Raw genomic sequence first — 72,089 nt, forward strand, 5'->3', positions numbered from 1 at the left:
ATTTCTCAAAAGAAGATATACGGGCAACCAACAGTCACATGAAAAAGTGATCAGCCTCACTCATCATCAGAGAAATGTAAATAAAACCACAGTGAGATACCACCTAACTCCAGTAAGAATGGCCGTCATTAATAAAAACAACAGATGATAGCAGATGCTGCTGAGGATGTGGAGAAAAAGGAATACTACTGGTGAGAATGAAACTAGTGCAACCTCTTTGAAAGACAGTGTGGTGATTTCTGAAAACTAGAAATTGACCTTCCATATGACCCAGCTATCCCCCTATTGGGAATATACCTGGAGGAACTCAAGTCATTCGACCAAAAAGATACCCATACACACATGTTTGTTGCAGCTCTATTCACAATAGGAAAAACATGGAACCAACCATACCGCCCATCGAAGCTGGACTGGATTAAAAAAATGTGATACATATACACAATGGAATATTATGCAGCCATAAACAAGGACAAACATATGGACTTCGCAGCAACTTGGAGGGATTTAGAGTCCATCATACTCAGAAATCTATCACAGAAACAGAGAACAAAATACCATATGTTCTCACTCATAAACAGACCTTGAACAATTATCATAATAGTATAAGAAAGGGATTGACAGTAGTGGGAAACTGCCATGGGAGGGAGGGTGGGATTGGCAGTTGAGGGAAACTGCCAGGGAAGGGAGGGGTACACCTCATCCACAAGGGTACCTGCATAATGAACATTTGTATACCTAACCCTGAATTGCACCCCACATCTTTAAAATAAAATAAAAACAAATATGTATTCCATGAGGAATGCTCACAGAAGAAAATTAATGTATTCCAATTTGTGATGATACTGAAAAAAAAAAAAAAAAAGGAAAGAAAGAAAGGCAGGTTGGTTGGATCCACAAACCCAAACCACTAGGGTAATTTAGGTTTTCTTACACTTCGGGAGTGATGAATTGGAGGGAGGACACTTGGCGAACTTTGGTCCAGTGGCCTCGAATTGTGGCAGCCCCCGCTTCTGCAGTTCCATCACCTTTATGAATTGCTGTTGACACCCTCTTCAGATATTCCTCTGGCAACTCTGTGAAGCAGGTGAGCACACTCAGTTGTCATTTTAACGATGAGAAAGCTGGAAAATGAGTAGCCCTTAGCTGAAACAATTCAGGTCTGTTGATTAACTTAATTGAATTAACAGATTGTGTTTGAATTAAAATCCAGGGATACAGTTTGCTCAATTTTGCAAAAACACCTGAAGCCAGTAAGTCAAATTGTTTTCCAATGACAAACCAAGTCTCTATAAAGTGAAATTACTTTTTACAGATAGATTTTTGTCTCATTGCATTTTTATCAGTTATATTTTTATCAGTTGTATCACTTTTTATTAGAAAATACATGCACATGGTAAATCATTTTAAATATATGAAAAATTATCAGTTTCTTGTGTATCTTTACACAAGAATATATTTACTTATAAAGTATTTTCTATACTAATAAAAGTTTGTATAATTCCTTTGATTTACACAAATGATATACTCACAGTGTGCATTTTTTTTTCCACTTAGCAATTTATCCTTGACATTGTTCTATATTAGGATAGAGCTATTTATATTCTTTTTATCACTTTCTTTTTTATCACTTTCTTTTATCACTTTCTTTTTTTGCCATTACCAAAAATGCCTTATTAAATATTCTGGTACATAGATCACTTTACAATTTGTAGAACAAAGTTTAAGAAGTAGAATTGCAGGAAAAAAGGATATGTGCATTTTTACTTTTTTAGTTATTACCAAATTACTCTACCAATTACAGTCCCACTAGTAATTTATTAAAGTGTCTAGTTTCCCTCACTCTCACAAATGCAATGTTTTAACCAACTTTTTCATCTTTTTCAATCTGATATGTAAGAATTATATAAGTAATATTCATCATTTTTGCAATATTTAATAGTGATGTTTTCCTATAAGTTTTTTATTTTGATTGTTGATTTTTCTTAGTGAATTTTATATTTGTATTATAAATTTTTGAATGTTGATCTTTCTTTGTGAATTGTAGATTTTTTTATATACTTATTTGCCAGGCATGTTACTTAAATTAACTATTTTGAGCCTCATGATAACATTACTAGGTAAGCTCTAATATCCCCATGTTTTTCTTTCTCTCTTCTTTTTTGAGTTGGAGTTTTACCATTACACACTCGTCAGAATGACCAAAATTATAAAAATTGGCCATATAAAGTAAGCGAAGAGATAAGAATAAACTTTCACACATTGTGAATAGGACTATATAACATTAAACCCATTTTGGAAGCTGGTTTGACAATTTATCTTAAAGGTAAACATATATCCATCCCCTGAATCTACATATTTTTAATTTTTTTTTTTAAATGCATACATCTACTAAGCAATTTCATTCTTAGGTATATGCCTAAAAGAAACTAGTACAGATATCCACAGAATGCTTTGTGTTATAGTATTCATAGGAGCTGCATTTATAATAGATGAAACTTGGAATAACCCAAATATCTATCTACAGAAGAATGGATAAAAAAGAAATTTTTTGGTGGTTATACAATGAAATATACCTACTTAATAATATTAAGGTATGAACCACTAACATATGCAACAATATGATAGATCTCAAAACTGTTTTATTGAGCAAAATAAACTAGAAACAAAATGTATTCTGTATAATTACATTTATGTGAAGTTTAATAACAGGCAAAACAAATCTAGGGTAAGAGAAGTCAATATAGTTATTACCTCTGGAAAGGGGTTAGTATCAGCCAGAAAGAGGCATGAGAAAACTTTCTGGGGTCATGGAAATGTTCTAATCTTTTTCTGGGTAATGGTCCCATGAGTTTACATCCATGTAAAAAAAAATAAAGATTTGTGCATTTTACTGAATGTAATCCAATAACTCAATAACCCAATAAACTCAATAAAGCAGCATTCTAAAAGCATAACAGATTAAAAACACAGAGACATTGATTACTGACAGCAGGATAAAGTACTTTTTTTTTTGAGTTGGAGTCTTACTCTGTAGCCCAGGCTGGAATGCAGTGGCATGCTCACAGTCACCACAGCCTCAACCTCCTAGGCTCAGGTGATCCTTCCACTTCAGCCTTTCAAGTAGCTAGAACTACAGGCATATGCGTGCCCCACCATGCCCTGCTAATTTTTTGATTTACTGTAGAGACAAGATCTTGCCATGTTGCCCAGGCTAGTCTCAAACCCCTGGGCTCAGGCAATTCTCTTGCCTCCACCTCCCAAAGTGCTGGGATTACAGGTATGAGCCACCACACCCAGCAGTAGGTACTTAGAAAAAAAAATCTAGACGCTGGATAAACTACAACAATTACACTTTTATTTTATTTTATTTTCCCTGAGTCTCACAGAAATATAGTGGGTCCCATTTGATGCAAACAACTTGTATAGAGAGCAGGCAGGCCCCAGGCAGTGGGTCGCATCGTAAGCAAGCAGCATGGCCTATAGAAAGCAGACAGTGGGTCCCATAGAAAAGACAGCGGGTTGGATCATAAGCAGGCAGCAAATCCTACAGAAAGTAGACAGCAAGTCCCATAGAAAGCAGGCAGTGGGTCCATCGTAAGCAGGCAGCATATCCTACAGAAAGCAGGTGACGGGTCCCATAGAAAGCAGACAGTGGGTCATATCATAGTAGGCAGGATGTCCTATAGAAAGCAGGCAGTGGGTCACATAGGCAGCATGTCCTATAGAAAGCAGGTGGCGTGTCCCCTAGAAAGGAGGCAGGGGATCCTGTAGAAAGCAGGTAGCATGTCCTATAGAAAGCAGGCAGTAGGTCCCATAGAAAGCAGGCAGCAGGTCACATCATAAGCAGGCAGCAGGTCCTATAGAAAGCAGGCAATGGGTTCCACAGAAAGCAGGCAGCTATACTGTGTATAGGCAGTAGGAATATACATGATGGAAGCTGAAGATTAGGGGGTCTGGAGGAGAGTGTGAGCAGAAACGATGCCAGAAAACATGACAGGGAGCTGGAAACTATTTCTAGCAAGAAATTCAAGGTGATTTCTAGCAAGCAATGGTGAATGGCTATCTAGATCAGTTATAGCTATCAGTTATTATAAGCACTGTTCTGTGCTGTAACCCCTTTTGCTAAGCCAACCCTTATCCGGAGTAAGCTAGACACAAACTTTTTTAATGATACTTTGAGGAAAATGAAGTAGAAAGAATGACATGTGCCACACATGAGATGATACAGGCATGAAGTCTGCATGACAGTAAGTAAAGAGGAAAACAACTGTCCACCCCACCCACACGTACAAATATTCTTAGAATGCTGAAAGGTATCTGTTAATTCAGCAACCATTCACATTTTTTAAAACTGTAAGAAATTAACTGCTAAAATTTGATAAATTGAGTTTGAGACGTCTATGAGACATCCAAATGGAGATAGTAAACAGTTTGATATGGGTGTTTGGAGTTCAGGGACTGGGTGAGGCTGGAGATATCAACTTGACAGTCATCAAAACATTCATATAATATTAAGGCCAAATCACAAAAGCATCTATCCTATTAAACAGATAAATACTGAAGACATTTCCATTATAATCAACACAAACAAACAAATAAAAAGTTGACTGCTATTACCACTATCACTCAGCCTATTTGGAAGGCTTTGGGCTAATGCAAGAAGACAAGAGAAATATAAAATACGTGTAATGTTTGAAAAGGAGAGCTGGGTTCGATGGCTCAGCCTGTAATCCTGCACTTTGGGAGGCTGAGGTGAGTGGATTGCCTGAGCCCACGGGTTCGAGACCCGTCTGGGCAACTTGGAGAGACCTCATTTCTACAATAAATCAAAAATTAGCTGGGTGTGGTAGTGCACGCCTGTAGTTCTGGCTACTTGGAACGCTGAGCATGAGATACCCGGAGCCCAGCGGTCGAGGCTGCAGTGGCCACTGCACTCCAGTCTGGGCAACAGAGTGAGATTCCAACTCAGAAAAAAAAAAGACCTGGAAGAAAAGGTAATAACAGAGAAAGTAGTGAGATATATTTTAAGGTAGAGCTGCTAGGAGTCCATTAGATTGGATGCAGAATTAAAAAGGAAGAACTTAAGACTGCTTCTAAGGCTTCTGGTTTGGGCAACTGGAAAAACAAAATTGTCATCTACTGATATGAGGAAGACAGCAGATGGAGCATGTTTGAAGAAACATATACAGGAGTCCGGTTTGGGCATCCTGAGTTTGAAATGTCTGTGAGACACCCATATGGGGATAGCGAGTAGACAGTTTGATATGGTGTCTGGAGTTCAGGGACAGGGTGAAGCTGGAGATATCAATTTGACAGTCATCAATCCATTTATATGATATTAAGGCCAGGAGGATGATGGATAGTACAGGGAATAAGTATAGATTTAAAAGAGAAGCACAAGAACCCAGTCCTGGCAAACATCAGTATTAAACAGTCAAGATGCCGGGCTCGGTGGCTCAGCCTGTAATCCCCCGCCTTTGGGAGGCTGAGGTGAGTGGATTGCCTGAGCCCGCGGGTTCGAGACCCGCCTGGGCAGCAAGACCTCATCTCTACAATAAATCAAAAAATCAGCCGGGTGTGGTAGTGCATGCCTGTAATTCCGGCTACGTGGAAGGCTGAGGCGGAAGAATCGCCAGAGTCCAGCAGGTGGAGGCTGTGGTGGCCGGGAGCGGTGATAGAGTGAGACTCCAACTCAAAAAAAACAGTCAAGATGACCAGGAGATTCTCGGTAAAGAAGAGGGAGGCATTCACACAAAAATCATTAACTTTTCTCCTTATGGCAATAATGTATTAGAAATAAAAATAGGAGAGAATTCCCACTTATAGTCATAAAATACCTAGGAATATTTTAACAAGAAAAGTTAAAAATGCATATAATAAGAAACCATAAAATCTCATAGAAAATATAAGACAAAGCCTAAACAAGTAGAGAAAGTTCCCAAGTTTCTATCTAAGAAGATTCCATTCCTGATATGACAATTTCAGTTCTTTCCAAAGCAATTTCAACTAGAATTCCAGTGGATTTTTGCCTCTGGAAATGATCTTAAATTATACCCCCCAAAGTGAAAATAATCAAAAAAATGTTCTTCTAAGTAAGAATAGTAAGTGGAACTTGCCTTACAGATATTAAATTTTACTACAGGTCTCTCTGAGTGCAACTTATACCACTGTTTGGTTTCTAAAATACCACTGTTTACTAAACAAAACCAGGGCTCTTTGGAGAACTGACTGACTTCAAGGCTGGGATAGAGAAACTACAAGATAGAGCCTAGAACATCTATTACTAGAAAACAAGGGAGTGCTCAAAGAATGACGGGGACATGTCAAAAGGACACAAAATTCAGCTTTAATGGGTTCCTACTGACCAAATCAAAGAAAATTTGAGCAGCAAAATAAAGATAGCAACAAAGTATAACCCGTTGAATAAAAAAAATAACTGAATAAATTAGAAGTTCAAGGGGAACCTATTATTTACATATTTTAAAGTACCTACCCATAAAATGCATATTTATTACAAAGTACAAAAGAGTACATTTAACCAGAAATTCTGGCAGAGACCACCTTAATCAAATGATTAAAGTAAACATCATCAGTAGCAACACAGATTGAAATCATGCACCATGTAATGAGATTCTATGGAAACACAGCATCACTCCTTCTGGAGATGCAGAACCTGAATCCAACCATGAGAAAACTTCAAGCAGATCCAAACAGAGAGACGTTCTACAAAGTAACTGGCCAGTAGTTTTCAAAAGTTTCAAGATCGTGAATGTCAAGGAAAGACTGAGGAACTAGTCCACAATGAAGGAGTGATAACTAAATTTTAGACATGATTCTGACCTATAACTTTTTGCTATAAAGCACATTATTTGAACAATTGTTGTGACTTGAATAGAATCTGAGGATTAGATGGTAATAATGTGTCAATATTAATTTCCTGATTCTGATGATGTGTTGTTGTTATAAAGGAGAATGTCCTGGTTTGTCAGAAATATGCTCTGAAGTATCTGGGGGCAATGAAGTGTTATGTCAGAAACTTACTCTCAAATGGTTCAAGTCTTTAAAAAAATCTGTATTTGTAACTTTTCTGGAAGTTTACAATTGTTTCCATTTTTAAGTGAAGCAATATTATAATTATAACTATGCTATAGAGCTATAGTATAGCTATAATCCAATTGTTACTTTATTATATAGTTACCGTAATAAAAAATAAAGTAGTATAATATTATCATAGGAACAGAAAATGAATTCATAGAGCAACAATCCACTCAACATTAAGGAAATGTATATTAACACCTGCCATTTGCCAGGCATCATCCTAGAGGGACACCACAATCAGGAAAAAAGAAAAAGTTCTTGCTTTTGTGGAACTTACACTCTAATCAGGGGAAGCAGACAAAAACAAATAAAAGTGTAGACAAACAAGACACTTCAGACAATGAAATGAACTACAAAGAGAGTAGCACATGTTGAAAGATAGAAAGTAGCTGAAAATAGGGTGGCCAGCAAAAGCTTCCCTGTGGAGATGGCTTAGAGTTGATCCCCCAAATGACAAAAAGGACCATTTAAAAACATGCAGGCAAAGCAGGAACCCATTTGGGAACAGAAGGGAGAGTTCAGAAACAGATTAAAATATATTGGAACATAAAGTGACAAAAGATGACATTTTAGTTTTTTGGAAAATAGATGATTTAATCAATAAATGGTGCTGGCTTAAATGGCTACCCATCTGGAAAAAAGCAAAGTATGAGTCCTACCTCATACTATATATAAAAATACCATGATGCTTTAAAGATTTTTTTTAAATCTTAAAAATAAACCAGTAGAAAAGTTAGGAGAAATTTTCAGAAAATATTTGTATAATCTTCATGTAGAGTAGCACTTAAGCATGTTTTATTACATTAAATTGAATTTTATTTTTTGAGTCAGGGTCTCACTCTATCACCCAGGCTAGAACGCTCTTAATATGATCATGGCTCACCACAGCCTCGACCTCTTGGGCTCAGGCAATCCTTCCACCTCAGCCTTTCAAAAAGCTGGGATTACAGAAGGCGCCACCATGCCTGGCTAATTTTTTTATTTTTTTTTTTTTTTTTTTTTGTAGAGACAAGGTCTCATTATGTTGCTTAGGCCGGTCTCGAACTCCTGGGCTCAAGCAATACTCCCATCTTTGCCTCTCAAAGTACAAGGATTACAGGTGTGAGCCATCAAATCCAGCCTATATTGAATATGTTATATGGCAAATTGTATCACAACCATGACATATGGCAAACTGGATGGCTAAAAAATAACTAGTTGGATTCCTACCTTACTCCTGACCAAAATTAAAGACATGGGGTCAAATATTTTAAAGTAAAAATATAACGACAATTATACTAAAAGAAAGCTTGGGACTTTCCTAATTATGAATAAAGTTCCCCAAACCTAACTGTCCATCATATACATACTATAAATTATTCAATCATTCTCTATTTGATGAACATTTAGAAATAAGTGGAATAGAAGAATGTCCAGAAATAGACTCAGATCAATTGTATATGAGAGAGATTGTTGGTGTATAATAATTACAAATTAGTAGAGAAAATTCAGTCCACTCAGTAAATCCTGTAAGGATAATTATCATGCTAAAAGGATTAATTTGGCTAGTATTAGGGATTAAACTTTTATACCAAAAGAAATGCCAAGGCTGAGCAACATAACAAGAACTCATCTCTACCAAAAATAAAAAAATTAGCTGCATGTGGTGGCACATGCCTGTAGTCCCAGCTACTTGGGAGATTGAGGCAAAAGTTTCACCTGCGTCCAGGAGGTCAAAGCTGTGGTGAGCGTGAAGTTATAAAGTGTTTCTACATATTGGTAAGAAAAAGATAAATAAAAAATGGACAAAAGATATGAACAGACAAGGAATGCAGGTGGCCAGCAAACAAATGAAAATTTTTCTCAACCTCCCTATTGGTTAATAAATACAAATTAAAGCAACAAGGAGATATTATCACTTTGGCAAACACAATAAAATTCAGAGCTGGTGAGAAGGTGAGAACATGGGTCTCCTTTTATATGTCTTATGTGTGGGTGAATTACTATGACCTTTTTGAAAACAATCCTGCAATGCTTAAAAAATGATAACATAATGTGGCCACAAGAAATGCTAGTGCTGAGGGATTGTTATTTTTAAAAAGAAAAAAATTGTAAGGATCATAATGTTGAGTTCAATTAAAACACAAGTCAGAAAGACATGATGTTTGGGCAATCTTTCTCAACAAGAGTCCCCTGAGAAAATTAAATCCTAACAAAAAAAATTTTTGAATGATTTTTAAAAAATTCTCCCAACAGAGGTATATAGCTAGTACCATTTCTGGATGCAATGGTGAGAAGTTAATCCATTACACACAATGGATAATTTACACCATTAGGGCTTAACTCCTTGGATAAGGGCTTGAATAGACAGCCTGAGGAAGAAAGCATCAGGAAGAAAGTATGGGTTCCTGGTTTGGGATCGAGAAGCTGAAAGTTCTCTTTAATGAAACAAGAAACACACGTATCCCTCCTTTTCTCCTTTTCTTGGTATAGAAAATTCGGCCTTATCTAGCATGCTGCTTCTTGTCCTTTCTGCCCAATCTACCCGGATGTCCCACTGACAAACTCACACCTCATGTCCTAAAACTAAGCTCTTTTTCTATTTTTCTACACCTCCTCTCTATCCTCAGTCGCTTGGACTTTACCCAGCAGATGATAGGAAGCCATCTCTTAAGGATCTGTACATGAATGTACCTGTGTAATCTCATACCCTAACACGCAATGCCTACATAGAGCAAGTACGCCACACATATTGAGTAAATAATTCAAAATGCATTTATGATGACTAAATCATTTGGAGTTTTTTTTTTTTTAAGCAAGCAAACGACTTCAGGTTTGTATTTCTTTTTTCTTTTTTTTTTTTTTTTTAGTTGGAGTCTCACTCTGTCGCCCAGACTGGAGTGCAGTGGCATGTTCTCAGCCACCGCAGCCTCGACCTGCTGGGGCTACGGCGATCCTTCCACCTCAGCCTTCCAAGTAGCTGGAACTACAGGTGCCCGCTACCACACCCAGCTAATTTTTTGATTTATTGTAGAAATGAGGTCTTGCCAAGTTGCCCAGGTGGGTCTTGAACCCTCAGCCTCCCAAAGTGCGGGATTACAGGCTGAGCCACTGAGCCCAGCCGGATTTGTATCTCAAAAAGGAAAGAGGAGTCAGGCGCGATGTGGCTCAAACTTATAACCCAGTACTTTGGGAGGTCAAGGCTAGAGAATTGCCTGAGCCCAGGGGTTTGAGACCAGCCTGGGCAACTTAATGAGACCTGTCTCTACAATAATTCAAGAAATTAGCTGGGCGTGGTGGCACATACCTGTAGTTTCAGCTACTTGGAAGGCTGAGGTAGAAGGATCGCCTGAGCCCAGCAGGTCGAGGCTGTGGTAGCCATGAACGTGCTACTGCACTCCAGCCTGGGTGACAGAGTGAGACTCCAACTCAAAAAAAAAAAAAAAAAGAAAGAGGAAGAAGGAGGAGGAAAGGGAAGGAGGGAAAAAATTGTATTTAAAAGGATTGCTCTGGCTAGGGTAATCTCTAGAGCAGGATATCTCAGTTTCAGCACTATTAATATTTGGACCGAAAAATTCTATTGTGTTTTGTGCATTGTAGAATGCTTAGCAATGTCTCTGGCCTCTTCCACTAAATGCCAGTAGCAGACTCCTATTCCCAAGTGTGACAACCAAAAATGTCTCTAGGCATTGCAATGTCCCTTGTGTAGCAAAATTTCTTCTGGTTGAGAACCACTGTTTTAAAGAAAAAAGAAGACAAAAGAGTCGTCAGACAGAGACCATTCACTAGGTAATGTTATAGAAAGAGGAAGAAGGAAGTACACTCACGTTGGTTGAAAATGTCTACCATGTGCTAAGCACAAGGTATATGTTATTCATTTTAAAGAGAGTTATGGGATAAAAAGAACCTCACCTTCATCCCAACCGTCCCCTGAAATCCTTTCAGGGTTACCTGAGGTCAAGCTCCCCAGTGATTAAACTCTAAAATACACACCATCACTTTCTCTGGCCTCATTTGAGCACAGTGAAGTCAAAGTTCCCACGCCATGTCAGGGAGAAGTGTTTGACATTGTTCCATGGCTATTAAGTTAAGTTATTCTGGGAAGGCCTCAAAATCACTTTCCAGCCAGCTCCAAGGAGAAACAGGACATAAACTAGTCAAACTTTAGGGCCTAGGTGCCTTCTTCCTTTGCCCAAGCTCTCAGCCATCCCCAGGAAGCCTCTCCCTGGAGCCCATGCAATGGCTGGGCCGAGAACTGAATGTAGGAGCTGGTCAATTTTCCTGGTGAAGTCCAGCTCAGAGGGCACTGGCAGGTGCCTCCACATTCACACAGCAGCCTGGGGACCCGGTCTCCTCCACTCTGCTCCCACCAACCCCCGCTGGTTGCTGCCAGTGTTAATAACACAAGCAGCAGGAGTCTTCGCACCAGGATCAGGGCTGTCTGGACAATTATCCAGTGGCCTAGGACCAGTCAGTAAATTACGCCGTGACCTGGGAATCCAGCAGGTTACCACCATCACTCAGGCCTGCTCACTTTATTGCTCTCCCCTCCTGCTGCACTGATATTTATCTGTCTAGTTTACATTCAGAGCATTGATTTCATGCCTTTTTGTTTTCCATAGTAGGGTGAGAGGTAGTTCCTTTGGGAAGACTGGTTCTCAGGTCGACTGGATGGCTGCAGTGGCATGGGAAGGGGTAATATTGGAGTTTTTGTTTTGTGCAATCATTTAGTGAGCCCTGGCATGCCAGCACCTGCTCTCTGTGGTGTTCCCAGTTTTTTTATTCAGAGTTGTGACACTCTCTAGTAAACTACCTAGGTATGTAACCTTGCATACTAAAGGAGGAAAGGGCAGAGAAAAACCTCTCACATCACGCCGAAATCACACGTGGGAAAAGTACATTCAAGCCAGTTTTCTCAAATGCAGTGATCTCTCCCTTTGGGGCGTTTACACAAACCACTCCCTTGGCCCAGAACACTCTACCTTCCCCTTTACCACACTCTTATTCACCTTTTAGGTCTTCTCTTAGATACCACTCTCCCCAGAAAGATTTTCCTAGCTCGTTTGGTTACTTACCCCTTCTGGGCTGCCATAACATCCTGTTCCATCTAATATAATGAATCCTAATTTGTTGCAATTACCTATTTTCTTGTCTGTTGTACTAGGCCCCATTTAAAGTAGCCAATGAAAATTAATAAATAGACGTAAAAAGATATCTCTGAACTCTACCTTCCAGGCAAACCTGATTCACAGCTTTAGCCCAGCCACAGCAACCACTTATACACCCAACACCAAAAAGAGTTGTCAGAAGGAAGCCAAACACAGTGGCTCATGCCTTTACTCCCAGCACTTTGGGAGGCCGAGACAAGAGGATCGCTTGAAGCCAGGGATTCAAGAGTTGTCACAAAGGTTCTCAATGGGAAACCTACAGTTTCAGCAAAGGACTTCATTCCCCTTCCCTGGAATTGTCAACTGCATCTCTCCCTCATTCCAGTTCACCAACTTCTATAAATGCCTCTGAAGATAATTCTGTAATTCTCATTTAATGTTTACTTTAACTCCATAATTCATCTAAAAAACAAATATTTATTCTTAAACTGCTTTATAACCTTGAACAAGGCATTTATACACATCCAACTTTGATTTCCATTTTTAATAGAATGAGTTCATGACCTCTTAAGTACCTTCCATCCTCAACGTTTTCTGAATCTAAAATTTACAGTATATTTTGTGATTCTGCACCATAAAAGTGACACAGTTCCCACTTTGCTGCAAAACCCTTTTTGACAAACAGAATGTAAGCAAAATAACCAATTAAAATAAATAATCTACTCACTTTTTTTCACAAAGATACAGTGAGAAGATCATAATATAGCCCCCACTTACTCCTCTAGCCTGCCCCACTCCACCACTGACCACAAGCTGCTCCCAGTTCCTCTCTGCACAAGTGCTTTCCTAGTCAGTGTATTTTGCCTGTGCTTTTCCTTCTGTTTGGAATGCTCTTTCTCCTCTCTACACCTGGCAAACTTGCAATGCTGTGTTGAAAGCCACCTCTGGTCACATCCTCCAGGAAGTCTTTCTTAACTTGGAATGCAGTCCCATACTATGGGGAAGAGTTTGGACAGGGAAGTCAAAAGGACCGAGGACTCTAATTTGGCCTACCACATACCAGCTGTGATATTGTGGGAGAGTGACTTACTTGATCTGACTAAGCCTCAGTCTCCTCATCTGTGAAATGGGATGATAATAATTCCTACCTCAGAGGGCTGTGGAGATTGAATGAGATAACTCAAGTAAAGCATTTGGCTCAGCTCCTGGAAAACAGTAAGCACTATATGAGGTTAGTTATTATTAGTAACCATCCCAAGTTTTATATATATTTCTAAGCTGCATTTTACATATCTGCCTCCTTGTAAGACTGTGACTTCCTTAAAGGTCAGAGACTTATTCATATCTGTATCCCTAGAATTGTGCATAATGCCCAGTATATAAGTAGCCATCAGATGCTTTGTTGAGTTAAATTATACATCTAGAAGAGTATTCTTAAAATAACAAGAATTTAAACCCTTAAAATGAAAGTGTACAACATGCTATGTGGTAATGCTCCAGATTGGCTGTGACATTCTCACATTCACATTTCACTTTTCACATTCATGTTCCCGTTTTCACTTGGATTCTCACAATACATTTTTTGGGCAAATATGATTCTCTCTGTTCATGAATGAAAGAACTAATGCTCAGAGGAATTTCATTTTGACACAAAGTCACAGAGGAAGTTACAGAACTCAAATCTGTCTCCCTTTTCTCCCTTCTTGTGCTTCCCTTGCTCACCCACCTTCCAAAAGAGGAGTCACTATGCCACTCTTAAAACTCAGGTGCAAGATTTTAAACATCAACAAGTGATCTCACACCCAGTACCTAACAAAAGCAGGTGCCAGGAAGGGGCCCTTCTCTGAGATGCTGTTCGTGATGGTGTCCACAGTCCTCGTTTCTCATGATGCCCAGGAAAAGGAACGCCATGTGCTGTATGTTTTACCCTCAGCATTCAGAGGAGGCATTGCTTTCTGTCAGTGCTTCAGACTCCTCCAGGCTTTTCCTGTGCTTTTGTGCTGCTGAGAAGGTGAAGCGTAAGGGTATCAAAAGCTGCAAACAGTCCCTACCTCTGGAGACAGGCATTTGCTAGAAGAAAGAACGGACCAATGGCTTCCCAGAGCATTGTTCAGCGACATTAGAGAAAGGATTAAGCAGATACATTCAGCTATTCTAACAGATTTTCTTTAAGCCTTGAATACGCCTCTCACACTCACTCAGATAATCACATTAGTTTTGTCATTAAAAGATCCCTTTTATAGAAACTACCTAAACCGCTTAAACCACCCAGAGAGGTTGCATACATTATCAAACATCAAGACAAACAAAAGGGATTTTCTGTCCCACATCTCAGTTTTCCTTTTTCCTAGAAATATTTGAGAAATTGAGGTAGAAATGATCAGTGGCTGGGCAGCAACCCTCCTTCCTTCCTTCTCTGGGCAGTCCCTCTGCAATTGGATCTGGGAAGACTGGAAAACTACTTCAGAATTGAGGTTGGCAGAAAACAGAAGTTAAGACAGAGATGAAGACAACAGGACAGAGAAGAGGTAGAAAGGAGGGTGCTTGCCTCTCTGCCACAGGAAATTGCGTTTGGAACCAAGGAAGAGCAGCAAAGCTCAGGATCTGGAATAATCAGACAACTGCCACTTGCTAAATCTGTGGTAATAGTTGGGGGAGAAGGGAGTCAATTTCTCTTGCCTCATGATCCTTTATAAAAGGGATAAAATATCTAAAATTCCTCCCACTCAGGGTGTTGAGAGGCTCAAACGGGAAAAGGTAGGCAGGGGTTCTGACATCTATAAAGCATGATCCAAGTATTAAGGGAGAATTTTTCTTTGGTTCTCTTTTTATAGCCCCCATAATGATAAGAATCATGTCTGTTTTTGTCTGGGTAGTATGGGGGTCACAACAATATGACTGGTATCTAACTATTGGTACATAGTAAGTGCTTAGCAATTTTTTCTCAATGAATAGAGCTGTTACTGCCTTTCCCTCCTTCCTCAACCATGCTGCAAATTCATCCCTCAAATCCCAGTTTAGATGTTGCTACTCCTTGAAAGCTTTCCTCAGACCTTCAGGATGAATTCATCACATCTGCTTTCATGCTCCCATAGCATCCTGAATGCAGCACAGATTCTTAGTCCAATGTATGTGACCGTCAGACATTATCAGTCTTTCCTCATTAGCATTTAGCTCCTGGAGAATAGTGAGCTTTACCTTTGAATACTTACTCCCTAGCACTATACCTGCACAGACTTGCTGTTTAATAAATGTTTAATGAATGAATAAGAAGTAAACAAACAATCCAAAGAATTGGGATTATTTAGCCCAGAGAAGTAGAAGCATCTTAAGAGTAAAGTCTCCAAAATAAAGGTTATTAAATTTTAGAGCAGAGGATGTCTGCACTAGACATTGTGCTATTGTGCTATTTAGAAGACAAAGTGTAAGGCTATTGAATTAATCTGGTTTTCATCTCATGCAAGCTAAAACCTAAGTAAAGAGCCTTAACTTATGATGAAGATTTAGGTTAGACTAAACTAACATCAACATTAATGCCACTTGGGGCCAAATAATTCTTTGTTATTGGGCTGTCCTCTACATTGTAGGATGTTCAGCAGTATCCCTGGTCTGTATCAAGGATGCCGGTGCACACCCCCATCACAGGTGTGACAACCACCTCTAGCATTGTCAACTCTCCTCTCAGGGGCAAAACTGCCAAAAGTTGAGAACCACTGGTTTAGGCCTAAAGAACAAACTCCCGCAGGTGAGGGTTTTATGACATTAAAAAATGAAACAAAAGATGGCATGAGAACTTTGAGTATAATTCCTTAAAGATGAAGCAGATGGGTATTTTACTGGTTTATATTGTAACTTGCATTTCAAAGGCAAATAGATTGACCAAATGAACTGGCCTGATAACATATGAAATATCTTCTGTCAACTGTAAAGGAGATTTCTGAAACAGGAATAATCTGACCGCCTTTTGATGATGAGATAATGAAGTCATTTATCATCTCCTCTAGCTTTCTCCACTTCTGTGAACTTATTCAAGGACACTTATTGTACATCCTCAGAGTCGTAGCATTTTATATATCACCCTAGCGCGCAAAGTATCATTTAAAGTTTAACATCTTGAAGTTACTAATTGATGGTTTTCTGTGAGCCTTTCTTTGGCTATGTACATTTCAGGAGTTACAACACAAAGAAAAGCAGTTAAAACTGCTCCCCCCAAACCACAGAGGAAGTTTGGTAACAGTTCTGTCTCCAGACAGCTGATGAGCTTCCCTTGGTTCCTGTTTCACCTGTGAGTCATGTAAGGCAATAATATATTCAGGTGTCTAAGCTCATTCTTTAAAACTACTTCATTTGTGTTATAAAACATCATTCCAGGCTAGGCTCAGTGGCTCAGCCTGTAATCCCAGCACTTTGGGAGACCGAGGCAAGTGGATTGCCTGAGTCCGCGGATTCGAGACCAGCCTGGGCAACTTGTTGAGACCACATCTCCACAATAAATCAGAAATTAGCTGTGTGTGGAAGCACACGCCTATAGTCCCATCTACTTGGAAAGCTGAGGCGGGAGCCCAGCAGGTCAACACTGGAATGGGGGTGGACATGCCACTGTACTCCAGCCCAGGTGATGGAATGAGACTCAAAAATGTGTGTGTGTGTGTGCGTGTGTGTGCGTGTGTGTGTGTACAGAACTAAGACAAGGAACCAGATGCTTTTTCCTCCACAGAGATGCTGGCAATTGTTACCAAACTTCCTCTGTGGTTTGGGGGGAGCCGTTTTAATTGCTTTTCTTTGTGTTGTAACTCAAGGTTCACAGAAAACCAATTATATACATACATATATGTATGTATGTATATAATTCCTTCTCCCTCTTCAACTATCTATAAGGCAATTAAACTGGCCAAAAAACATCTAGCAAAATGTTGGCTGAGACTGTCTCTCCAGAGGTGAGGTATCTCTCCAGAGGTATCTCTCCAGAGGTATCTCTCCAGAGGCTGAGGTAAGAGGATTGCTTGGACCTAGGAGTACAAAAGCAGCCTAGGCAACATAAAGAGACCACAGCTCTACAAAAAATCAAATTAGCCAGACGTGGTAGCACACGCTTATAGTCCCAGCTACCAATCCATAAAATGTTGTATGAAAAAAACAGTTCTGGATCAAATAAGCTGAAAATGTTGCATTTGTGTTGATTTACAATGCACATAGCATGTTAAAGGTTTGAAAGGCTGAGCAGAGTGGCTCACACCTGTAAATCCCAACACTTTGAGAGGCCAAGGCAGAAGGACCACTTGAGCCTAGGAGTTCAAGACCAACCTGAGCAACACAGTGAAACCCTAACTCTATTAAATAAATAAATAAAAATTTTAAAAGGTTTGAGAGCTTCTTTAATAAAAATAACCTGTTTAAATTTGTTTCAACTATGTTCAAACATTTTCGATCATGGCACTCCATTTTAATGTAACACGTACTAACATCTGGTCCTTACTGGCATTCTGTGGAACCCATTTGATAAATGCTGCTTGGTGGTTTACTTCTCCAGATCCATTTTACATCTCTAACTATTTAAATCTCTTCCGTCCCACTTGTGCTGTTTAATGTATATGTTTAGATCACCTGAAATCCTTTCAGAGCTAGGTGTGACAAAAATAAATAAAAGAATAATAAGCAAATATGTTGACTTGTATGCCCTTAAGCAACGACCACACTTAAGCCTGAATTTCTTGTTAAAGGTATTATCCAGGGCCAGGCATGATGGTTCATGCCTATAGTCTCAGCACTTCTGAAGGTCAAACACTTTAAGACAGCATCTGGGGCCGGGCATGGTGGCTCATGCCTATAATTCCAGCCCTTGGGAGGCTTAGGTGAGAGGATTGCCTGAGCCCACGAGTTCAAGACAAGCCTGGGCAACTTGGCGAGACCTCATCTCTACAAAAATCAAAAAATTAGCCAGGCATGGTGACACAAGCCTGTAGTTCCAGCTACTTGTAAGGCTGAGACGAAGGATCACCTGAGCCCAGCAGGTCGAGGTTACAGTGGCTGTGAGCATGTCACTGCACTCCAGCCTGGATGACAAGAGTGAGACTCCAACTCAAAAAAAAAAGTCAGCCTCTGGATCTGTTGCCCAGGTTAGAGTACAATGGCATGATTATAGCTCATTGTTGCCTTGAGCCCTAGGCTCAATTCCTAGCACTTGGGGAAGATAGCTTGAACCCAGGAGTTTGAGACCAGCCTTGGTAATGTAGCGAGACCTCATCTCTACAAAAGAAAATAAATTTTTTAAAAAGATAATAGCCACATTAAACAAACACATAAAACTAAATAATTCCAGAATTGCTTTCCAGATCTGCTATTGTAAGCATCTATCTTCCTATCCTCATTATTAAAAGTAGAAAAATCTGTTAGAACCAACCCCTTCCTTAACCCCTTGAACGGCTCTGTTTCTGGTCAATATTTTGTCCCTACCTAACATCAAGACAGAGATACTCAGCTCCTTTGACAAAGAGTACTAGCCTGTGAAGTGGGACAAGAAGCCAGGGCACTGCAGTTGAAATGAGGGCAAATATGGAAGTCCAAATTCTAGAGGTACTGAGTTCTAAAAGATTCTCTTTCCAGAATCCAGGGAAGCCAAGGGTAGAAGGACATGGTAGCACATCAGAGCCATGACAGGTACCTGACCATAGAAAGATCAATTGAAATCTTGGCCTTTCCACCTTGAAATGTATCCTAAATATAAATTTATGGAGGGTCTCATGAGACCTGGCTGCCAGGACCTGTGCTAAATGCTGATTACTAGAAGGAATTAGATACAGTCCTTGCCCACAAAGAGCTTGATTTTCCTAAAAACAGGGAAAGAACACTGAGCAAAATATTATAACTTAGGAATGTATACCAAATTAGAGGTGGTCAGGTACTGTCTAAGGTGCTGGTGATGAGGACAGATAGTCCCCACTGCCGTGGAGTTTACGTTCTAACTGGCACACTTGGTGTAAACCTGGTCCTGTGACAGCAGAGATAAGGAATGACTTCCTTGAGGAAAGCTGGGAAAGACTTCACAGGGAAGGTAATCAAACTGATCTAGACTTTAAATGATGCACAGAAATTTGCCAGTGAAAAAATATTGCAGGTTGGTTCTGAGAAAGGAATTTCAGGCAGAAGAGCAGTATTTTAGAATGATGAGAAGGTTGGTTTGACTAAAATGTAGGGTATTAGGAAAGAGAAGGGTAGCAGTAAAAATGGGAACTGAGTTCAGAGAGATAGATGGCAAAGGCTGTACCAGGTCTCATATGTAGAGAAAATTAAGAGTGGAGCCGTACGTAGGAGAATTAGGATGTCTGGGTATTTCTTTTAAAAGTATCCTGGTAGGGACACTACAGTATCAGCTCCTGAAGTATGTTCCTCAAACACTAGCTCCTTGAGCCCCCACTTTGATTACTACTAATACCTACTTACCATGACTCTCCAGCCTACACTGAGTTCCAGATCTCTGTATCCAATAGCACTACTTGACAGCTCCCTCCACTTGGTTATTTCACTTTTTTATTTATATTTTTTGACACAGAGTCTAGCTCTGTTGCCCAGGCTGGAGTACACTGAGTGGCATGATTATAGCTCACTGTAGTCTTGAACCCCCAGGCTCAAGTGACCCTCTACTTCAGTTATTTCAAAAGTACTTAAAACAAGGCATGACAAAACTAAACCCATAATCTTCTTGCCAAACCTGGTCACCCTCCAATGCCACCTCTCCAATGTATGGCACCACCATCTATCCAAGTGCATTAACCAGAAATCATCCTCCGTGACATCTTGCCTAACTCACATCTCGTATAGAACCTACTGCCAAATCCCATTGACTTTCCTTACTAAATCATTCTGAATTCATCTACTTCTCCCCAACCCCATTGCTACCACTCTAGACAAAGCTACCCGTTGCTCTTACCTGGACAACTGCAATAGAGGTCTCCTACATAACTTGCTTGCCCCCGTAATGCATACTCCACTCTGTAGCCCATAGTGCTCCTTTGAAATGCAAAGTCTGTTCGTGGTACTCCCCTGATTAAGGTCCATAAACAGTGTTCCATCCTTATAATAACTCCATTGGAATGAGCACTCCCCCAGCCCACATCTCCAGATTTTTATGTCACTTTCTCTGTGGTTATCTACTATTCCATTGCAGTGATCTTCTTTTAGCTCCTTGAAAATTCTACACTGAGGACATTTGCATGTGTCATTTTCTCCACTCCTATTCCTAAACCCATTCATCATTCAGATCACAGCTAAAATATCACAATTCTAAAAAGCATTGTTATTCCTCTAGATTAGCTCAGATTTCTTGCTAAATGTCCTCGCCTAATAGCCCCAACTCTTCATAACACGTATAATTGTACCACTTCATTGTTTAATGACATTTTATGTCTTTCCTCCATAGGAATGCAAGCCTTATTAGAACAGGTACTATGTTTGTTATTCACCATTGTATTTTTCAGACCAGCGCCTTATGCTTAGTAGATGTTCTGCTAAGCAAGAGTACAAAAAGTTATACCCTACATTACCATTTGAGAGAGTCACGTGCATATTTACAGATAAAACATTGTTTATCCCATTACTTTCCAAACTTTCTCAACTTTGGATCTTTCTACTACATAAGTTATTGCCATTTCATTAGACACCTTTGCACCAAGAAACTTTGTGTGGTGGGTGCTGTACAACTGAGTTGCTTGAACCACTTTCCCCATCCTAAGAAGTGTATTTCTGTAACCTTGTTTTTGTGACCTTCCCATGAAGGTTGTGTACTTGTGAGGCAGTACAGCCTCAGGGGGCTGAGGACACCATTCTGGGAAATCATCATGAGCCTTTGAAAGTAGAGAAGAGGGAGGATGAAGCAGCAATGAGAAGAGAAGCTTTAAGCCTGGTTCCCATACTCAGATGGGTCAGGCAGGACAACAGGAGTTAAGATGAACTGAAGGGGCATGCCCTGTGTGAAGAAATTTAAATTGAGGATTCTTTCAACTAGTGGTTCTCAAAGTATGAACCCCCAGCATCATCTGGGAATTCAGAATTGCAACACCCCAAGATCCAACCCAAAACATGTCAGAAACTCTAGGATGGGGCTCAGTAGTCAGAGTTTTTATAGGCCCTTTGGGTAATTCTGACACACACTTACCCCGACTGCCAAACTATCAACATCTGAAGAAGAAATCCAATCCAGTCTGACAACTGGTGACCTCTGTTGAAAGTGAAACAGAACAAAGCAGTCTTGACTTTTCATTACTTCCCAAACATTAGTTCCATTCCCCTGTGATTCCTAGTATCCTAAGTCTTGCAGCTATTAATAGTTTCAATAGAGTTCCTTGCATGATTTCAATAAATTCTCTCTTTTGCTTAAGCTGGTTTGGTGGGCTTTTTTTGCTTGAATTCAAAGATCAAGCTACACTAGTAAGGTGAAATGAACAAATAAAACCTGGATTCAAGCCTCTATTCTGCCAAAAATGAGCTGTGAAGCCTGACACAAGTCCTTTTTCTCTGGGACACAATTCAATCATCTACAAAATGGTATCTGTGTATCTGATTGTGTTAATCAGATTGGGTTGGACTGTGTATCTGAGGTGCCTTTACCTTACAATATGCTAACTTAGACATTGGCTCCTCCAGATAATCTCTTGGCTCTAAAGACTCCCTAAGAAAGTTCCCTAAGTTTCTTTAGTTCTACCCGTTGACTACAGGCAGTTAAAATAACAAAAACAGAAAATAAAAAACACCACATTCTCCATATCTCTCTTTCCATATCTGTAAAAAGTACAAGCTGGGCATCATGGCTTATGTCTGTACTCTCAGCACTTTAGGAGACCAAGGCGGGAGGATCACTTGAGGTCAGGAGCTTGAGACCAGCCTGACAACACAGCAAGACTCCACCTTTACAAAAAAAAAGAAAAAAAAAAAATTAAAGGGGAGTGGTGGCTCATGCTGTAGTCCTAGCTATTCAAGGAGGCTGAAATGGTAGGATTGTTTGAGCCCAGGAGTTCATGATGCCACTGCACTCCAGCCTGGGTGACAGAGCCAGACCCAGACTCTAAAAAGAAAAAAAAAACTCAGTCTATTAATGAGAGATCTTTTAGTAACACATTATAATTAGGGTAACTTCAGTTAAGGCTGCTGTCTTATACATAGAAATATCTATAGCAATAGGACCAAATTATACTTGCAAAAATTTTTTTTGCAATTTGTTTCTTCAGAAAAATGCAACTCATCCAAGCAATCAATATTAAATAAAATGGAAAGTATTTTAAAGATTCTAAACAAGACAAAAGGCTTCAAGGAAAACATCCCCAAATAAATTATAAAAATATTCTCTATGAAGTCTATAAACCCTGCATTATGTAACTTTTTAGTTGACAAAGAATCAAAACTAGAATTGTTTTGACCCTTAAATTCCCACCCCAGTAGACGGTTCTCTGATGCTGAAACGAAAACAGTGACCAAATGCTTTGATGGACAAATCATTACAATGAGAACTGAAGGCTTCCAAAACAAGACAAAGATTTTCCTGTATCTCCCAGATGCCAGGGAAAATAAGGGAAATAGTTCAGTCTCCCACCCAACAATAAGCTCTATAGCTGCAATTAAAAAAAAAAAAGTGATTTAGGAATGATCCTGCTCAAAGTACAGTTATTTAAAAGCAGAAAATGTTCCCTAGTCACAGTGAAGAAAAAAAATGTATTGTAATAAAATAAAAAGAAACAAGGAGGAAGAAATCTTTCAACAGGGTAGAAACTGTTAGTCTCTCTCTGTGTCCCTGAAAGGTTTTGATCCAACCCTATTTGTTACCCTAGAAAAGCTCTTCTGAAGAAAGGTTTCAGTGTAAGAACTGCTTGAAAGAAGCCAACCCTTTGGAAATAGGAATGGTTTGGCCATTTATTAATGTCAAATATGCTGCCTGCATGAATTAGTCAGCTTGTCTTTTGGAAGCTACACAGAAAAGTTCTTGTGCACCTGCCTCTTCGTGTCCTGACACTTCTGACTTCAGTGACAGCAGCAACCACCACCAGAAAATGAAATTTTACAAATAAAAAAGCTGAACATAACTATATTCTATTTTCTGAATAGCTGATTCATCATTTTTTAAGGGTTTCTCACTGAAGTATCATCAGTGACCAAAGCATAAAGCTTGTTCAGATTTAAAGTGAAAGGCAAAACAGAGTCATTTTCCTAAACTGGCAGAATTTAATCAAATTGCCACAAAACTGACCTTAGAAACAAAGATAAATGGAGCAGAAAAAGGCCAGATTTCTTACTGGCAGTACCACAGTGGCAAATATCCCAGAACTACAAAAAGCTGCCAAGTGGAAGAGAGAAAATCAAAAGACTTTCCAAAACAACCAAGCCCAGTGCACACAGCCTTCCCAACAGCTGGAGTGAGCTTCAGAGGCAACATACAGGTATAAGGTCCAGCCTTATTATTTATTTACAGCACAGTTCAATGTCATTACATCAAGTACAAAAGAAATGGTTCCCATTTCCTAGACTGGCCTAAGATATATTTCCTACCAGCTGCAATTACATCATTTTTATCTATCTTCTCTTTTTCTTTTTTGGAGGGTAGGGGTGGGGACTTAAAAATAGGTCAAAGAGACTTCAACCTCAAAACAAAGGTGAAATCCCTGCCTGGAGACACAAAGGAAGTGACTCTCCCTCTTATGAAAGGTAGTCAGGAACTCTGTTCCACTTGTGAGGGCCACTGATGGCGTGAGAGTGACTATGAGGAGATTCTTCTTGGAGGTGGCACAAAGACAGTGAGGACCCAGGAATCACACTCATGGGATGGCTGCTCTCACTACCACCAGCCTCTCTTCTATCTCAACCTCAGTCCCACCAAATCTAATGATAAACGAGGAAAAGGAATTATATGTAGAAAACCAAAGTGAACAGGAATGTGAGTGATGTGAACATAAAAGAAGAAACTGAAAATGATCCAAAGTTTCTCAATGCTGCTTTCCCGCACTGTCGTGGAAATCTCCAATCCATTTCTTCATGTGTTTAACTTCCAAGGAGCGGGCTAATAGCACAGACTTGGGGTCTAAGGCATTTCTGGCTCGGAGATCTAAATGATGGGCCCCCTCTGGGATGGTGACTGCAACCAAGGTGTCTGTGATATCCTCAGTTACTCCACCTCCTGACCAGGGGTCTAGGTCACCATTGCTGCAACAACACAAAAAAGAAGAAAAAAGAAAGTTGTTAGCTTTTCATGTCTACACCCAAATAAGGAGAAATCTTATTCAATAATTTGTAAGCAGAAAAGAAAAAAGAAGATAGGAGAAACTTATTACATGCTTAACACCTAAAATTATAAACTTATAACCAGAAGATGTGATCTGAGTATCTAATCTGTCATATAGAAAGGTACTTCATCTGGAATTTTATAGTATTTCTGCAGCCAGGTACAAAAAATTGAGCCAGAGAAGACCAAAGGTCGCACCCCAATAAGTCAACCTAGACTATACTAGGACTTGAACCTTAGAAGCTGTATTTCAAGTAGACTTCTTCATTCAAAAGCTGTATGTCACAAGTTACCTGATTTACCTCGGCCTGCAAAAATGCTGAGATTACAACAGTGAGTCACACGCCTGGCATATCCCTGCCCATTTTTTAATTGGGTTATCGATCTTTTTATTTTTGAGTTGTAAGAGCTCATTATATATTCTGGATACAAGTCCCACATCAAATATATGATTCAAAAATAATTTCTCCCATTCTGTAGACTGTCATTTAATTTACTTGATGGTATCATTTGCAGCACAGGGGTTTTTCATTTTCATGAAGTACAATTTATTTATTCATTTTTCTTTTGTTGTTTATGTTTTTGGTATTGTATCTAAGAAACTACTGTTGCTGGGCACAGTGGCTCACACCTGTAATCCCAACATTTTAGGAGGCAGAGGCAAGAGGACTGCCTGAGCCCAGGGGTTCAAGACTAGCCTGAGCAACTTGGCAAGACCTCATCTCCACAATGAATCAAAAAATTAGCCAGGCATGGTAGTGCATACCTGTAGTTCCAGCTACTTGGAAGGCTAAGGTGGAAGGATCACCTGAGCATAGCAGGTTGAGGCTGCAGTGGCCATGAGCATGCCACCGCACTCCAACCTGGGCAACAGAGACTCCAACTCAAAAATAAAAAATAAACTGCTGTCTAACGCAAGGTCATGAAGATTTTTTCCTGTTTTCTAATTTTAGCTGTTACATTTAAGCCTTGTACCTATTTTGAGTTAAATTTTTGGATAGTATAATATAGGGATCCAACCTCATTCTTTTGCATGTGGATGTACAGTTTTCCCAGCATTATTTATTGAAGAAGCTATTATTTTCTCAGCCAGGCACGGTGGCTCACGCCTGTAATCCCAGCACTTTGGGAGACAGAGGTAAGAGGATTGCCTGAGCTCAGGCATTCAAGACCAGCCTGAACAACATGGTGAAACCTCGTTTCTAAAATAAATCATAAAATTAGCTGGGCGTGGTGATGCATGCCTATGGTTCCAGAACCTTGGAAGGCTGAGATGGAAGGATCACCTGAGCCCAGCAGGTTGAGGCTGCGGTGGCCATGAGCACGCCACTGTACTGCAGCCTGGGTGACAGAGTGAGACTGACTCAAAAAAAAAAAAGAAAAAGAAAAAGAAAAAGCTATTTTCTCAATGAGTTGTCTTGATAATTTTGTTGGAAATCAATTGACTCTCAATGTAAGAGTTGATTTTTTGAACTCTCAATTCTCTTCCATTTATCTATATGTCTATCCTTCTGCCAGTATCACATTGTATTGACTACGGAGGAAATGAGGAATTCTTCAAATTTATTCTTTCTTTTCAAGACTGTTTTGGCTATGTAAATCTTAAGATCAGCTTGTCAATTTCTGTTAAAAAGCCACCTGGGAATTTAATAAAAATTGCATTTAATCTGTAGATCAATTTAAGGAGTACTGCCATCTTAATAGTATTATCTCTTCCATTACAAGAACATGAGAAGTCTTTCCATTTAAATGAAGCAGTTTTCAATGTACACATCTTGTACCTTTCATTAAATTTATTTCTAAGTGCTTTATTCTTAATGCTATTGTAAATCAAATTGCTCCCTAACATTATCAACTCCACACATGCATAGATTGGTTTAGAGTTTACAAAGTCTTTCATATTTGATTATTATAACAACCCTATGAAGTAGGTTTAATTACAACCCTTTTATAGCTGAGAGAACTGATTCCCAAAGAAGTTAAAAAGCTTGCCGAAATCATTCAGCTTGGCAAATATGAGATACAAGCTCAGGTCTTAGAACCCTTGTCCAATGCTCAGTCTTATACTTCATTGCATTTCATGGACACATGATTGCTGTTGCAAGTCAACAGTTCACACCCTCTTGACTTGTGTGGCTCAGACTAAGAAGAGCAGGGGCTTTGGGATCAGATACACCTGGGTTCCAGAGCTAGGTCTGCTCCTCAGCCACCTAATCTTGTGGAAACTCAGATTCCTCAGGATAAAGTTGGCACTGAAATACCTGGATCCAAATACTTGGCCCAAGGCAAGTATCAGAGCTTAGCATGGCACCTTTTGGGATATCTTTATTGAGGTACCACTTGAAGTCACTTATATTTTTATGTGCATTCTGACAATTGCTTAATACACATTCTATTTGCTGGTATTGTTTACAAATCCTGAAATAAAAAATCTTCAATATCATATTATCAAATAGATGCAAGTATTCTCATAATTTGCATAACCATCAACAAACTCTCAGCTATAAGTACAATCTACATACAGATGACTAACAAATAATATCTCTAGCCAGAACCTTTCCCCTAAATTTTAGAACCAAAACTTAACTGTATACTTGACATTTTACATGAAAATTGGACATCTCAAACTTACCAGGTCTAAAACTGGGTTTTTGATACTCTCCAAATGCCCATTATCCCCTCCCATCATATTTCCAATCTCTGTTAATGGTAAGTGTATCCTTTTAGTTGCTCGGGCCAAAAAGTTTGGTGTCACCCCCTTTAATATTCTCGCTATATTTTCAAATATGTCCAGAATTTGACCGCTTCTCACTACATCCACTGCCACCACCCTGAGTTAAGTCACCATTATCTCTAACCTGAGTTACTACAATAGCCTGTTAACTCATCTTCCTCCTTCAACTCTTATCCCCCTACAATCTAGTATCAATAAAGCAGCCAACTTGATCCTGTTAATACCTCTGAGAGGTAAATGAATCATGAAAACCGATGTGAAAGCATTTCTCATAAAAATTTGGTCAAACTACTATTTTGATCAATTTTTTTCTAGGTAAATGTACAAAGTAAATGAGAAAAAAATTTAGGTACATTAAGTATATGTATGTTTAAAATACAATTGTTCTGTTCAATTACAACTTAATAACATTACTCTTAAAAAAAAAATTCCAAAAATGTACTTTTTTGGTTTTGTTAAAAATTCCCATGCAAAATTGTTTTCGGCAACCAGATTAATTTTTAAAGTAAACTGCAAAGAAATTGAATTATCTTAAGTGAACAAATAGCCTTCATCATTATTCCAATTTGACAGGTCCAACCCAGATAGGAAACTCTCCATTATTTGCAAAACAAAAAAGCTATCCCAACAGCCACATAATAAGCAAACTGCATTTGATTTAAAAGGTCATCTGAAATAGCCTAGTGGCTTAGCAACAGTGTTTGGAGTTGCTGAGAAACCTAAGATGCACATGGACTTGAATTTCTTGGTCCTAGACATGTGAAAGTTAAACCAATCATTGGGAAATCTACAAAAAAAAAAAAGGGCTTTCATGAGAGGATCTAGATGCCTGGGTAAAATCGCAACAGGGAGTCTCACTTAATCGCTGGCAACAATTAATGTGCCTGAGAAATGTTGTTAAACTAACCAGCTCCTCAGGAACTCCTTTTGAATCTATGTTTAAATAACTGAGAATGGCTATTAGTAAAACAATATCTGTGGGTTGGAAAGAAAAATAAATCCAGCAATACCACTGTGGAATTTAAAAAAAACTGCTGAAATGAGACCATTTACAGCTACTATTTATTAAGGACTTATTTGTTCAACAAATGCTTACTGAGCACCTACTATGTATTAGGCACTGATTTGGCACAAGATTCAGCAGTGAACAAAACACAAAATCTGTACTTTGATGTTGTTTACTCCCACAATAATCTATTTGCTTCTTGAAATAACCTTGATAGGTCATCATTATCATTTCTAACTTAAATAAACTGACAACTTGCTCAAGTCCATGCAGCTAATTCAGGGCAGAATGGCATCAACGTCTACCTGAGTCCAAAGCCTTAACTGGTAAATCTCCAACCCAACAATTACAGATTGAGCTTCCCAAACAGAAAAGCAGTCACACTGGATTTGTGTGAGGCAGTCTAAGGAGAGAAGCCTGGACACAAAGATGCTTTCCACAGCATTCCTTGAACATCATCTTACTCATCAACCAGAAATATTTTATAGCTGGTAGCCACAAATTACATAGAATAGAAACAACTGAGGCTGCTCCTTTACTTTGGAAATGTGCTTTCTTCAGAAAAGCAGGAGCATTTTGAATTCTTAATAACTTAAAAATAAATTTCTAATTGGATTTTTCATACCTAGCAGCCTATAGAAAAAGATTTATTTGTAAAAGTAGACTTGTCACTGCAGAAAGATAAACCAGTATCTTGTTTTTAAACTTTCACATGCTTCGGAAGCTTTCCTCAGTTGTGTATTTAATTCTTTGCCCCTATCAACACATACATTTATGGGGCATTCATTATGTGCCAGCCACTGTAGCAGGTGCTAAAGACTACGAGATGGTTAAGATGAAGTCCCTGCCAATTGAGTTCACAATCTCATGGGACAGAGAAACACAAACAGCTAATTTACACACAGTGATAAGTGGTATTCACAGGTGCTGGGGGAGCTAGGTGGGAGCAGAAACCTATCCTCCCTGGAGGGGTCAGGAAGATTTCTTGGAGGAGGCCTGAGTCTTAAGGGGAAAAGAGGAAGGAAAAGGATATTCAGAGACAAACATACAGTTCTCTTTAGTAAGAACATAAATGGCAAGACAGAGCGGGTACTTCCATTTATTCATTCAACATATTTTTTTTGAGCATATGTATTTGTCAGATCTGAGCTAAGTACTTTGCTGTGCTCTTTTAAGTATCACAACAACTTTATGGGGTGAGCGGTATTATCATTCTCATTTCACAAAAGATAAAACTGAAGATCAAAAAGGTTAGGTAATTTTATTTACGACAGTTCATTCTACCTTTGCACAGCTCTTAAAGTCCTTTTATACACTGAGCTAAAAGTTTCTTACACAGCCATAATTTCCACCTACTGATTTCTGTTCTATTCCTAAAACTTTTCTCACAAAACATGCCCCCTTCTTCTCCAGTGATAATAATGATGGTGATTTTGATAGCCTGAGAAAAATAATATAAAAGAGTAAGTGGACAACTAAAATATTTATCTATAATGGTTAAATACAATGAAAAAAAGGACAGTGAGCCAGGCGCGGTGGCTCAAACCTGTAATCTCAGCATTTTGGGAGGCAGAGGTGAGAGAATTGCCTGAGCTCAGGGTTCAAGACCAGACTGGGCAACTTGGCAAGACCTTGTCTCTATAATAAATTAAAAAATTAACCGGGCATGATGATGTGCCCCTGTAGTTCCAGCTACTTGGAAGACTGAGGCAGAAGAATTGGCTGAGCCCCAGTGGATCGAGACTGCAGTGGCCATGAGCATGGCACTGCACCCCAGCCTAGGCAACAGTGAGACTTCGCCTTAAAAAAAAAAGACAATATAATTGACCAAAACTCATATATTAAAACTTTATTCAAAGATTAAAGACTCCACTTAACAATTCAACTTGCTCTTCAACTTTGTGGGGGCAAAGCAAAGATGGATGAGCTTAAAGTTCGGAACGCTTAGAGAAATACTAAATACTCCATGGAGATAAGCTCCTAAACAGAAATTAACAAAGTTTTCCTCCTCTGATGGAACAAAGTTGATCTTGGAGACTGCTGTGGTCTGACTGTCCCCCAAAATTTGTGTGTTGAAACTTAATCCCCATTGTAGTGGTATTAAGAGGTAGGGCCTTTTGGGAAATGACTAAGTTATGAGTATCCATCCTTATGAATGGATGAGTGCCTCATTGAGGGGTTGGAAGAAAACTGAATAGGTCCCTTTTTGACCTTCCACCTCTCACCATGTGAGGTCATTGCCTTTTTTTTTTTTTGAGTTGGCATCTTACTCTGTCACCCACACTCATGGCCACCGCAGCCTTGACCTGCTAGATTCAGGCAATCCTTTCACTTCAGCCTTCCAAGTAGCTGGAACTACAGGCATGTGCCACCATGCCCAGTTAATTTTTTGATTTATTGTAGAGATAAGGTCTCGCCAAGTTGCCTGAGCTGGTCTTGAACCCCTGAGCTCAGACAATCCTCTCATCTCAGCCTCCTAAAGTGGTGGGATTATAGGCATAAGCCACCACTCCTGGCCTAGGATATTGCCTTTAAGGTGTCATTTTATAAGCAAAGATTGGGACCTCAGCAGACACCAAACCTTTCAGTTCCTTGATTTTGGACTTCCCAGCCTCCATAACTGTGAGTACATTTATGCTATTTATATATTACCCAGTCTCAGATATTTTGTTATAGCAGCACTAATAGACTAAGACAGACCCAAAGGCTTATGCTTAAGTCTTTTTCAGTCCTCTCAGTCTTGTCATGTTTTCCTGATTTCAAACACCTAAATTTGGCACCACTTCCTTAAACACCCTAGTAGATTTATTTGCTCAGTAGTCACTTTATAAGACTGAGTTAAAAGAGTATATTTTGAAGAATCCTACTGAGGACATGAAAAAAAATTTAAGGAAATTAAACAAAAGAATCTTTAACGTGTCTTACCTTTTATTTGGGGACAGGTATCCTACAAGGTTAGACAACAGCATAAGTCCAATAAGTCAGAGGCTTTTTTGCAAAGTGGGCGATGCCACCAGACTAAATTCAGAAAGTCAACCTCTAGGCAAACAGCACTTCTCACTCCTAAAATCTCTTGGTTATGTTCCAAAAACCAAATTTGATGCTTGTTTAAAAGAGTTTGCAAAATAATAATACTTACAATTTAACAACAACTCTGGTTAAGAGATATGCAGTGGTATCTCCTATTTTCACATAGATTTGGGGAAAATTTTGATTAACTCGTTGCTCTCTTAAAGGCTTAATGCTCAAGCCAAAACATTGAAATTTTGAAGTCACGGTCAGATACACATAGAGTGTACTCAATTAACTCTGATGCGACCCAACAGCAAATATGTCACTTCTTGAGCAGCATAATGCAGAAGAACAAACATGGGTTTTGTAGCCAAAGAGGCCAAGGTAGAAAGCAGGCTTTATCACTTGGTAACTAAAACAAAACTGAATGAACTTTGACAAGTGACTGAAAACAGTGACCTTCAGTTTCCTCCTCAGTAAAAAAAAAAAACAAAACTGTAACAACTATTTCTCAAGGTTGTTGTAAGGATTCAACTAAGAAATCTATATAAAATGCCTCATTTAGTACTTAGAACAGAGTGGGTCCTTCAAATGTTTGTTGAATAAATATTGGAAATTTTTAATTATCATTAATAACAATAGTAACAATAATAAGAAAAATTGGAAACAACAGATGAAGATTAATATTGTGCTAGAGAGTTTTTCTCTTAAATATTTAAAATTTTTGTTGCTGTTGTTTTTTAAGCCTTTAATAAAGTACATTGGCCATAGAGCAAAAAAACATACCTCTTCTCAGCATCCTTTATCTTTCAAGGCACAGGGAAACATGATGGGTACCACTGTTGTATTCTATATTGTTTTATTTCCAGCATTTCTCTTGTTCTATTTCTCAGCTATTCTACAAATGTCCCCATCAACCAAAGTTTCTCTTTGGACCAGCAAAAACTCACCTGAAAACAATGTTTGTGTGTGAACTAATGTTTTTGCCTCCATACATAGTAGTGATCCAGGAGGGCCTTGGTCTCACACCCCACTGTTGGAAACAGTCATCAGAAAATTTCTTCATGTCCCATGAGTGAGGTTCAAACATGTCATCGATACCATTAGTACAAAAGGGCATGACCATTTCTGTGCAGGCCTAAAAAGCAAACAAAAAGAGGATACAATTAGAAAATGAGAGCCGGGCTTGGTGGCTCAGCCTGGAATCCCACGCTTTGGGAGGCTGAGGTGAGTGGACTGCCTGAGCCCGCGGGTTCAAGACCCGCCTGGGCAACTTGGCGAGACCTCATCTTTACAATAAATCAAAAAATTAGCCAGGCGTGGTAGCGCGCACCTGTAGTTCCAGCTACTTGGAAGGCTGAGGCGGAAGGATCACCAGAGCCCAGCAGGTCAAGGCTGCGGTGGCCAGGAGCAGCCACTGCACTCCAGTCTGAGCGAGAGTGAGATTCCAACTCAAAAAAAAAAAAAAGAAAGAAAAGAAAATGAGGCAAGATGGGTGTGGTGGGTCACACCTATAATCCCAGCACTTTGGGAGGCAGAGGCAAGACAACTGCCTGAGCCCAGGGGTTCAAGACAAGCCTGAGCAACATGGCAAGACCTCATCTCTACAATAAATAAATAAATAAAGATTAGTTGGGCATGGTGGCACATGCCTGTAGTTCCAGCTAATTGGAAGGCTAAAGCAGAAGGATCGCCTGAGCCCAGCAGGTTGAGGCTGCAGTGGCCATAGGCAACAGAGTGAGACTCCAACTTAAAAAAACACAAAACAACAACAAAAAGAAATAGAATGAGACAAAAATAGGTTAAATAAATTATTCAAAGTCACACTGCTGGTAAGTAGAAAAGTCAAAGCTCAAGCTCAAGCAAGCCAGCTTCAGAGCCCGTTCTTTACTTCTGTGCCATATGACCTCTCATTATTCATACAGAGGCTTGACTGAGAAGTCACAGTAGTTAGTACTATATATTCCTTCTTTGTAGGTGGTTTTCTTTCATATCTTTTATCATATTGAACCCTCAAAACAGCTTGGGAAGGAAAGTATTATCATTATTATTATTATTATTGAGTTGGAGTCTCACTCTGTTGCCCAGGCTGGAGTGCAGTGGCATACTCACAGCCACCACAGCCCTCAACCTATTGGGCTCAGGCAATCCTTCTGCCTCAGCCTTCCAAGTAGCTGGAACTACAGGCATGCCCTACCATACCCGGTTAATTTTTTTATGTATTGTAGAGATGAGGTCTCACCAAGTTGCCCACGTTGGTCTTGAACCCCTGGGCTGAGGCAATCCTCTTGCCTCAGCCTCCCAAAGTGCTGGGATTATAGGCTGAGCCACCATACCCGGCCAGAAAGAATTATTATTAGTCTCATTGTACAGATGAAGGAATAGAAACTCACAGTCAAATTAGACTTTCCTTCTTTTATGTTTCTATAAAATGCTTCCTTTATAGGAATTATCAAGATCTGGTAAAATACTAATTTAGTTACCTATCTTTCTCACCAGGTTGTTATATTTGATAGTGAGATCAAGTATCATTTATCTTTGTATCTTGAAAGTCTAGAAGGGTGCCTGACATATGGCAAGCACTTGATATATATATTAGCTGATGATTTAATATATATATTAGCTGAATGAATTAGCTGATGATTTAATATATATATTAGCTGAATGAATAAATGAGGAAATTTGTCCGTGGTCTCACAGTATATAAGGTAAATCCAAGTTAGGTGAAAAAATCTTATGTATTCTGTTACAGCACAAATGTATCAGTGAAAAGTAAGTTCTACTTGGAAAATTATACACACTTACCTGATAGCTCCAACCCAGGGATCCCAGACTGCTAGTTGTTGTCTCTGAAATATTCAGGCATTTCACCTGGCCTGAATAATTGTAATATACATTCAAAGCTTGGAAAATATTTTGCAGCATCAGTGAATCAGATACATTAGGATTTTTCAAATACTGGCACACTACCTGTCATTTTAGAGACATAAATGGAGAAAAGGTCAGATTATGAATATAAAATGACAGTTTAATAAAAAAGAAGAAATATGATCTTAATTATAAAACATTCTTAAGCATCTAAATGCATTGATTGACAATTTATATCTCTTGAGTATAATCTCCTTCATAAACAAATAAACCTCTTAAGTTACTTTCCAGGCTACAGAAGAAAACCAAAGCTATTTACATGGTCTGCAAAGTCCTCTCTACCTACCACTCTAGCTTTATCTTTTCCACCTTTGCTTCAGCCTAACAAAACCATTCCCCACCATACCAAGTTCTCTGCCCATGTTCACCCTGAAATGCCCTTTTCCCACTTCTGTCCCATTCCACTAATAACTGGCAAACACCAACTCACCTTTTGCAATACTCAGCTCAGATATCACCTCCTCTCAGAGGCCATCCTTGCCTATGTTTTCAAGTCAAGTCAGGAAGCACTAAATCACCCCTTTCTTGGTTGCCTGCACTACACACTGTATTCCTGTTCCTATCAGAGTTTCTGTAATGCTCTACTGCACTCACTTGATTCCAGAACATATCCTTCAGCACTTATAATGGATCTAGTAACTAAATGTTTGCTGAATGAATGGTTAAATGATTATTTTTTAATGAAAATTCAAAATTTACAAACTCTCTTATGGAAAAAAAGGCACCAAGTTCCAACATCTGTGGTGTGATAAGAAGAATACCCGCAACTCCCCAGCAACCAAATATTCCTATCACTAGCCTATAATTGGTACCATAAATTCTAGCACTAAAAATCACAGGAAATATTCAGGGTTAGGAGTAGAGGTAGGAACTAACTAGACAGGAGCGTTGGGAACTTTCTGGGTTACAGAAATATTCTATATCTTCATAGGGGTATGGATTGCACAACAAATGATATAATTTGTGCATTTCACTATATCTAGATGTATCCCCACTACCAAAAGAAAACTCATAAATATTGAACTTAGTGCTAATGATCATAAGGCTGAAATATTTAGGGGAGGACACCTGCAATTTACTTTAAAATGCATTAAAAAGATGAATTAAAAATGGATAAAGAGATGGATAGGTGCGCATACATGTGACAAATAGAAAATAACAAAATATTATTCATAGAATTTAGGTGGTAAGTTTATGAGTGTCCACTGTCCAATTATTTTATTTTTTTTAATTTTTAAGTCAAGGTCTCACTCTATCACCCAGGCTGGAATGTAGTGGCACGATCACAGCTTACTGGTTTACTGTAGCCTCCGACTTCTAGGCTCAAGTAATCCTTCTGCCTTAGCCTTCTGAGTAGCTGGAATTACAGGTACACACCACCATGATCAGCTAATTTTTTGTTTGTTTTTTATAGAGATGAGGTCTCACCACATTGCTCAGGCTTGTCTCAAATGCCTGAGCTCAACCAACCCTCCCACTCTGGCCTCCCAAAGTGCCAGATTACAGGCATGAGCCACATACCCAGTCACTGTCCAATTATTTTAACTTTTCTGTATGTTTGAACTTTTTAATAATAAAATATTGGGAAAAAAAATCAGAGGTAACAGAACCATAACCAAATAATAGCAACAATAGCTACCGATTATTAAACCCTGGATTTACAATCATTATACCACTTAATCCTAAAAAAAAAAAAAAAAAGTATCAGATAGACTACTGTCCACAATTTTACATCTAGAAAACTGATTTTTGGGTTAAATTACCTTATTAAACTCCTCTAGTAAATGAAGGATCTAACCCGCAACTAACTGATCTTTGACAAAGCAGGTAAACACATACACTGGGAAAAGGACACCCAATTCAACAAATGGAAAATTGGTTAGCTACATGAAAAAAAGGAAAGCTTGATTCCACTATTTCCCCATATACAAAAATTAACTCAAGATGGATTAAAGACTTAAATGTCAGACATGAACCCACAAAAATCTTAGAAGAAAATCTAAGAAAAACCCTTTGGACATCAGCCTAGGCAAATAATGTATGACTAAAACACCAAAAGTAAATGCAACAACAACAAAATGATAGCATCTAAATTCATCACCATGTGTCTCTACTTATGAAACATATACCTTATCTATTAGACTACACAGCTTAGGAAGTGTCAGCTTGTAATACTGCAAATAGGACCAGTGGCAAGAAAAACACATTAAGCTGGCATTCTCTAGCAACACTTGACATGAATTCAGTGATCTGGTCCTTCCCCATTTTATATGGAAAATATATATACAGAAGGCAAATTCTGACAAAAAAAGAGGTTAGTCCAGAGAAGGAGCTAGGGAAGGAGCCCAGTTACCCCATCTCAGAGAGAGATTCTGAGCAGTAGGAGTAACAACAAGGCCTGGACTAGAGACATGCTCCCAGTCAAGAAAGGAAAAAGATGTAAGAAGCCACAAGCAGGCTGGGTGTGGTAGTTCACTCCTGTAATCCCAGCACTTTGGGAGGCTTACGTGGAAGGATTGTTTGAGCCCAGGAGCTCAAGATCAGCTTAGGCAATATAGCAAGACCTTGTCTCTACAAAAAAATAAAAAAATTAGCCAGGCATGGTGGCACACACCTGCAGTCCCAGCTACTCTGTAAGCTGACGCAGGAAGATCACTTGAACCCAGGAGTTGGAGGCTGCAGTGAGCCATGATCATACCTCTGTACTCCATCCTGAGTGACAGAGTAAGACCCCACTCAATAAATAAATAAACCAACAAACAAAGCCACAAGCAAACCTGGCCCCTTCTCATGGTCCTGCCTGACACCAGCTGCCAGTAACATCTTCCTGAGGAAAAGAGAAACTTGAAAAGACAGAGAAATGGATTGTAGGAAAAATTCCATGCCTCTTCCCAAATACATTCTGCATAATAATATTTCTGTGGAATGTTAACTGGTATTTTGTGGAGAAAAAAATTTCTTAGTCAAATAATTCTAAGAAGTGTTATAATAGCAAATGTGAACAGTTTTCCTTACTGCAAGATTTCTAGAGCCTTTAACATGCTCAACTATAATGTGACTTTCCAAAGGGAAGACAATGCAGTGCATTCATCATTCCCAATGAGTTTTTAGAAATGCTGAGTGTGAAAAAAGTCAGAAATTATGATGCCCAAACAACTGGATATACCTTTAAAAAATAACTGTGGCCGGGCTCGGTGGCTCAGCCTGTAATCCCATGCTTTGGGAGGCCGAGGTGAGTGAATTGCCTGAGCCGGGGGGTTCGAGACCCACCTGGGCAACTTGGCGAGACCTCATCTCTACAATAAATCAAACAAATTAGCCGGGTGTGATAGCGCGTGCCTGTAGTTCCAGCTACTTGGAAGGCTGAGGCGGAAGGATCGCCGGAGCCCAGCAGGTCGAGGCTGTGGTGGCAGGGAGTGGCCACTGCACTTCAGTCTGGGTGACTGAGTGAGACTCCAACTCAAAAATAAAAAATAAAAAGTAACTGTGAGATTATAAGAATAAGGTATATCAATGTTTAGGATGTGCATGAAGAATTGAGCTAAAGCAAGAGCTTGATAAACTTCTCAAGCCTAAAGCACTAAGGAAATTCACATCAATGAAAAATTAAAAGTCAAAACAATGTTTTACCATTTTGACAACTCAATTATTCATGGTAAGTTTTTAAAAAACCTAACATTTTCATAGCAGTTTTTTCAGAAAATATTCCTAAGATACATGCCAATAAGAAATATTCAAGACAATATGGAAATCAAGAACCAATCACGACATATATTAAAACAACTATTGCCAAAAGTTGATCAGCATTCTTTCCTGGATCTAGACACCAACAGCAGATTCAGCTCTTTCTAAACGGAGTCCCAAAATACTAAGTAGACACATGGAATGCAGAGAAGAGCATTATGTTCAAGCACAGCACGGTAGATGAGGCAGGGTGACAATGCAAGCTGGGCAGGAGGAGAGGGGGTAGTGATATGCAGCAACAAGGGGCCCAAAACTCGGAAAGAACAGTAGCAAGGGAGTGTGACTCACATGCTGGCATCAGAGCCCCTCTTAGAGCTTGAACACTGGGCCTCTGTCAAGCAAAGAAAAGGAGTCTCTGTGAATAGCCATCTCCACAAATAGCAGTTACTGTCACTCCTTAAAACACACAAGCATGGCTGGGGACCGGCACTGGCTGACAATACTTGGGTTTCAGCAGCCCCAGTTACACAGAGAAGACATCATGGCCAGAAACTTGGCTTCTTCACGTCAAGATTAGAGGCAATCCTGGACCTACTGTCATCTGTGAAATCAGATCACCCTTGGAATACTAGATGAAGTCCTGAGCACTACACTTTCAAAAGGTGTCACCACACTTCTGACAATAGAAAACCAAAGGGAAGCAATTAGCATGGGGAGTTGAAGAATAGTTTAAGCAATCCTCACATTGGTCATTTTGGATCATTCCCAACCTTTAATTATTACAAATAAAGCTACAATAAATATTCTTAAGACTAAATCTTTACATATATCCTTAATTGCTTCCTTGAGATAAATACCTAGAGGAATTACTTGCTTAAAGGAGATAAACATTTTGAAGGACTTCAGTACATCTTGTCAAACTGCCTTACAGAAAGGAAGTACAATTTGTAATTCTACCAGTATTCTAGATAGAAGACCTGAAAAATATCACCTAACATTTTTTGTAAAATATTTGTGCAAGTCAAAAAATTCATGTTTGACTCCTGGATTCCTCCCTTCATAGTTGTGTTATATTAGGTAAGTTTTTGATCCTCTTGAGCTTTAATTTCCTATAAATTGGGGCAATAATACCTAACACATGTTTATGGTTTTGAATGAAATAAACATGCATGAATTCTGATATTTAAAAAATTGTGCTTTTACTATGGAGATTTTATTTTAGGTAGTTCTAAAGTTATTTTCTAACTCAAAGATTCTGTGATTACAAGCACAGTCCTTTATCATTAAAAAAAAGCACAATCTCTAATATCTCTTTCAACTTCCTTAACAATTTTGAAGCAGGGCGAATGAAGTTTCAAAAAAATACTGAAGTCATACTAGCAATACCTCAGTAATATTCTCATGCTTACTCAAAGACTATAGTAATTCAAAAGGGGATATTCACAGACTTTTATCAAAGATCTGTAGAATGAAAAAAACATATAAAGTTGAGCCATATGAAATTCCCACATTTATAGGTCAAATACAGTCAAATATCAGCAATTTTGGTTCAACCTCATGTAATACTTGAGCTCAACTGTAATAATCTGCAGATATTACTCACTTGATAAGGACAAGCACTTAGCCTGTTGATTGTTTAGAGGCTGTAACATAGTCAAACAACAAGGAAAGAGTCTCTGCCAATCACCTCTGTTCAAAATACTCAATACTCATGTAGTCCCGTACTGTACTTTCTATTTATTTTGTGAGTACTACAAACAGCTTCTAACAATTTCTGCATAAGGCATATCATTCCTACTCATTCCATAAATGCACTGAAATGCATTTCCTGAGTAGCTGGGACTACCGGTATACATCACCACGCTGAGGTTTCTAGTACAACTATTGAATAGTCCTTGAGGGCAGGTACATTCCTCACAATGATGCAGAAAATATTCCTAAGAGACATGCCAATAAGAAATACTCAAATGGTTCCAGCTACTTGGAAAGCTGTGGCGGAGATCACCTAAGCCCAGTAGGTCGAGGCTGCAGTGGCCATAAGCATGCCACTGCTCCACTCCAGCTTGGGCAACAAAGTGAGACTCCTACAGGAAGGAAGGAAGGAAGGAAGGAAGGAAGGAAGGAAGGAAGGAAGGAAGGAAGGAAGGAAGGAAGGAAGGAAGGAAGGAAGGAAGGAAGGAAGGACTGAAGATAATATGAAAATCAAGAACCAATTACAACATATATTAAACCATCTATTGCCAACAGTTGATCAGCATTCTTTCCTGAATCTGGACACCAACAGTGGATTCAGTTCTTCCTAAACAGAGCCCAAAACTACAAAGTGGACTCATGGAATGCAGAGAAGAGAACGCAGGGAGCAACAGATAATGACCATTCCTGTGTCACAAAGAAGAAAACAAGTTCACAGAAGTCTCACTAAAGACATACAGTTTAAAAACTGTAAGTATAGGAAGGCTGATGGCTTGGTTTTCACACTTAAGTGTAAGACGTGTCTCCTTCAAGCCTTGTTATGCCATCGGCACATTTCCGCATCTGATATGGAAAAAGAAAACCCACTATGAATTCAGGTCTGAACCCAGACTTTGCCCACAAAGTCCTGGTATAATAATCTGACTTCCTGACATCATATAATAACAATAATAGTTATTGTTATTATTATATAAATAGCATCAATTTAGTGCTTATTATATACCAGATCCTAAGAAATACTCATCACCATCCTAATAAGCATTACAAAATTATTATTATCCCCATTTTTCAAATGAGGAAACTAAAGCACAGAGAGGTTAAGAAACTTGTCCAACATCACATAAGCAAGAAAGAAACAGAGCTGGAATTCAGATGCAGACTCTTGTAATCCCAGCTAGTTGGGAGGCTGAATGAAGCAGGAGAACTGCTTGAGGCCAAGAGTCCAAGACCAGCCTGAGCAACATAGCAGCAAGACATGGTCTCTAAAAAAAATTTTTTTTTAATTAGTGAAGCATGGTGGTGTATACCTGTAGTCCCAACTACTCAGGAGACTGAGGCAGAAGGATCACTTGAGCCCAGGATTGTGAGACTTCAGTGAACTACGACTGTGCTACTACACTCTAGCCTGGTCAACAGAATAAGACCCTGACTCTAAAAACAAACAAACAAATGCAGACTTTCTGGAGCTTCCAACCACTATAACTGTACTACATGTACTCAACTTTGAAAGTTATAGAAACATAACTTTTAGAAAAAGTTAAGAGAAAAATAACACAAATAGTCCAATATACTTGCAGTCTCATGCTTAATTTTTTTAAACCTATTTTGTAAATTCTTAGATTGTCTTTATGTTTTTCTAAGTTTATCTGTTTTGACAAAAACTTAGAAGAAATTCTGTGACAATCATAAAACTTTTAAAAAATATATAATAGTAAAGTTTAATATGAGGCATTTCCTAGAATAAAGAAGAACATTCAGGAAACACTTGGAAAAAGCATTAGAAGTCCATTTTAATAATTCTGGTTTTAAAGAGTATAGAAATAGTGGAGAAAGTAGACCATTCATGCAACCTTATGATCAAGCTAATCAGATCTGCACCCAAATATTTAGGTTCTGCCCTTTGACCCCACATACACCAGAGAAAATAAAGATAATGATTTGTCTAAAAGCTTTAAATGTCTCTACCTATGAGCATACATGCATACACATTTGAATAAGAGAATGGAAAAGGATGCAAATAAAATTTTTTAAAAGATGATAGATTGGAAAAAAAAAAGACCAATCTCCTCTCAGAGAGCATGGTCCATCCACATTAGAGAAAGGATTAAGCAGATACATTCAGCTTTTCTAACAGATTTTTCTTTCTCTAAGGCTTCAATACCCCTCTCACACTCACTCAGATAATCACATTAGTTTTGTCATTAAAAGCTCCCTTTTCATAGAATGCACCTAAACCGCTTAAACCACCCAGAGAGGTCGCATACATTACCAAACGCCAAGACAAACGGAAGAGATTTTCCATCTTATGTCTTATTATTTCACTATATCTATCTGCATGCTCAGAAGCTTAAGCTAAAATATTGGATGAGATGTCCGCTAAAAAATGATTCCAAAATTAACAAATTACAGTATCCTTTAAAACTGCTCTTTTAAACTAAGAAGAAACCTAGTAGTTTTTATGCTGATAGAACAGTCAAATGACAGAGGGGTTTTCTATTTCCCTTTTCTCTTCTCCCCTCTTGTGTTCCACCAGCCAAGTCCATGATTATTTCTGCATGAATGTTGCAGCTTCTGTTAACAGTAAACAAAAGCAAATGGAGTCGAGTGTGCAAAGTCCTAAGACAAATTAAAAAGAATGATAGTTGAATTGACACGGAAAATGTCATTTAGTCGCTGCCCATGGATCCTTCAGAACTGTACAGGGTCCAGACAGAATTGGAAATCATTTGCTTTTTTTCATAACTCAACTGTTACATATTATCTCACCATCCTAAGCCTAAGTTACAGACTCAGAAAAGGACGGCTGTTTGTCAGCCCTTTAAAAAGGAGGAAGTGTATCAGAGGGAGGAGGAGTCCTAGTTAAATGGAACTATCCAAGTGAAAGAGCGGTCCCCAACTGGGTAGTGTTCCAGGGATTAGTGGTTTGGGAGAACAGTGAGGGGGTCAAGAAAGGAGAAATAGAATGAACTGTGAAAGAAAGTGATCAGAAGCTACACATTAAGGAGGAGACACGTAGTGGAAAAATTCTGAAAATCAGATGGGTAACTAACTACAGGATGAAATTAGAAACAGAGACAATGGAAGCTCTCAAGCAAGAGACAAGAGATAAGAACACTTCTGGAGGGGTGCAGGCAGGAAACAGAATCACAAATATAAGTAATCAAGAATTCCTTGATTTGTCAAGAGAAAGGATGTCGGGAAGAAACAACTAAAGAGAATGACAACAACTGATTTTGCACAAAGGAAGTAAAAGTGATTGTGGGGAAAAGTTACAAAGTTATCTTAGCTTAAAAATAAATGTTTATTAATATATATGTACAAAACATAAAAGGAATGTGCTAAATCAAAAGAAATATTAAAGAAAAGGGAAGAAACCAGTTAGATTGCTCACTGTTCCAAATCATGATAAACCAACTAGCATTAACCAGCTATGTGCCTCTGGCTCTTTTTCTAGATCACAGTCAGTAAACTGTAACCCCCAGGCCAAATCCAGTCTGCTTGTTTTTATAAATAAGGTACTATTGGACACAGCAATCCTCGTTTGTTTATGTATTAACTATGACTACTTTCCTGCTACAGTTATAGAGTTGAGTAATTGTGACTTCTGTCATACAGCCTGCAAAGCCCAAAATATAGTCCTTACAGATAAAGTTTGCCAACCTCTGCTCTAAATAATGAGAATTCCTCATATGCTTTTATCATCTGACAGCTCATTTGTTCTTCAAGTGGGAATAAAGATGCAAATGTAATTCTCATTTTATATACAGAGTACAGAGTTAAATCTGATAGTTGTCATGCTGTGAGCAGTGATCCACTCAAACTTTCAATCAAGCCTCCTCCTAATCCAGTACAATAGGTAGAATAACATAGGCTCTGAAATATGGCACACTCAAGTTCAAATCTCACTTCCACCACCTCTTAGTTGAGCTTTAACTTCTCTTCCATAAATCTTAGATTATATTCCTCCTCCCCCCCACAGTATTTTTGTAAGGATTAAATGAGACAGCATATATGAAAGTGCAAAAATTATAGGCATGAGCCACCACGTCCATCCCTTTATTCTACTTTTTAAATGAAGATAAATAACTCTAATAGCAAATGGACTTGTTCATTTTAGTAACAAAGTTTTAAGCAAGGCGTACATGTAGTAGTTCAAAGGGACAGCTAGACAGCTTTTGAAACCTGACTCTCATATTACCAATTCTGTTTTCACTTTCAGCACCCATTCCAGCTTGAAAGTCAGTCATGTTCCCTAAACTTAACCACCAAGTTGGCTAGCCTTTGTTTTTAAAACTAAGAGGAAAGTTATTTCCAAAAGAATGCCTATAAAGAGCATACACAATAAAGAATTTTGACATGAAAAGAACTTTAAAATGTATAGTGAAATGTGTCTTTACATTTTCCAAAGTCTTTTAACATCCAGACTTGATTATTTGATTCTCAGCACAACCCTATCCATTGTGTTATGTAATGTTATCCTGTTCTGCAGAGAAAGACAGGGGGTCAGGGAAGAAAGCACCTGGCATGAAATCATACAGCTGGTAATCAGCAGTTCTGGACCAAAGCCTCACCTTCAGGATTCAGGTCAGTGTTCTTTCCACTCTACCATGCTGCATGGGGATTACCCCTTCACAATGTGTGTTGCCTAGAATGCTTTAGCAGCTGACTGGATTATAACCATGTATTAAATAGATCTCTGAGTTTTACACATAACACAAAAATTAAACAAATTATATATGCAAAATACACAGTCCAGGATTTGGCAAATGGTAATTATTCCATTAACAGTAACCCTTGGTATTAATTTATATAACTCTGTAATTGATGCATTTTTTGCTGTTGTTTTTCTTTTATTTTAAAAACATAGGGTACAAGTCAGGTTTAAGTACATACATAGTCAACATACAGATGAAGTTTGGGTATCTCACTTCCCTGATTTAGAATCAGGTACCCTTAGCAATATTATGTGCCCCACCCCCCTCCCCTGGCAGTAGTATTGATAAGTAGTAGTGATAAATGTTCAGAATCCACTTAAGTGTGAAAACACATGACATTCAGTTCTTTGTTTCTGTATCTCTGTTTTTCTTTTCTTTTCGTGTTTTTTTTGTTTGTTTGTTTGTTTGTTTGAGTCAGTCTCACTCTGTCACCCAGGCTGCTGGAGTGCAGTGGCATGCCCATGGCCACCCCAGCATCCACCTGCTGGGCTCAGGCAATCCTTCTGCCTCAGTTTTCCAATAGCTGGAACTACAGGCGTGCCCTACCATGCCCGGCTAATTTTTTGATATATTGTAGAGACGAGGTCTCACCAAATTACCCAGACTGGTCTTGAAGCCCTGGGCTCAGGCAATCCTCTCGCCTCGGCCTCCCAAAGTGCTGGGATTACAGGCTTGAGCCACGGTGCCTGGCCTGTATCCCTGTTTTACAAATGAGAAAACTGAGGCTCAGAAAAGTGGGGTAACATATCCAATGCTGCATAACCAGAAAGTAGCAGAGCCCAGAATTCCAGACCAGGTTTGATGGACTCCAGAGCCCCTCCATCACTAGGACTTTCTCTGATGTTAAAAGTCAGAGAATGCACATGAACAAAATAAGATGTTATTAAAAATAATGAGAGGACATTTTCCTGTTACCTTGATAGGCCACGCAGGCAAAGGCTGTAAAAAGCCAGATGCATAAGGATAGTCCACCATTGCTAGATTCACCCAGGTTTCAGAGAGCCAGTCTTTCAAATGCTGGATAGCCTGAGAAGTCAATGGGCTGCACAGGTGAAGGATTTCGGTAAGCCACAGCAAACCATGGCCTGGGAATAGAAACACATTGTTGGAACCTAAGAAGTTCTGATCAACAGAAGGCTTTACTGATTATTTATTCTTCACATAGTATTTTAGAAAACTCGGTCTTCTATACTTCTCCAAGAATATTTTTAGAGCAACTGGAGAATCCTACGATAGGCAAGTTGGCTATCCTCATAGAGCTTACCAGAATTATTATTTTGAATTATTCCCCCTTTTTAAGATATTATTGAAATAATAAATAAGTAGGTACACTATAGAACAATGAGAATGCATAAACTACAGCTAAGTAAAATAAATGAATGTATCTAACAAACAGCATTGAGCAAAAGACAGGGACACAAAAGAATACATATATGCAATTCCAATTACTAAAAAATTCAAGACCAAACAAAATTAATATATAGTTCTAGAAGTGAGAGCAATGATTTGCTGTGTAGGTGTGGAGGTAATGACTGAAAAGGCATGAGGGGATTTCTGACACACTGACAATGTTATCTTTTGATCCAGATGCTAATTATACTATGTGCTTGCTCTGTGAAAATGCATCAAGCGATGAATTTTGATTTGTGCACTTTTCTTTATATGTGGTATACGTTAACAAAATGTTTGCTTAAAAAGTAGGAAGTGTTGAATTTAACAAATGAAAGTTTGTTTGTTTTTTAACCCACAATTCTACTCTCTTAATTAAAGTTTACCCGTATTTGAGAGTCGATTAATGGCATCCCAGGACTTGCGGATGCTCTCTGAACAATTTGGACCACTTTTCCTAAAATCTGTAGTTACAATCTTCATAAATACACCACAGGGTACCAAATCCTCAAACTGCCAGATAGGGGCAGAAGCTGCAAGAGCACTAAATGACAAAAAAAAGAAAAAAGGAAAGAAAAAAATACATATAACTCATCTAATTCAAGTTTTAAAATCGAAACTGATATTTAACAACAATTGTGAGAAAAATAACATAGCTGTTAATGAGACAGAAATTAGAAATTTCAGTATAATAGAATGAAATATGTCTTACCCAAAATGAATCTCTAAGTGTCACTTGACAATCAGTAAGAAAGCACTCACGTCCAACATAAATGCACTTACCCAACTACCATATGTGGATATTTCATCCTGAACCAGGCTGCAAGCATGCCACCATAGGAGCCCCCTAGGGCAATGACAGGTTGATTTTCAGTCCCTGGGATTGTTCTTTTCAAGTGTTTGATTAATTCTGCAAAATCAGCCAGGGCCTGTTCTGATGTCAGAAAATTCAAGTGTCTTAAATCCTAAAGAAAAATAACAAAGAACATGGGTATAAATGTACACATGATAGCAGCTTAGGCATAGTATAGATCCAGAAGAGAGCACATCTCAGATAAGCTTTTCTCCACATAGAATTCCAAGGCAATTGAGCTAAAATGCCCAGTCAAAGCAATAGTTGTGCTGGTTTAAACAACTCATGAAAAAATGATTTTAAGTTTATGGAAGTACCTAATGTATTTTACATTAAATATCATTTATACTAATTGTAAACTAAGCTTAATAGACAACTTTTGCTTCAAATATTCACACATTTAAAATGTCTACAATATAGGCAAACATAAACTAAATCCTATGGACAATGGAGATAAGAATCACCAATAAAAATAAAATTCATTCTTTCTTATCAGAAAGATTACATATTATATCAGCCATATCTACAACAGAAACAAATGAGCCTGCCTATTGTAAATAACTATAAAATTGGGAAGAAAACAACAACAATTTTCAGGCATTGGAAAACAGGCAACACGAGACATTGATCCCTGAGAGAAGGAAAACTCATGAGTTCCATAATCATCTAGCTTTTTATACAGGGACAATTTCCCTACTGCAGTATAGGGAGGTGAAGTTCAAACAGAGTCCTGCTGAACTGAGGGGGCAAACAAAATGTTTTAAAATATGTCTGCAAAATCTTGACACTCCTTTCCTTTAAAAAGTGAAGCTTAATTCTATTCCCTTTGAGCTTGAGCTGAACTTAGTGACTTGGTTCTAATGAACAGAATGTGGCAGAAGTGATTATATTAATGACTAACAAGATTAGGTCATTTAAAAAAGCACTGCAGCTTTCACCTTGCTCTCCTAGACAGTCAGCTATGAGGGAAGTTAGTTGTCACATCATGAACCCAAGTAGACCTTTAACTGCAGCCTCTTGTCAATATCCAGCACCAGTTTATCACTCATGTGAGTGATCCTCCATATGAGTAGAGAGGATTTTCCAGCCCCAGTCAAGCCTTCAGATGACTGCAGCACTAGCTAACATCATAACCTCATGAAACACCCTAAAACAGAACCTCCTAGCTAAGCCACTCCTAATTTCTCACCCACAGAAACTGCAAAGTAATATATATTTATTACTGTTTTAAGCCACTAAGGTTTAAGGCACTTTTTAACATAGCAATAGCTAACTAATATAGCTACATTTCTATATTAAGCTACCCTGTTTGCCCTTCATGCTTTGGTCTCACCATTCTGATTCCTGCATCCTGTGAATCGTTCAGCTCCCATCTTTCCTCCTTCCTACATAGCCTTCCCTCTCATCCAAGATGTATGCTTTCTAACTTTTTACCTCCTCTCTCACTATCACTATTCCTTACTTCCAGTTTTTATGGTGCTATGTATATAGTTGAGTGCAATTTTTTTCTAATCCTTGCATAATATCTGTAGCATCCTTCATGCTCCTGACAAATTCTGAGAGCACACAAAGGAAAAGAAGCATATCAAAAAGAGCCCCCACTCCATTCTGCTGGCAGAGTATTAATCACAGGGACCTAGGAGAGAGAGTTCTACTTCTATCTGCAACAAGCTAACTGCTTCCCAATGATTTCAGGACCTGTCAATTCCTCTAATCCGATGCTTATGCAAAATGCTAAGCTAAAGAATAGGTCTAACTACTCAGGAGGCTAATGAAGGAGGATCACTTGAGCTCAAGAGCTCAAGGTTGTAATGAGTATGACTGTGCCACTGCACTACAGCCTGCAGCAACAGAGTGAGACCTCAACTCAAAAAAACAAAACAAAAACAGAGCTTCCTATACAACCCCTCAAATATCAGCAAATTGTTCTGCTTTATTTATAACACAAGAATATTTCTTTTTTATTTATTTTATTTATAATATAAAATAATAAAACCTCCATACTCTCAAAACAAGCAGCCTAGAAAATGGCCCCACGTCCTTCTAGCTGAGAGTTCCCCAAAGCATATGTGTATGCTGATGGTCTTAGGTAGTACACATATATTTATAATTAAAGTATACTGTTTTATTTTAATGTAATTGGGAAAAAATAACCAATACATAGATCCCTTGGTTATGATGGTGCTAAGCTGGAAAAGTAAGTTTATTATTAAAGAAAAATATTAAGTAAATAATAGTACAGGCAGCTGAATTGTATGTACCCCACATCTTTAACATAAAATATAAAAAAAGAAAAAAATAGTATAGGTAGCAAATTAATATAGGTAATACACAACTGATTCTGTTGAGGAAAGTGTCCTGGTTTATTAGGTCTATGGTAGAAGCCAAACTCCTTATAAGAACAAAAAAGACCTAAAAGAGATCCCAAGTGGCCAGTTAGCCTCACTGAGTCAAAGTTATTTTTTTAATTGAAAAACATCTTACTCGATAAATTTTATATACTCATTATATTTTTTCCAGTGGCAGTTCCATAATTTAAGTGTGTAATGTATAAAGCAGAATTGTTTACTGACATTTCTGAAATAACAAAGCTCCTTGCACTGTCTCTGCAGCTACAGAGTAAGAATGACCCGGCTCAGGTAATTCACTGAGTAAAAACTGATTGACATTAGGAATGATAATAATTTGGCTTTAAAAGTCTCAGTCTGTTTAGATTGTATACAAAAAGATTAAGTACAAATTACTGAGATTTCAGGTTGTTCAAATTAAAGCTATCTCACAGTGGGTCATGTAATCATAAAATGTTCTAAACTAAAAAAAAATAAAAATAAAAAACCCCAAAACTTTAAAACTTAAAAGTAAAAAGTATACTTACTTTGAATGAATTGTCACCAAAGGGTAGGGACTCTCCATAGTATCGATGTTCAGCAAACACCAACATAGCTTTCAGTTCCTCAGCTACATCCCACATGAATCCCTAAGAAGAGTTTACAAATTCACAAGATAAAATCAGGATGTTAAAAAACTCAGTGAACCTTTTTGCAAACTGTATGAAATATAGCTGTTAAACCAAGCCAAAAAGAGCTCTCTGAAAACTTGCACAGCGTATGTTTGTTCTACATAAGTGCTGTTTCATTGTTGCACATCAATCTCACACTGTATTAGAGTGAAACAATTTAAAATAATCCCAGGTTGCTCATCCGCTTGTCACTCCAACTCTTCTTATCATGACACTCTAGCTCTAGAATCAACATTGTATCTAAAGTGGTCTTTAAATCGTAGTGTGCCAAGTCTTCTAGGAAAGAGCTAAAGAAATCGAAGTAAGCCATGTTCTCATATGTGGTATTTACAACATAAAAAAGAAAACAGTGCAAATAAGCATACTAAGCTCCCCAGGGCCTTTAGATTGATCTTATTTACTGGAAAATAAATAGCAGCTAATAATAGCTAATATTAACTGAGTTCTTATAATGTGTTGGGCACTGTTCTAATCATTTACATGTATTAATTCACTTAATTATCAACCAATCTAAGAAATAGACACTTTGAGTAATCCATTTTACAAAGACACTGAAGCACACGAGTTTAAATAACTTCAACAAACACATAGCTAATAAGTAGCAGAGCCAAGATTTAAACATAGGCTCTCTGTCTCTAGCACAAACACCAAGTGCTGTTAACCTCCTTGCTCCAACACCTGTGGATGGTCATGCATCAATCCCTGCCTTTTTTTTTTTTTTCCACTTATCTCAGTTGTGGCCTCACAGTCTTTTCTCAACAAAGCATTCCAGGCAGCAAACATCACACACTATCTATCATTCCTTAGTGTACATTGTTGCTTTTAATGAGTTTACATCCTAAGAAAGACTCAAAGTGTTTTTGTTTGTTTTAATCAAGAAATGAACAATTAAACAATTAGAAGAGCTGCTTCATGTGAGGATAAAGAATTTAACCAGAGATAGTTTTAATAGCCCCCATGCTGTCTCTTAAGGATCTATTCATTCCCTGCCCTTTATCCACAGGTCTTGCAAACATTCAACTCAACAGCCCACCTCTGTCTGCCCCATCCTGGCAGTCCTGATCACTCCTTCCTCTCAACACCACTGTGCTGATACACTAATACTGTGCTACAATGTCTGCTTACATGAGTGTCTTACCCTACCAGACAGAGTGCTTAAGGGTAAGGACCACCCATCAGAATATTCAGACCTCTGTGGAGTTGACCTCAGGCTTTGAGAAGAAGCTATTTCTTTGACCAGGTTCACAATGTAATAAGTATTTGTCTGGACCTATTTCAGGGGTATTTTTATTTTTCAAAAGAAGTAAATGTAATACAATAACATCTTTTAACATTATATGCTTGCAAGTCCCTTAATCTTATTTAGTCTTTACAACAGTTCTATGGACTAACTAGATATTATTACTATACTCATTTAACAGATGAGAAAACTGAGGCACAGAATAAGAAATTGGCCCAACATCACATAGCAAAGTGGCAAAATCAGAATTCAAACTTTGTCAGTCTGCTTGAAGTTTCCACTTTTGTCTACTATGCTACACTGCCTCTCAATAGATGAATGTCCAGAAGTGAATATGCACTGGAACACTTTGGTATGTGAAGGAAGGTGTCTGGGGCTGGGGAAGGGGCCAGAATCTGCCCTCTAAGAATCTGCATCTAGTTGGTTCTCCAGAACTGTTCCCACTTCCTTTCCACCATTTCTTTTTTTCTTTTTTAAAATTTTTTATTTTAAAGATGTGGGGTATAATTCAGGGTTAAGTGTACAAATGTTCACTATGCAGGTACCCTTGTTGATGAGGTATGCCCACCTCTCCCCTGGCAGTTTCCCACTACTGCCAATCCCTTTCTTATAGTATTATGATAATTGTTCAAGGTCCGCTTATGGGTAAGAATATGTGGAACTCAGTTTTCTGTTTCTGTGATAGATCACACTGAGTATGATAGATTCTAAATCCATCCAAGTTGCTGCGAAGTCCATACATTTGTCCTTCTTTATGGCTGCATAAATATTCCATTGTGTATATGTACCACATTTTTTAAAAAGATGTGGGGTACAATTTAGGGTTAGGTATACAAATGTTCACTATGCAGGTACCCTTGTTGATAGGGTGTGTCTCCCGGGCAGATTCCCACTACTGCCAATTCTGCCTCCCTGCCCCCACACCCCTGCAGTTTCCTGCTACTACCAATCCTTTTCTTATAGTATTACGATAGTTGTTCAAGGTCCGCTTATGAGTGAAAACATGCGATACTCAGTTCTTTGTTTCTGTGAAAGATCACTCAGTATAATCCCCAGAAGAACTCAAATCACTCTATAAAAAAGAAACCTGCACGTGTATGTTTATTGCAGCATTGTTCACAATAGCAAGAACATGGAACCAACAGTGCTTCCCATCAAAAGAGGACTGGATTTTTTAAAATGTGGTACCTATACACAATGGAATATTATGCATCCATAAAGAACAAAATCATGAATTTCACAGCAACATGGATGGACTTAGAGTCCTTTCCATCATTTCCACTTAGAGTCCATTCCAACAGAGATTCCTCAAGTTCTGCCACAGAGTCTGTCAATGCAGTGCCTGGTAGAGGCAGAAACAGCTATCTGCCAAAAGTAAAGAACAGGAGCTGGAAAAATCACTGGGTGGGAGAAGTTGCCCTGTGGCCTTCACATAAGACAAAAGTCACAGAAAAAAAGAGAAAAAAGACAAGGAAGCCTCTGCTGTTTCACAGGATAACAGAGCGGGAATCTGACGGAAAGGAAGTCCTGATTTAATTTGTCACTAAACTAAAAAAAAAAAAACAGACATTCCAGAATATAATTTCTCAGGAAAATATCTTATTTCAACTAACATGTCTAGATCCTTTAACATTTCTAAGATATTAATTGAAAATAAGGAATGTAATAACAGTATAATTGGATTCATATCTTTCCTTTCAATTCATATTAGTTCAACAAATATTTACTGAGACCCCCTGACTACCAGCACCATTCCAGACATAGCTTTTTGGTAGAAAGTTGACATTTTCTAGTCACAGCACTAACACATTGAAAAAGAGAACTTCTTCCTTTCATGTGTCCTTCTAAATTAAGATTTGTTGGGCAACCTCCTCCCACTATGAGAGTTTTTCTGTCCTCTCAATAAATACTGTTTTCTCCTTAAAATAAATAAATACATAGTTTTGTTAATGGATTTAAGAATTATTATAAAAGGTAATAGAAAATATAGTCAGGGAAGCAAGCTAACAGACTATATTATTTTTAACCCTCACAAATATAAGAAAAATGGTAGAACAGAAAACCTAAGCTAAAATATAGCTACAGCTTTACCTATTCCCATATTCATAATTGACAGTCAAACGTGTACATTTTTATTTGTATTGGCTTTGTTTAGGATTTATTCATTCATTCATTTAACAAATATTTATTGAGCACCAACTGTATATCTAATACAGTCCTGGACTCTCAGGCTATAACACTGAACAAACATACAAAAATTCCTGTTTACTTTCTAGAGGCCATAATCAAAATAAACTATATATAAAAAATTCCTATGCCTGTTTCTCTTATATTCTTGTTCACTCTAGAAAGAAGTTAGGATTTTTTTTTAAACTTTCAAAATTTAATTTTTCAAAAATAGTATATCATTCCTTTCATTTGTAATTCTTTAAAGCTGAACATGCAGGTGTGTTGGATATCTGTATTTTTTGTGAGCTTCCTATTCATATACTTTTGCCACTTTTTCATTATTAGTGAGTTCATCTTTTTTTTTTTAAATAACTTTATAATTAAGAACAGTAATACTTGGTCATGTATACAACAAAACATCTTTTCCAGCTTATCATAATAAAAGACAAATTGTCAGAGCATGGAATTTCACAAATCTGCACATACCGTATTATTGCAAAACCAGATAATGTCTCCTTCATTACCAGTGTAGAACAGAATTGAACCACCATCTTTCTTCCAGTATTTATCAGCTATTAGGTACCGCTGATTAAAAGTTTTCACAATATTAAATCCAAAATGATCAACCTATGATGAAAACAAAACAGACAAGACATATTTCAAAGGCAAGTTATTATATGAGATCAACATAAAAGTAATTAAATTAATTATTCCATTAAAATTGATCTATACTACAAAAATAATCACAAATTTTACATTTGATTTGGCTTACGATCAATAATAATATTAATAGTGTTATTTTGAAATCATTTTCTTTATAAGATAAAGCAATGTTTGTTATGGGTGGTCAAGATTTTCAATGCAAAAGATACAATTATAAAATCAAGTAGCTACTTAAAAACATGTTAAAATTGAATTGGTAACAGAAATAGAACTTTTTTATTATTTATTTATTTTTATTTTTGAAAGCAGGATTTATTGAGCAGACAGAAAAGCTCCCACAGTAGAAGGGAACCCAAGGGGGTTGCCCTCATTTATTTTTAAATGTATTTTGTAATTAGCAAATAAAAATTGTATATATGTTATACAACCTGATGTTCTGAAATATGTATACATTGTAGAATGGCTACTTTGAGCTAATCAACATAAGCATTGCCTCACATATTTGTCATTTTTTTTATGAGAACACTTAAATATGTTCTCTTAGCAATTTTCAAGAATACAATACATCCCATTATTTTTCAAAATACAGCTATCCCTTACTATATGAATTTTCATTATACAAAATTCCAATATTTAAAATGCATGAATTAAAAAAAAAAGAAAATGCATGAACTAAATATAAATAGGCTACTGAAAAGGTTCATAAACATTGTCAACCCAGTACACAATAAACATCCTAAGTGCTAGGATTTTGGTATCTAATACTTTTCCCACTGAAGAAACCAGGGCTTGCCAATGAAGTAGCTGACTGACAATTGGGACAAGGAAGTTACAAGATAAGTCTATGCATCTTGCTGTGCAAGGAAGCAAGTGCTCAAAATTAATGGAATTGTATTTAACAGATACAGGAGTTGCCTACAAGGTACTATCACTGGCTAGCAGTTGAACAAATTGAACATAAAATAAATTGAACATAAAAGGAATAAATGATTATAGTCCATTGAAATATTCAATTCATGAAACTCTACCAGTCCATAATGATTTTTTTGTTAAAGAAACAAGTTCATTTGCCACTATTTAAGGTGTTCATTAAATCAACTCCTTACTTTGAAATTGGGAATTAAAAAGCAAAAATCCAACATTTAACCTGCCTGTCCAACAGAATTGTATGTGAGGGTACCAAAAAGTCCCAGTTGAAGAAGAGCTCTGTCAAACGTCAGCTAACCAGGAAGTAAGGCAGAATTAGAAAAATGATAGTTCTATAAAGTTACTAATTCAGGCAAGAATGATCAATAACTGTTAAAGCACTAGGAAAATGGATTACATGAAAATGAACATTCATAGTGTCACAGAAATATTCTTTTGTCACAAGAGGATAACACAACTTTACAGTGGAAGTATCATACTGCCCTCGCCTTAGTCTAGTGATCAGAGTTAGCAATATTAATGGTGGGGCAGGCAGGGATATACTTCCTCACATGGCACAACACGAAGCATGTATCACCTATGATGTATTTTACCTTGTACTTTAATGCAGTCTTTAGAACTGATTTCCAGGTTCCAGAAAATACAGAGGTAGAAGAGCAAGCCAAAGACACTCTGAAGACACAATCAGATAAAACTGAAAGTGGGATATTTTACAAGACAAAGGCAAGGCAGCGTAATGAAAAAGGACTGTGTGAGATTAAGTGAATTTGAAGAAATGTAATAACTAGATACATGATCCTGGGTTGGATCCTAGTTTGATCAAATAACATATGAATGACAATCAAGGGACAACTGGATAATTTTAATATGGACTAGGTATTAAATGAGTCAGGTTGAGCATCCCTAATCCAAAAATCTGAAATCCAAAATACTCCAAAATCTAAACATTTGCATGCTGACATGACACTCAGGGGAAATGTTCATTGCAGCATTTAAAATTTCAGATTTATGGATTAGGTACACTCAACTGGTAACTATAACGTGAATATTCCAAAATCCCCAGAAATCTGAAATCTGGAACACTTGTGGTCCCAGGCATTTCAGAGAAGAGATTTGTTAATTTTATTGAGCTATATTATCTTGGCAACAAAAGAAAATGTACATGGATGGATTTAGAGATAGAATGTCATGCTGTCTGTTATTCACTTAAAAAGATTTCCGCATAAAGAAGATGAATTTCAACAAATAAGTTTAAAGAAATAAGTTTATACTTAAAGAGACAAAACACATAGGATATTAAGATTTTGCAAGACAAATAATATAAAATATCTCAAAAATAAAAATCACAAAATAATTGTAAGTTTAAATTGAACTTTCAATATATTTTTGAGATTTTTTTAAAGCACCATTTAAAATATAATCATCAAGTCCTCTAAAATGATGAGATTCGTGTACACATATCTTAATTTACAGAGTTATCCCACAATTCATAGCCTCACTAAACTATAAGGATCATGGTGACTGAATTCCCCAGTGCTTTAAAGGGATGGGAGAATACAGAGCCTGGTGTCAGGAGTAGACATAGGCTGTTCCAGTGCAGCTTCATCCTTCTCGTACCTGTGTTCATTCTGACCTAACCCAGGTCCTGCAAAACTTCCCTATGTCATTCTAAAACAGACACGAGTACCTGCACCCAGCTCCATCTACACACAAATTCTCATTCTTTATCTCCCCACTCCACGCCACCCCCCGCCCGCCCACACACACACACCATTTCACATTCATACCACAGGTCCCAAAATGTAAGTGTCTCAAAAGTGCACCTAACTGCATAGTTCCTGATATCTATGATCATCACCAAAAGTAGTTCTAAAATATAAGCTATTCTAATCTAAAGCCTGTCTGCTTTTTAAGAAAATAAGTCACTTGCATGTACTAGGTATATAATAATGATGACCATGTGCTATAAAACCTTCCTATTATATATTTTAACGTACTGATTCATTCATTCAACAAGCATCTGTTGAATTCCTATTCTGTACCAAGTACTGAGCTAAGCAATGGAATAAAGAGTTGGCTGAGCTATAACCCCTGAATTTAACTTAAACTAATTCAACTACATTCACTCAGCCTAAAAATAAAAGAGAGCAAGAGAAACAGACAGACAGTGAAAGGAAGACAGACAAGTGACTCCACCTGCTTCCACTCAGCTACTACAAGGGTTCTCCTTGTGAGGGTCCCAGACCAGCAACATCAGCATCAGCTGGGAACTTTTCAGAACTGCAGTCCCTTTGGCTGAATCCCAGGCCTACTGAATCAGAAACTATGGGCATAGAGCCCAGTAATCTGTGCTTTAATAAGCCCTCCAGGTGATTCTGATGTACAGCTAAAGGTTTTTTGAAAATCACTGACAGTAAGCACCAAAATAAGACACGAATTTGATATTGCTTCTCTTGATCTGGGTTTCAGAAGACATCTAGTACTGTAGAGTATCTCACCGTGCTGAATGAGACTTTGGTGTCTAAAGATTTGGCCAGGCGCCGTGGCTCAAGCCTATAATCCCAGCACTTTGGGAGGCTGAAGTGAGGGGATTGCATGAGCCCTCGGGTTCGAGAACATCCTGGGCAAATTGGCGAGACCTCATCTCTACAGTAAATTAAAAAAAAAAAATTAGCTGAGCATGGTAGAGTGTGCCTGTAGTTCTAGCTACTTGGAAGACTGAGGCAGAAGGATCGCCTAAGCCCAGCAGGTCGATGCTGGGCAACGGAGTGAGACTCCAATTAAAAAAAAAAAAAAGAGGTGAAATTACTTGGCTGAGCATCATGGCCAAGGCAAGAGGATTGCCTGAGTACAGAGTTTCAAGATCAGCCTGGGCAACTTGGCAAGACCTTGTCTCTATAATAAATCAAAAACATTTGCCAGGCATGGTGGTGCACACCTGTAGTTCCAGCTACTTGGAAGGCTGTAGTGGCTGTGAGCGTGCCACTGCATTCCAGCCTGGGTGACAGAGTGAGTCTCCGACTCAAAAAAAAAGAGTTGAATTACCACCCAGCATAGCTCCAAATACAAGCAAACTACATCATCTGAAGCTCAACAGAAGAAGCCACAACAGGAGCAGCTGTTAAAGCTCAATTGCTTTCAACAATGGAAGAAAGACTGGCTGTGTTGGACTGGCTGTGTTGGACTCACAGAAAGGAACTTCGTGATCCTTTAACAAGACGCCTTACCATAGGATTCTTGAAGATAATTTTGCCATAGTGATTTTCACCTTACCCATTGATTTTTAGATCCAAGCCTTCTTGTTAAAGGAGATATTGCTGCAGCCTTCAACAGCAGCCCACAAAGAATACATTGAATAGTCCAGTCTAACGTTTTCTAACTTGAAAATATGAGTAAATGTTTGTATGCGACATATAAAATACAATTGTCAAAAAGTTCTTGCCAGAGAAATGCTTCCATCTAGAATTACAAAGGCCAGGAAACTTCAAAACAGAGAAAGCCAAATTCCCTTGCATGACTGTAACAGACTTGAACTTGAATCTCCACTAGCTGTGATGCCTCAGGCAACTCACTTAACCTCTCTGAGCCCTAGTGGCCTCACATTAAAAAATAAAGATAAAGGGACTGTGGCTCACGCCTGTAATCCCAGCACTTTGGATGGCTGAGGTGGGAGGATTGCTTGAACCCAAGAGTTCGAGACCATCCTGGGCAACATAGCAAGACCTCATCTCTACAAAAATATCAAAAAATTAGTCAGGTGTGGTAGTAGGTGCCTCTAGTCCCAGCAATCTGAGAGGCGGAAGCAGGAAGATCGCCTGAGCCCAGGAGGTTGAGGTTGTGGTGAGTAGTGATCATGCCACTGCACTCCGGTCCAGGTGACAGATTGAGAGCCAACTCAAAAAAATAAAAATATAATAATAGTAAAGGTAACAATATATAATTCAAAGGGCTGTGAGGTTAGAGAAAATGTACCTAAATCACCAGGTATACTTCCTGACACACAATAAGTGCCTGATAAATGTTAGTTCTCATCTTCATCCCATCTGCATGGAGTTACTTAGATGGGAGAGAAATGAAGTTCCTCACAGAATTACAAAAAGTACTCTTAGCATGTCGAAATCTCTCATCTAAGTGCTCACCTAAATATCAAACAACTGGAAATATGTAGTGAAATGTCCTTTGCACAACATGAATTTACAGAATTTTCTTGGCTCCTTCCCATCATCAAGGATACCAACTTCCAGGCAGGTAACTGTAGCTAGCTCTCAATACCTAATGGCCAGGCACACTAGAGGTAGTGTGCCCTCTGCTGTTGAGAAGTGGTACTCACATACCACACTTCCAGTTGCCGGCTTCCGAACAGAGATTTTATAAATCACATGAAAAGGCTACAAAAGCCTTAGAAACCATTTGATCTGTGTTGTTCAACTGAAGAAACTGGGCTCAAAGAGGCCCAGTGACTTGGCGTAGGGCATAAGTCAAAGACAGAGTTGAAACTTTAAGCTATTTTTTTCAATTTGGTTTGTTGAAACAATTACAATAAATATTAGTGCTAATAAAAGCACAGCATGACCTCAAAAAGGAAACACACCTCTCATCATGCATAGCAGTTCTTTCTAGAATATGATCTAAGAAATTTCAAGAGATGCTTCCCTCCTTCACCACGTGGAGGAGAAATATATCTGTGAGAATGGGTAGGCAAGAAGTAGCCAAGAGAACATCCTTTAAATAAAGTTTATTGCAGCAAAAAATGATTATTTGGCCTTTAGACTGCTCAAGAATAAAGTTCATATCCAGAAAAACACGTGAGAACATTGCATCTGTTAGACACAGTTTGGGTGGCAATTTGGGAGTAATGGGGCTGGAAATGGGAGAGGATAACACAGAACACTTACACGTGTCTGGCACTGTGCTGTTGCTTTACACAGTTGACCTCCTCACCCCCAACTACCCTCTGGGGGCACTTCCGTTACACCATGTCTCAAAATAAGGAGGCTGATGGTCAGAGAGTTCGGATTATTTGCACATGGTGACACAATTAATAAGCAGAAATCAAATATAGTTCTTTTACACACCTTTAACACATACCTAATCCTGCCTCCAGCAAATCCCAGATCTATCTGTCTACTCCTTTCAGTATAACACACTCTCGCAGATAGGGTTGACTATAAACTTCAACCTGCAGTAGGGGACACTAGGGTATCTTTCTCTTAAATAACAGTTCGATTGCAGAATATGTGGCATGCGTGTTGGTCTTTTCACTGACCTGCACAATAATCATTACTATACTACTATTTTTAACTCACCTAATTAGGCCACTGATAAAAACAAAATCAGGTCAGGTGAAGTGGTTCTCACCTATAATCCCAGCACTTTGGAATGCCAAGGTGGGAAGATCACTTGAGGCCAGGAGTTCAAAACCAGCCTGGACAACATTGCAAGTCCCTGTCTCTACATTAAAAAAAACAAAACAAAGAAAGAAAATGAAATTTTTAAATAAGATTTCACATATATTTAAAAATATATTTAAGTATGGGTGGTATTTTAAGCAGTGATAGACACATTTCAGTTAATGTAATGATCTAGTTTAGTCTGATATTACTTGAACCATGCTAGAAGATTGTGTTTTGTTGTTGTTGTTGCTGTTTTGAGTTGGAGTCTCACTCTATCACCCAGACTGGAGTGTAGTGGCACGCTGCCGGCCACCACAGCCTCGACCTGCTGGGCTCTGGCGATCCTTCCGCCTCAGTCTTCCAAGTAGTTGGAATTACAGGCGCATGCTACCACACCCAGCTAATTTTTTTTTTTTAATTTATTGTAGAGATGAGGTCTTGCCAAGTTGCCCAGGCGGGTCTCAAACCTGCGGACTCAGGCAATTCACTCACCCCGGCCTCCCAAAGTACGAGATTACAGGCTGAGCCACCAAGTCCGGCTAGAAGATTGTTTTATAAGTTGTTTTTGTTTTGTTGTTTCCTTAAAATCCATCTTTTCTTAAATAATGTATCGTCAATTAACTATCTAGCATTGTTCTGTAATTTTTAAAATGACAATTTTAATGATGTTTTATAGGAATGTTATTCAAAATATGTAATGATAGGTGAAGTGGTCACTGGCCAATAAGAATAAGTGCTCAAAAAAATATAATGGGCATTACCTCATCAAATATATTGACATTGACTACATTTTCAAAACTCTAGTTCATTTTGTAATATGGATGCTTATGGAGGGAAAATCATGTGTTACATTACCAACATATTCTTATGATATTCCCACAATGAAAGCAGAAAACAAAATAGAATAAATTGTAACATATAATGGTTTATTGATAGTTTGGGCTCTGTAAACACTGAAAAAGATGTGACTCAAACTAGCTGTCACATTATTGCTAACTGGTATATCAGTTTCCTAGGGCTCTCATAACAAAGTACTACAAAATGTGTAGCCAAAAAATATTAATAATTCTCACTGTTCTGAAAGCAAAAACTTCAAAATAAAGGTGTCAGCAAGGTAATGATTTCTCTGGAGTCCCTAAAGCAGTATGTGTTTCATGATTTGTTCTTACTTTGTGTTGTGACAACCCTTGGCATTCCTCAGTTTGCAGCAGCATAACTCCAGTCCCAGCCCCCATCATCCATAGTATTCTCCCTCTGTGTCTATCAAAAATAAAATGTTTAATAAAAATAAAAAACAAGATCATATTGACTTCTTGGCAGCCCTTAGTTTTAGAAAACTCAGTATACAGTTTGTTTTATTCAGGCACCCAGTTATCTAATAATAGTTAACTGAAAACTTGCCAAACATACAAAAAAGTATACTGAGATATATGGGGGGGGACCCAGAAAGGCCTGGAATTTATTTATTTAAAAATTGTGCATTTATTCTTACATATTTAAACTTCAAACACCTTCAAAGTACTCTCCGTATGATGCAACACACCTATCGAGACACTTTTTCCACTACTCAAAACAGTTTGATGCCTTTTAGTACTTCGTCAGTTTTGATGCCTTTTAGTGCTTCTGCCATGTTTTGTTTCACCTCTTCCACATCAGCAAAATCTTTCCCTTTGAGGACATTTTTCATCCAAAGAAACAAAACAAAGTCACTCAGGGTGAGATCGGGTGAATAGGGAGGATGGGACATGGGGGACATGCTGCTTTTGGTCAAAAACTGCTGAACACTCAGCATAGTGTAAGACAGTTGTGCTCATAAATCATCCATCATGAAATGGGCAAACATATTGAAAGAATCGCCACACACACACACACAAATTCACTGAAGCCAAAAGCAGCCTCTCACAACAATGCTAGCTGAAACACTGATGTAGATGGGTTTCTAGAACACTTACCTAGTGGGAGGAAGCCTATGCTACAAGGTACCTGCCTTCCAAAAATTAATTCTGAGTTTTTTGGGTCCCCCCGTCATGACCAAAAAAAAAAAAAAAAATGAACTAACACCTTCAATAAATCAAAGCTCCTTGAAGGAGGGTTCTCTTTTCCAGCTCTAATCCAGAGATGCTAAAATGGAATAAGATCCTCTTTGTCCCACTTGATGTGGGTGTGTCCTCTATTAATTTGGAGATTGTGGCATTACATTCTGCTATGGTTCTTAAATGGAGACTCACAGCTTTCTGGGTAAGCTTGAAGGGGTGCACCCTTCATGTTAGAACGACACAAATTCTCAAAGAACCAAAACCTGGAAAGAAGGTGGAGTTTAGGTAGACCCTAGATCTATAGTTGGAGAAGAGTGGATGTCTAGGAGCGGGGTCTTATTAGGCTGTCCCTCATATATAAGTAGTCCCAGGGCTAGGACAAGATCAGAGAGTAAGTCACGACATATGGTGAGTCAGATCTCTGGCTGTTGCGTGACTCTTGTATTTCTACTTTATTATGTCAAGGTCAACCTTAGAGGGTCTAGTTTCCATTTTAACAAGGAAAGTGGAATTCTCCTCAGGGATACTCTTCAAAGGAAACCAACCACCTTTTTATGTCATAAGACACTGCTCTTCTTTATACACCCTAGTCATATTAACCAGGAAAGGGAATTGCATTCCCTTACTTCTATACTTTTTCTTTCTTCTTTTTTTTTTTTTTGGTAGCATGCTTCTAATCTTAAAAAGGAAACTCTTGGAAATAAATTATTTATTTAAAGGGGAAAAGGTAAATGAGAAAGGGAAGAAAAGGATCCAGGGCAGGAGAGTTCATCATGGGAAACATTTGCCAATCCAGCTCCTATACTTATAAATGGATAAACTGAAAGGCAAGAACATAATAGCTACCACAGTGCCCTTGTACAAGAGATATTTTATTGGTAATTGTTAAATTAGTGCAGTTCAAATCTAAATCAGTGGTTTCCCATGTTTCTGAGTATGAGGTCCCCTTGTTAATGTTAACATTATCATAGACATATTTTGTAGTAGTCAGTGCTTGAGAAAATAATATATTATAAATTCGATAATTGTATAAGTTAATATCATAACAGCACCTAATTCCATTTGAGAAAAATAATTTGTTTGGCAGGAAAATGGAGAGGGAAAACAGCCTCTTCAAAACTCTGCCGTGCTCACTAGCCTCTCATTCCCCTGAGCAAGAACTCTGGGCCCCAGAGGAAGAATCACATTCTATATGACCAAAATGCTAGGAGATCAAAATACTCTCTGCTTCTCTGCTAAAACAGAAGTGAAGGTATCCTGTCCACCGAAAATGTTCTAGTAAATCAAGAAATAACATTTTGTCAAACAACAGTTAAGTGTTTCATCAGAGTCAGATTTTCACATCATCATTGGCCAAGCAGTTCTCTGAGAGCACCACATGATCAATAACTTCCGATGGCTTCAGGAAGCTTTGTGCCTCTAGAATTACCTGGCCACGGCAGAAGCTTCGAAATAAAGTACTGCTGTGATGAATAAATACTGTACATAAATTTAAGGAAATGTGACACCATCAGAGGGCGCTGTTGTATAAATAGTAAAATGGGAGAGAAATTTTAAATCAGATTCACAAAATTTTAGCACAGAAAGGGAACTTAGATCTCAAGTCCAAATTCTTGGATAAAAAAACTGAAACGCAGAGATGTCAATTTAAATCTTTCTTTTCTAAATAAATCAATATTTATGTGATTAAAATAGGCAATCATCTACTTTCTTTTTAAAGATAGAGTTCAAAAATGTATGCTGTCAGAAGTCAGGATAGTGGTTACCATTGCAAGGGAAAAGTGACTTTTAGAGAATGAGAGGATTCTGGAGTCAGGATAATGCATTTTTCTATATGTATAATAATAAGATAATTAACAGATTTAAACAAACATTTAAAATCTCGAAGATATGATTTTTTCACAATGTACATATATTTACATTTCTATTTTATTATACAGTCATATGTAAATTATATTGCACTATATCACATCAATATAAATTTTTCTTTCACTTAAAGATATGTATTGAGAACTCACTAAATGGCGGACATTAAGAACAAACTAAGATAAACCCCATCTTTCAATCTAACAAAAGTGACAAACATACTCATAAACAATCACACCGTGGTGTGGTTAAGTTCTATATACAATATGCTGTGAAAGCTCAGAAGCCAAAGTTACCATCCTGCCTGAAGAAATCACGGAAGGTTTCACCACCGAGGAAGTGATAACAGAGCTGAGCCCTGAGGCATAACAAAATTTTTTTTCAGATGAGACAGAAGAGCATTCAAGCAAAAGGAGAAAAAACATGTGCAAAGTTGTAATGAACTGTGCAGAACAAGCATAAATTCAGAAACTATTGTTTTATGCCAAGAGGTTAATAAGGGGGACACATGAAAGATGAGATTAGATTAATCAGATTTAGATGAAAATCTTTCTATGAAGAGAAATCTAGTGAAAATCCAATATTGTTTCTCTAAACCAACAGTGAATAAAGTAAGACCACTAAAAATAGAAACTCAATGAAGCAGGGACTTTTGTGTGCTTTGTCCACTGCTGAGTCTACAGTGACTAGAACAATGCCTGGCATATAGTAGAAGACTAATAAATAAATAAAGAATAAATGAATGCACACAAGCATCATGGCTCTGCAATTCGAGTAAAAACAAAACTAAGTCTGGGCGTGGTGGCTCACACCTAGAATCCCACCACTTTGGGAGGCCGAGGTGAGAGGATTGCCTGAGCCCAAGGGTTCGAGTCTAATCTAGGTAACTTGGCGAGACCTCATCTCTACAATAAATCAAAAAAATAGCCAGGCTAATGTGGTGGCGTGTGCGTGTAGTTCCAGCTACTTGGAAGGCTGAGGCGGAAGGATCACCTGAGCCCAGCAGGTCGAGGCTGCAGTGGCTGTGAACGTGCCACTGCACTCTAGCCGGGGTCACAGAGTGAGACTCTGACTCAAAAAAAAAAAAAAAAGTCTGGGTGCCGTAGCTCAGCCTATAGTCCCAGCACTTTGGGAGGCCAAGAAAGGTTCAAGACCAGCCTGGGCAACTTGGTGAGATCTCATCGCTAAGAAAAAAAAAAAAAACAGAACTAACAAGACTTCAGAGAACAGCATAATTTAAAGCAGTGAGAATGGAGGGCAAAGTTCCAAGAAGGTCAAGTTTTTGCAGGTTCGTTTATTGGGTGGGTCTGTTACTGGTTTTGGAAGAGTTGCACAACTATACTTGGATATGCCTTTTGACCAGTGACAAATCACATGCCTAAGGAAGAAGCCAGTCTAAACTCTAAAGCCAACCCATAACAGCCCGGTCTTCCCAGGTTGCTGAGGAAGCAGGAACTGCATGCCCTCTGCTAGGGGTAGAAACAGTCATAAATAACTACAAATAATACAGAAGCCAGCATCATGGAGGGTGCAGGAAAAGGAATGGTTAGCATTCTACCAAAGTATTTTACCTAAGATATACCTGACCTTGTTACAGGATTATAAGTCAAAGTTTTTAAGACTGGAAGGGAATTTAAAGTTGTAGCTCTCAACTAGGACACAATAACTTTACCTGAATAACAGCTTCCTGTGAAATGTATAGTATAACAGCTTATTTGGCAGCATACTAGTGTTTGATAAACTCAAACGTGCTGCAAAATATTTTGATCAATGTGTAAAATACATTTCTCCAACAACAGTTTTGTAAGGAATGGGGAGGCCAGGGTCTTACTCTGTCACCCAGACTGGAGTACAGTGGCTTGATCATGGCTAACCACAGCCTCAACCTCTTGAGGCTCAGACAATATTTTCCTCTCAGCCTCCCTAGTAGCTGGGACTATAGGTGCATGCCACCACATCCAGCTTTTCTTTTCTTTCTTTTTTTTTAAGAGATAAGGTCTCACTACGTTGTCCAGACTGGTCTTGAACTCCTGGGCTCAAGCAGTCCTCCCGCCTCAGCCTCCCAAAATGCTGAGATTACAGGCATGAGCCACCATGCCCAACAACAGAGTTTTAAGAAGCAAGAAATATGGGAGAGGTATAATACCCTAGGACAACAAGTAATCAGAGGGAATAGTTAAGATAACAGGTAAATGAGAAATACATGTTGAAGGGAGATCCTGAGGAACCAGGAGGGAATGGGGTCAACAGCACAGATAAAGGATTCATCTTGGGCAGGACGAGGAACCCCTTCTCCATCGGGAAACAGGTATAGAAGGAGCTACCTTTCTAGGTAGAGAGGGAGGAAACCAAAGGAGTAGCTAAATGTCTCATGTAACACCTTAGTTTTTTAATATGTGCAGTGTCGGGGTTAAGGCAAGTATTCAAAGAGAGAGTAAGAGAGCCTAGCATGGCAATGATTTGAAGATAGAGGTAAAAGTATAACATGGAAGAAAGAACTGATACCTAGGCCTCCCTGGAGTCCCTGATGTTGGAGACTGAATGTGAATATACAACCACCTGCCTACTTAGGGGCTTGCTTGGCAGAGACCCACAACCCAAGAGTAGGAGTAGAGAAGTTTAATGGCTGGATAAACCTAGGATGGGACTTTCATGAGGAACTGTGACAGAAGGACAAGAGGCAAGAGAGTGAGGTCTTTCCTAGTTTCCATGCAACCCTGAACACCCAGAGCTATGAAACCCTCTCCACCACAGACAAATGTTGCCATAATCTGCTTACTGATTTGCAAGGCAATCTAAACCATGTTGTATTTATTCCATTTTAAGTAGTAAATAATCTTGCCAGAATTCACATACACAGCATATAAGCATTTCAGTTATAATCTTATTAAAAAGGTTGCATATTATCAAAGCCTAAGTTTATACTCTTCTGTTTTGTTAAGTATAAGATGATGTATTGCTAATGTTTTTCTTCCTTTATAATCTATTGTTGTGAATGTTTCTGTACATGCAAAATGTTCTCCTGATACCACTGTTATAATCATATACCACACCACATCCTCTGAGAGACGGAAGCTGGTATCTGATATAATGTAAAAAGATAAAGACCTCTTGACCTCCCCAAAAAGGTAAAGGCATATTTCTCACATATAGGAGTTCAGACCTGTGATCTATGTAACCTACAATACAGTCTTGCAAACTACTTTCTTTCTGCAGAGGGCTGTGATGACTTCCCAAATCTTCTTTTCTCCAACTGAACAACCCTAGTTCTTACTACTTCCCGTATAACACTATTTCTAAAACCAGCATAACCCTGCTCACACCCTGGTTCAATTAACATTCCTTCTGATGGGTGGTGTGCCCAGAATTGAATACAATGCAGGACATGTGATCTAATGAAGTGACTTGTTCATCACTGGCCAGGAATAAGTAACTGGTGAGTAAGTTTTTAAATATGTTACTCCCCCCTTATCACTTCTCCCTTACCCATGGTGAACCTTGTTCAGAAAATAGTTGAGTACAGTCCAACAAAATATTTGAGAGAGAAAGACCACACATTCATAGAACTTTTATAGGAGTATTGTCATAATTAGATAATAAAATAACTGTTTTTTTGTTATTCATTATTATTAATCTCTTACTGTGGCTAATTTATATATTATCAACTTTATCAGTTGGGTGTGGTGGCTTACGCCTGTGATCCCAGCACTTTGGGAGGCTGAGGTGAGAGGACTATTGGCCAATGACACCCCTTTTTAAAAAAAAGTAGGAGTCTTACTCTGTTGCCTGGGCTGGAGTGCAGTGGCCAGGAGTAGTGGCTCATGCCTGTAATCCCAGCACTTTGGAAGGTGGAGGCAAGAGGATTGACTGAGCCCAGGGATTCAAGACCAGCCTGGACAGTTTGGCAAGACCTCGTCTCTACAATAAATCAAAAAATTAGCCAGGCATGGTAGTGCCCACCTGTGGTTCTGGCTACTTGGAAGGCTAAGGCAGAAAGATTGCCTGGACCCAGCAGGTCAAGACTGCAGTAGCCATGAGCATGCCACTGTACTCCAGCCTGGGTGACAGAGTGAAACTCTGACTCTAAAAGAAAAGAAAGAAAAAGAAGAGAAGAGAAAAGAGAAAGAGAAAGAAATAGGGTCATTACAGATGTAATTCATTAAGATGAGGTTATGCTGGCAGAGGGTGAGCCCTTAATCCAATATGACTAGTGTTCTTATAAGGAGAGACAGAGACAGGCACAGAGAGAACAATGCAATGGAAAGATACAGATGCACAGAAGAAAGACAGCCACATGACAGTGGAAGCAGAGAGATGGGTCATACAGCTGCAAGCCAAGGAACACCAAGGATTGACAACAACCACCAGAAGCCTGGAGAGTGGTATGGATCAGCGTCTCCCTCTGAACCCACAAGAAGGAACCAATTCCTGCCCACACTCTGATTTTAGACTTCTGGTCTCCAGATGTGAGGGAGTACATTTCTGTTATTTTTGGCCTCCCATCTGATGGTACTTTGCAGCCTTAAGAAATTAATACAGAAGACCTCTCTTCAAAAGTGGAATTGAAACTGAAGCCTGAAGGAGCCAGCCAAGGAAAGAACTCTAGAAAGAAGGAACAGAAAATACAAAGGGCCAGAGGCTAGAAAGGGATTGTTGTAGAAACAGAAACAAGACCAGAGGTGAGCAAGGGAGAGAGTGGGATGGGCTGAGTGGACTACAATAGTGAGTTTGAATTTAATTGTATGGGCAAAAGGAAGCCTTCCAGAGTTTTAAGATTTATTCTGATCTGTTTTAAAAACATCACTATGGATGTTCTATGGAAGATGCTCTGGAGAATATTTTTTTTTTTAAAGGGGTGGGGGGAGAAGAATAAATAAAAGGCTATTGAAAGGTCCAATGGGAGATGATTATAAGAACAAACCATGCCAGGTGCAGTGGCTCACACCTGTAATCCCAGCACTTCAGGAGGCAGAGGCGAGAGGATTGCCTGAGTCCAGGGGTTCAAGGCCAGCCTGGACAACTTGGTGAGCCCTCATTTCTACAATAAATAAAAAAATTAGTCAGGCATGATGACGTCCGCCTGTGGTTCCAGCTACTTGGAAGGCTGAGACAGAAGGATTGCCTGAGCCCAGCAGGTCGAGGCTGCAGTAACTGTGAGCGTGCCACTGCAATCGAGTCTGGGCGACAGAGTAAGGCTCCTATTCAAAACAAACAAACAAACAAACAAAAAACCAAGCCAGGTTTCTTCAATTGCTACATATATAACAATGTCTATTTTCCAAAATCATAATATACCGAAGAAAGATCACAATGAAAAAGGACCCAGTACATAGTCATTAAATAGCATTCATTGTTAATATTGTTGTAATATTCATTTAACAACAATCAACAAAAGGAAATCTTTGGGACAACTGTTACCACCACTATCACCCATTTATAACAGATTCTGCACTGGCCCTGAATGTGGACATTCTAAATACTAAATGCCCCATCAAATCAGCTAAAGAGCTTCAAGCCATCGGCTCCCCACAACATTTAATAGAAGTCAACAAGGAATATTCTTTTTCCACCCTTTTGCTCCAAAACTTATTTAAGGAAAATGGTAGAAAGTGATAAACTAATTATTTTCAAACTTTTAGGTCCCTATTCCATTCTGATAAAATAAAAGACATCAGGGGCTACACTCTTCAACTGGTTACAGCTGACAAATTATCAAACTACTGTTTTAAAAGAAAAAGCATAACATCACAACATAATATTAAAATACAACTCCTCCTTCTCCATGGAGAATTCTCTGTGAATCACGTGAGAACCACTGAAACAGAAAACCTACAACATTCTCTTTTTGGAGATTGCTTTAAATTATTTTCCTTATATTGAAAAATACATGATGCTAAAACACTCTGAAAAATTAAACTTTACAAAATTCCCCTGTGTTTAGCATCCACAAAATGAAACAGCTGAAGAAAGTAAATCCTAAGTTTCTTCCTCCTGGGAAACTCCAACATCAAATTTTCAGTCCTGATTTCACTATAACATAACCTCCAGGGACTTTGTATCATGACTTTAAAAATAAACTCTCATTGTTTTGCACATTCATCCGGTCTGAATGATAACAGCTCTGTAAAAAAGATAAAGGAAGGGAAAGGATATCCTCAGATACAACCAAAAAGCTCAGAACAATAACAGTAAGTTCAAATGCGGCCAGAGTTGCTGCCTTTGATTACTTTCAGGTGCTGTCGACACTCCATGACCAGCTTGTACAACAATTGCCCAGAGCTAATAGGATGCACAAGTATTTCTTGAGTTTCTACCATGGAATAACTGCTAGATATACAACAATGTACAAGCTAGAAATGATAACTGCCCTCACAATGCTTACAGTCTAGTGACAGACAACAAGAAACAGAAAACAAATACACAAGTATTAAAAAACTAACTGCACAGGTTTTATTCTTATAGAGAACAACAGAGGTAGATCTACCTTTAACAGGGTGGTCAGAAAAGAGGTCCTGAAGCAGGCAATAGTTAATTACTATTTGATCCCTACCACCCTCCACTGTGTGAAAGACCCCAGGGGTTTTACTCACTACCACCTCCTACTTGAATCATTCTTGCCTTCTTTGTGCTTCCATGGTAATTTTAGCTCTATTATAATGCTTTTCAAATGTAGCCTAACTGTAGTTATTTATATATACATGTCTTATATCTGCTATACTATCATAAACTGCAAAACAAAAAAAATATAATAAAAGTTAGAATCTATTGATCAAACCATGTATGTTATTCCCACCTGCCCTTGTAAATAACAAGGGCTGAACTACACCTGTATCTATATAATCCAGTTTGTTTTCCTGAGGAACCATATGAAGTGGAAAGGCTGTGTTTTTCCCACCATGCTATGCTGTCTCCCTCTTTCTGAGTCATCTCTGCAACCCCATAACACAAAACACAATGCACATAGGCCTTGCTCTATCAATGACTGTTCAGCTGAATTGGGAGAAGTGAAAATGTGATGTTACACCTGAAGACCAGCTGACCTAGGCTGGACTTAGGCTGCATCAGTTAATTCTGCTCTAGGCCCTCGGGGCCACCAGCGAGACTCTGTTCTCTTTCTGTCAGAGCTGGTGTTAGACTCAGGAAATGTGAACAGATCCCAAAATTATTCAGTTACAAAATCCAACTCAACCTTGAAAGGGTAGAAGGAGGTAAACATTCGGGTTACTATGATGAATACTGATGGTTCCTCCTTAGCAAGAACAAGGTCCTTTCATCCTTCCACCATTTCCTGAGTGCTCACTTTATTGCCGGGTTACACTGGATACAAGGATAAAAGGATAATTCTTTTCTCTCAAGGAGGTCACAGTCTAGCAGAAAAGAAGCCAAGAAATTATTTCTATAGAAAGGAATGTACATTATGAATGTGGGTAAGAATAGGGTGTTTGTTACAGCAGCAAAAGAGATGACACAACCTAACCAAACAGCAGTACATAAGGTTGTAGTAAAGACAAACCCAGAGGAGCTAATAACACATGTCTGGAGGCCTTACTCACCTCTTTTCTTGCCTCATCTTCTACCATTTGTCCCTCCTCAACTTCATATTTCAGAAACCTTCTGGACATAATATGCTTTCCCAGGTCTCCAGTGTTGTACATATGCATGTTCTCCTGCCTTGAAATGCTTTCTTCTCTCACACTATTATAAAAAAGCTACCACATCCCCCAAGTGTTTTCTCAAGTGCTGTCCCCTCTGCAAAGCTTTCTAGGATGCCAGGCTTAAAGGAGAGAGCCCCTTCTCTGATCCTATCACAGTTTCCAGCACAGTAGCCACCACAAGTGCTGTCATTGCTTCCAAGGTTGGCTCAGTACAATGCAAAGGGCCCACTTCATAGCCTATAAGTCCTGAGTTAAAAGGTGCCACTTTCCCAACTAGGTGACTTCCAGAAAACTTTTTCTCATCTCTGTATGTTAGCTGTCTTCTTTATAAAAGGGACTATTAACATCTTAAAAGGTTGCAAAGATTCCAGACAATGTGAGTACAAGTCCTTGATCACAACAAAGGCTCAAAATTTGTTGAATTATAGCAAATACTCCCAATGATTGATAGCCATAGTTTTAATTGATATTGTGGGTAAAAAAAATGTCATTACAACAACTATATGCATATTTTTACACTTGGTATATAACCCTGAAAAACCCAAAAAGCTGTTTGATGATACATTTTCCCCAGGTACAGTTCTGTCCTTATTTAAGCAATACAAATCATTTAAGGTAGCCTTTAAATAATGAATCTCCTACAAGGGAAAAGATCTTCAAC

At 38.5% G+C, this 72,089-nt stretch overlaps 1 protein-coding gene across 1 annotated transcript; it reads right to left on the reverse strand.

Moving 5' to 3' along the window:
- Positions 1–23,603: 23,603 nt before the first annotated feature.
- On the reverse strand, positions 23,604–53,536 carry PRCP (prolylcarboxypeptidase). The gene is made up of 8 exons (XM_008058112.1): positions 53,375–53,536; positions 49,336–49,437; positions 46,391–46,572; positions 45,994–46,151; positions 45,134–45,303; positions 34,005–34,169; positions 32,150–32,337; positions 23,604–24,368 (listed from the first exon to the last, which is right to left on the reverse strand). Exons 2-8 carry the CDS (start codon positions 49,429–49,431, stop codon positions 24,152–24,154), a joined length of 1,176 nt encoding a protein of 391 aa, XP_008056303.1. The 5' UTR covers positions 49,432–49,437; positions 53,375–53,536; the 3' UTR covers positions 23,604–24,151.
- Positions 53,537–72,089: the final 18,553 nt, after the last annotated feature.

Source organism: Carlito syrichta, unplaced genomic scaffold, assembly GCF_000164805.1.
Source record: "Carlito syrichta isolate Samal-C Ts95f unplaced genomic scaffold, Tarsius_syrichta-2.0.1 Scaffold303214, whole genome shotgun sequence".
NCBI lineage: Eukaryota > Metazoa > Chordata > Mammalia > Primates > Tarsiidae > Carlito > Carlito syrichta.

Coding starts and splice junctions, on each gene's coding strand:
- PRCP (XM_008058112.1), bottom strand. CDS start 49,431: ATGTGGGATGTAGCTGAGGAACTGAAAGCTATGTTGGTGTTTGCTGAA. Junction 45,304..45,993: donor TAATCGACTCTCAAATACGG/GTAAACTTTAAT, acceptor TTCTATTCCCAG/GCCATGGTTTGCTGTGGCTT. Junction 34,170..45,133: donor TGCCTGCGTGGCCTATCAAG/GTAACAGGAAAA, acceptor CTAAAATGACAG/GTAGTGTGCCAGTATTTGAA.